General features: G+C 45.4%; 1 protein-coding gene across 6 annotated transcripts; it reads left to right on the forward strand.

The window, feature by feature from the left end:
* Positions 1-8,214: 8,214 nt before the first annotated feature.
* Positions 8,215-58,957, forward strand: KMT5B (lysine methyltransferase 5B). Of its 6 annotated transcripts, XM_033119847.1 has the most exons (12): positions 8,215-8,359; positions 8,675-8,956; positions 27,213-27,448; positions 33,389-33,536; positions 37,151-37,219; positions 41,674-41,839; positions 42,227-42,336; positions 43,758-43,924; positions 44,211-44,230; positions 44,312-44,448; positions 49,897-50,093; positions 56,922-58,957. In XM_033119847.1, exons 3-12 carry the CDS (start codon positions 27,289-27,291, stop codon positions 58,397-58,399), a joined length of 2,652 nt encoding a protein of 883 aa, XP_032975738.1. In that variant the 5' UTR covers positions 8,215-8,359; positions 8,675-8,956; positions 27,213-27,288; the 3' UTR covers positions 58,400-58,957. The 6 variants fall into 6 exon arrangements, with proteins under 6 accessions (XP_032975738.1, XP_032975737.1, XP_032975740.1 ...); XM_033119846.1 differs by lacking the exon at positions 8,215-8,359 and having other exon boundaries at positions 8,547-8,956; XM_033119849.1 differs by lacking the exon at positions 8,215-8,359 and having other exon boundaries at positions 8,547-8,849.
* The last annotated feature ends 12,278 nt before the right edge of the window (positions 58,958-71,235 follow it).

Raw genomic sequence — 71,235 nt, forward strand, 5'->3', positions numbered from 1 at the left:
TTTTACCTAAAAAAAAAAAAAAAAGATCTGCAACTAACTATTGCCCTCCTGTGAGTAGGCTGGCTTTTCACTGTGGAATGGGTCAGTAACTTTGAAGCTACCTTTTGTGTATTTTAGACTTTTGAATAAATGAGCATATTTATTGAGGTTAATGAGAGTCGGGTGTCTCACTGTTGGGAAGGGAGTTACAAGTCTGATACGAGAAGGCATCTGTATGAGCTCATGGTATTTTATTGATAGACTATATAGAAATATACATAGTTATGTGTGAAATGTATGTGAATGTGTGTTAGCTATGTTACATATGTTTCTACCATATCTGCTAACAGCCTAGAAGCAGTGACACACCCTTGGAAAGCAGCACCTGGTGCCAAGATCTTGCTTTCTAGATCCATTGTTCACTAAAAGGAAACAAGCCTTCCCAGAGATATGATTGGTTCCAGGGTTGGGACAGGAGAAATACAAGTTGATGTAGGATTTCTTGTGGCTTCGGAAAGTAAGGAAGTATTCTAAGAATCACAGGAACGTGTCCAGAGGGACAGGAGCCAGGTTGAAGGGGATTTCACAGGCCAAATCTGGGGCAATTTGAGCATCAAAATAAGTAATGGTGGTGTCATAGACTGAATATTTGTGTGCCCCCAAATTCATATGTTGAAACCTAATCCTCAGTGTGATGGCTTTTCGAGGTGCTCAGCTCATGAGGGAGTAGCCCTCATGAATGGGATGATTGCCGTTATAAAAAAGACCCCCAGAGTCTCATGGCCCCTCCCACCCTGTGCGGACACAGTGAGAGACAGCCGTCTATGAACCAGGAAGCAGGTCCTCACCAGACACACGATCTGCCAGCAGCTTGATCTTGGACTTCCCAGCCTCCAAAACTACAAGAAATAAATGTTTGTTCTTTAAGCCCCCCAGTCTACGGCATTACGTGACAGCAGCCCAAGCAGACTAAGACAATAGTAATGGATCGTAACTGTTGGGGAAGGGAGTTACAAATGCGGAAAGGGAGAAAACGAAAATGAACCTGTGACGTCGGAACGGAATTGCGTTAAAATCTATGTTTATACATAGATATACCAAGACAGATGTAAATGTGGTTATAAATATATGTGTATACATACAAACATGTGTGCATATTACATATATTTATACATGTACACACACACACACACACACACACACACAGTCTCTGTCTAGATCCACTGAGAGGCCCAGGAAACCGCTTCACCGCAGCAGCCCTGTGCACACCTCGCACCCAGAGCTTGGCTCCCCTAAATGGAACCATCGCTTCTTGGAGAACTGACTGATCGTGCGGCTGGAGCTCCCAGAACAATGGAAACCTGTAACAAAGCGACAGAAGCCCATTGGAAGAGGTTCTCACTGGCCCAATCTGGAGCAATTTGGGCATCAAAATAAATAATGATGTCTCCCCAGAACCTTCCAAATGTGACCTTATTGGGGAAAAGGGTCTCTGTGGAGGAGATTTTAAGTGAAGGATATGGAGATGAGAACCTTCTGGATTACCTGGGTAGGCCCTAATTCCGATGACAAGTTTTCTAAGAGAAAGGAGAAGGGGGTCTGACACAGAGGGGAGGCCATGTGAAGATGGAGGCAGAGACTGCAGGGTGTGGCCACAGCCCAGAGGCACCTGGAGCCCCAGAAGCCTGAAGAGGCAGGAAGGAGCCTCCCCTGGGCCTGCAGAGGGAGCACAGCCCTGTGACACCTGGATTTCTGATTTCTGGTCTCCAGAGCCACGAGAAGATAAGTCTCTGTTGTTTCAAGATACGGGACACTAACACAAGACACGGTGACAACCACCTGCCTCCCGGATGAGCCCTTAACAGCTTGAGCGAGTCTTCCTTTCTCGGTTTAAAGCAAGACACAGGCCACGGGAAGAGCCTGTGCCTGGGGTCAAGCTGGAGTGAGATCCCGTACAGCCAGTTGTGCCCTGAGAGGCTCAGACGTAGGTTCCTGGGGGCTGGGACCAGTGTGCGGCTGCTGCAGCTGCTGTGGCACTAGGAGCGTGGGAGGGACCTATGCCCGCCCTGCGTTGCCCCTGCATGGACCCCTCCAACACTCGGGAACTCGCCCACTCTGTCCTTGGGACCCATCTGCAGGTCCCCCCAGCCTACTCCTTGGGACCTCCATCTCTCCAGCAAGTTCTGGCTGGTTCCCCCAGCGGCGTCAGGGAATCTTACTGTCCCAAACTGTCTGGGCCTGAGTTGCTAGCAGGTCCAGTCTCCTGAGGGTCCCCGCCGAGGCCTGAGGCCTAGGGAGTGGATTTCGTGCCTGTGGATTGTAGGAATGAAGGGAGGAAGAGTCCAACTCCCTCTTGCTTACCCTTTCGGCTGGCTCACTGGGGCTTGTCACGGTTCTTCTACTCTTCGATTAAAGGGAAGAACTATCATGGAGACACAGTGGAAGCCCCCCTTTCCCTCCGTGGGCTAGCTCCCTCCCCCAGCTAAGGCCTTCTTAGGGGCCCCCACCTCTGAAACCAGGGTCTCCACCCCAAATGTCAGGGCCGAGACCCCAGTCACCTTCTCTGCCCGGCCACCCAGAATTCTCTAGAGGAAAATCATCTTGACTTTTGATTAAGGAAACGCCACCCTAGGAATTTACCAGGGGGCCAAGCCAACAGCCAAAAGTCTATCTGTGAGGTATGACCATGGGGATTAAAGGTGATGACATAGAGCAGAAAGCTGACTCCACGTGAAGCACAGAGATCTGGCCAGAGAAGACCAAGGTCACCTTAAAACTGGCTGGCGTCCTCGAGTCTGGTGCAGGCCCGACAGCAGCAGGGAGGTGGTTCTGATGGTACCAGTTTCCATCAAGGCTACCAGAACCAAGAGCAGTTTTTCCTCCCCCGTTTAGATAAAACTCAGCAACAGCCACCACTGATGGTGCCCAGAGGGAGAGTGAGAACTTTCTGGTCCCTCACCTGCACTTTGAACCTGGGTCATTCCCAGAAGCAATGTCTGGGAAACACCCGAGGAAAAACTATTGTGCAAAATTTACTCATCCGCAAGACCAATCATGGGAAAATTGGAGAAGTTTTCACTGAGCAGTAGCCCAGTTCAATTCACGTTTTCCCCTCCTCTGTTTTGAGTGTATAGAATTTAGACTTACAGTTTGCAAGTTTTCACATATGCACCTGGTAAACCACTCCTGACACAGGATGTTTCCCATCACACCACAGAGTTTCTCGTCAATGTTTCTCAGTCCCTGCTTAGTCAATCCCACCTGCCCAGAAGCAGATGACTCTTCAGATTTCCATCCCCATTTGGGTTCTTTTTGTTGTTCTAGAACATCACAGTTTGGAATCAAACGATTTGTACTCTATGGTTTCTGGCTTCTTTTACCTCAACACAATGTTTTTGAAATGTATCCATGTTGTTGCTTGTAACAGTAGCTCATTCCTTATTATTTTTTAGTAGGATTTCATCCAGCCCATAGACCACATTTGTATATCCTTTCTCTGTTGATTGGTATTCAAGTTGTTTCCAGTTTAGGACTATTATAAACAAAGCTGCCACAAATATCTTTGAAGAAATAAAGGAGAAGGGAGGGAGGGAGGGAGGGAGAGAGAGAGAGAGAGAGAAACAGATTATAACCTATTGAACAAAATAGGAACCCATAAGTCCATACTGTTATAAATATATTAATACATTAAAGGTATGACGAGCAATGGGATGTTTACATCCTCTCAAAGTACCTCTCCCCAGAATACTTATTACAAAGGGAAAACAAGTGACTTTCCAGTGGAGAAGCCTGGCAGACATCCCTTTATCAGGTAACCCAGAGAACATCATTAGTTATGGGTCGAATTGAATCTTTCGCCACCTGATAGGATGCGATGAGAATACGGCCTCACTGCTGGGACATTCTTGCCAAAGACACTTGACCTTAAAGTTCACCCTTGCCAAAGATACTTGAGGAACCATCAGAAAAACCTCAACTGAGGGACATGCCACAAAATAGCCTGTAACCTTCAGGAGTGTCAAGGTCATGCAAGTCTAGGAAAGAGGGTAAAACTGCTCCAGAGTGAAGGAAGTGGAAGAGACCCAATAAGCAAAGTAAAAGGGATTCCAGACAAGCCCCCTTGCTGTGAAGGACATTGTGAGAGTGGGTGCCGTCTGAAGGTTCTATGGCTGCGGCCTATGAATGTTAATTTCTTGATTTTTATTATTATTTTTAATTTCTTGCTTTTGATCCTCGCAGTCTGGTTTTGTAGGAGGCTAGCTCAGTTGGAAGGAAACAAACCGTCACACGCTCGGCAATCATGAAGCATCTATCTGGGTGGCGATATAGTCAGATGGTTAAGGAAAAGTAGTTCTTGTGTTATACTTGGAACCTTCCTGTACGTTTGAAATGATTAAAAACCAGTAAGAATAAGCTTTCCCTACCCTGGAGGAAACCAGTTTTTCAGCTGCCATTGGTCCTTTCTGTGTTACTTCTGTGTTACGTGTATAAGTAAGGACAGGGGTGAGTAAGACTGGCTTTCTTTTTGGTGGTGGTGGGAACCTGAAAAGTACCATCCCTCAGGGACACAGGGCTGCACCATCTGTTTGCCCAGGTGGTCACACATCCCTGGGCACCCCAAACTTGAAAGCAGGGAAGGGCCTGTGCATTCTGTGGGGGTCGGTGGTGGAGAAGCCTCCTCTATGGAACAGCTTGAGCCCGGATCCAGGAGAACAGTTAGAGACCTGCTGCCACCTCCTCTGAGAGGTTAGAGACCCGCTGCCGCCTCCTCTGAGAGGTTAGAGACCTGCTGCCGCCTCCTCTGACCCCTGCAGCAGTCCCAGGAAGTCAGCGTCATCCTTATGCACTGAGCCTCTACTCCAGGGCCCCAGGAGCTGTTCTGCATGAGAGACCAGCAGCAATCAAGGCAGACAACGCCCCCGTCCCTCCAGGAGCTCGTTGCGGGATGGCCCTGGAAAAGTCCAATAAAGGATACAGGGTGCTAGACGGGGATGTGTACTAAGGAGAAAAAAACAAAAGCCATTAAGGGAGAATGAAAGCTAGGTACTAGACGTGAGCAATGGGAAGAATATCTGCCTGAGAGGTGGAAGTTTCCGGGTGGGTGTATTCCATTTCAGCTGTGCTGTATTTGAAATCTATTTATTAAACAGCTAAGTGGTGGTGTCAGAAGTTCAGAGAAGTCCAAGCTGGAGACAGGAACTTGGGCGTCTTATGTACATAAACAATGTTAAAGGTATGAATGAGATGACTCAGGCAGGTCCAAACACCGGCACCTTTTCTCAGGTGAGTTACGGTGTGTAGACAGGCTGCATCTTCTGCCCCAAACCACATGGTTCGTAAGCTGTGAAGCTGGGGTTCAAACCTCGGGCCAAGCCCGGGCTCAGCTGCCATGAAGTCTTGCTGCTGTTGACTGTGGGCCCACGGGTAGGTCACTCAGCTTTTCAGAGGCTTGTTTTTCTCATCTATCAAAGGAGAGGTGGGCAGTGGAGGGGCAAGTGGGAGGCAAGGATGGTACACGGTGCCTAGTGGTGCTCAGGCAGGTGGCCAGGGAGCCAGCAGCTGCCCAGATGGGCCACCAGAGTGGTCCCCACCCTTTTCCCACCAGTCTCGGACACATGCTCTCATCAGAACAGCCCTGTCTTCCGGAAAGGGGGGAGGGACCGGGCGAAACAAGTGTGCAGAGTCCAAAAGCCAATATATCACTTTACAACAAGAAGCCACCTGCCATCCCACCTGGAATTCTGGGGTCAGCATAACTTGTGTGGGCCCTTCCCGTGGGCATAGCATCCCAGCAAGCAAATCCCTGCCAGCCAGTCGCTGGGTGACTGGCATTTGAAGAAGGGAAGTTGGAGAGTGATGCAGGGATTGGGGACCAGGCTGGGCCTCTGGAGTGTCCCTGGGCTTTGCTCGGGGACGGGAATAGGCTCTGTAGCCTCAGCCAGCGCCCTGGGAAGGGCGCTGCTTCCAGGTCAGCTCCGGGCTGGGCTGGCACTCCCGGTGCTTCCGGGACTGCCCGGGGCTCCTTCCGCCGACTAGGTCTTTCTTTAGAGTTGTTAATATCTTTCAAGACTTGGTGGGGGCCCCACTGCCTCTGTGGCTTAGGACTTCCACTTTGGGTCATCCAGAGGCTTCACAGTGTAAATGCCAATGGCTCCTGTCACATGGGGGCTGGGCAGGTGCCTGGCCACACTACTTCCTGTCCCCCCCTCCCCTGCCAGCTGGCAGGAGGAGGACTCCAGCTGGCCAGGCTCACTGCGGGGAAGTCGAATTTCCAGTCTCCCCCAGGAGGGCGGCTCCTGGCTGTGCCCTCTGACCGGTGCAGCCCTGGGCTCCCTGGTTTGAGAGCCCCAAAAGGCACCAAGGCTTCAGGATGACTCCATTGAAGTCCTGGGTGCCAACTCAGCGTTGCCAGGAGCCCTGGCCTGCCCTGGGCCTCTCGGCTGAGGCTGGAACAGCAGCCAGCAATGTAGGGGGCTGGGGGGAGGGACAGACCCGCAGCCGGGAAGCCTGGGAGGAAGCTGTGCTCAGGTTCACTCACTGTCTCCCCTGCCAGGCTCTGGGCCTGGCCCGCTCCCTTGCAAGTCGCTGCCCAGAACACTTGGCCTGGCACTAGGCAGTGACTAAATGGAGGTGTCAGCCTCTTGGGAGTCTGGGGGCTTTACAGGGCTGGGATTTGGGTGTCAGCCCCAGGGGTCTGTGAAGAGCACCAGCGTACTGGAGTGGATTCTGGAAAACTTCTTGTGTGGAGGACGCTGGCATTTGGGGCTGTGAAGGGCTGCCCAGGGCATGGTGGGACATGGGGCCTGGGCACCAAGACGCTGCAGGGTCTACACAGGGCTGTGTCTGCCCGTTGCAGGCACGTGTGCGTGCCTCCGTGGGCATCCAGTCAGGGGTGGCAAAGGCAGTCTCAGTGGGATGCAATTTGAGTATTTGGAGCCAAGCACTATGAAAATCTTGGGAAGAAAGTTTAGTGATAAATCAGAAACTAACAGAAACAAAGCAATCATGTGTTAGGTGTGTCTGTAAACAGAAACACGGCAAGACGAATTCTGGTATCACAGGTGTCCCTGAGGCTTGTATAGTGAAAGGGCAGGAAGCACAGAGCAATGTGCCCCGTGTGCTTTACCTGAGGGGTAGTGGGGCTCTGTCTCCCCCCACTCCAGTCAACCTCCAGAGCCCCGCAAGGAAGTCGGGAGGGAAGGTGAGGGCAATAGGGGGAGCTCTGGTTTTGCAGCTCAAGACCTGCTCCTGCCTGTTAGACACATGCCCTCAGCAAATCACTGCGCCTCAACTTACCCATCTGTGGAAAGGGTAATAATATCATGTCTACCGCCCAAGGTCGAGGTGGACGGAAAATGGGTAAGCACCACGTTGGTGTTAATGGACCAGTCCTTGCGGCCATCCACACTCTCCACTGCCCCATTCTGTATGGTGTGTCCACTCTGTGCCAGGCCTTGGGGATGCAGGGGAAACCAAGGCACACCTGCGGCTCTTCCTGGAACCTCCTTGCCTGCCCTACCCGCCTCCTCTCTGCAGGAACCACGCTGGGCAGTTCTGGGAGACTCAGCCTCTTTCCCCTCTGAGGGCCTTTGCACTTGCTGGCTCCACATCCCCTAAGCACCCTCTTTTCCTAACATACCCCAATCTCCTTTCCGTCTCGGCTTCCCTAAGGACACCTTCCACACATCTGCCAGCCTGTGGCCACCTTATCTTCTCCTTGATGCCTGCGTTTTTCTCTCGAGTACTGGATAAGGGCTCTGGCTGAAGCTCTCACTGGCTGTCTTAAAGCTCACCTAACCTCTCCGTGCCTCAGTTTCCTTATGTGTAAACTGGGGACCACAAGGGTCCCCACCTCCTGGGGGTCGTAAGGAGTAAATGAGACGCCACCAAATTGAGAACAGTACCTCGTATCCACCAAAGGCTGTGAACATATTGCTCTGGTTCGTGCTATTTTGCGGTCCTGGTTATCGGACTGCGGGACCCCAAGGGCGACCCCCTGGCGCGTGTAAGCCACCTGGGCGCCTTGAGGGAATTGCCTCTTTGGTCCTGGCACTGCCCAACTAGGGAAGTGGCAATACCACTGTTTCCCAGACAGCCTGGCACACAGTAGGCACTCAATAAATGGCCAGTTGACACGGGGAAGCCCGTGGCCCAATTAACGCACGCTCACTCCCTCCTCCCTCCCACACTACGCGGTGGAATGCTCAGGCTGCCCACATGGTTTTTAAGGGTGTATCTGCTTCCAACGACACCCATTTCCACAACAAAGAAGCTCGCTTCCGTGGGACCACCTCCCCTCGGCGCAACCGGGAGGAGCAGTGGGCGAGGAACCTGCTGTCCCCGAGGGCTGCCCCGATTCCTAGCTCAGGAGCTGTCCGCGGTGGGTGCAGCTACGCGGAGGGCCTGGGGGGAAAGGGGGCAGGTGGGCAGACCCCGCGGGAACAGGGCACGCGAGTGGGCCCACAGCCGGGGTGGCGCCCAAGGGGCGCGCGGCGACGCCGCCTCCAGCCGCGATTTAAAGGGCAGCGAGGGGCGGAGGGATCCCTGCCTACTGCCCGGCACGGATCCCTCCGCTACGAGAGACGCGAGGCAACGGCTCGGCTGGCCCCTCAAAATTCGCTTTTTGTCCCTCCGCCGCGAGAGCACCCGGCGAGGGACTCATTTCTTTCTCGGGTTTCTCCGCCTCCCCCCGCAGAGTCCCGTAAAAGCAACAGAGGCGGCCAGCACAGCGCGATCCGGTGTGGTGTCCCTTCGCCCGGCCGAGGGCACTCATTTTCGTGTCCTTCCACCGTTCCCGGGCGGCGTCCGGGCGGCTCACCGGGGGCGGCGACGCGACTGCGGTGCGGGCGGCGAGGCTCCGGGGCTATGAGGTGAGGGCGACCGGGCTCCGGAGGCGGCAGCGCGGCGCCAGGACCCAGGACGCGAGCCCCGAGGCTGGTGGCTGCCTCTGGGACCCCGCGGCCGCGCGAGAGGCTAGGTGAGGCGCGGGGGGCGCGGGGGCGCGGCGCGGTGGGGGCGGGGGGCTCCTGCCGCGGCTGGGACTCATTTCCTGACAGCGGATGGAGCGGGCGGTGCTGCGGCGTGCGCCGCCATCTTGGATTTTACTCTCCATTTTTCTCTGGAATTATTTTTTGGTGATTAATTTTTTGGGGGGACGGGGAAGTGTCGCCGAGCAGCGCGGGTCCCCCAGCGCAGCGGCCGGGCACGGGGCCTCGACGCGCCCTGAGGAGGAGCGGGCAGCGCCCGGCGGTGAGCGGGGGGGCGGGCGCCGGTGTGGGGGGCGGCGGGCCGCGGGCGCGGGGGCTCCCGGCCGGGCGGGGGCCGAGGCCGCGGGCGGAGTGGGGAGCGGCGGCCGGGGGAGGGGCGCGGCGGCGGCGGCGGCGGCCGGGGCGCGGGGCCTGCAGTGGGCGCCGCCGCCGGAAGGGAGCGGTAGCGGCCGCCGGGCAGCGCCGGGCCGACCCGCGGCCGCACGAGGGGAGCAGCCCCGCCGCTCGCGATTGGGGGACTCTGTTTTCCCTCTTCTCCAATGGGCAGCCGTGATCGGTCTCGCCCAATCTGCTCCCTCTGCCGCGCTCCGCTTCGGGTTGTTTTTGTTTGGGCTCGAGCCTCCTTTCTGCTCTCTTCCCGGCCGCGTCCCCCACCCATCCCCGTCTCTCGGTTGACAGCGGCTGCGGCTCCGGCTTCTGACCGGGGCCCGCCGCCTTGGCCTGGGCCGCTCTGCGCTTCAGCCCGTTCCCCCCTCCGTCGGCCGGCGCCTCGGGTCCCGAGAAAACGCATGGGTCCTTCCAGAGTGATTGTCCTTCCCCGTATCCAAAGAGGAGGTGTATGAGCGTCACTCCCACCTACGAGAGGGGGCAAAACGCGTTGACAGCTCGAGCCAACTTGTTGGAATGGTGTCGAAGCACGTTGGACCCGCAGAAATTCGCTCGCTCGCTCTATTCGGGTTCATTTGACCCCGTTCTGGAGCTCTTCGTTCCCATCCATTGAGTGGGGAACTTGAGGAACGATGAGGGGGTGAAAATGTGTTCTTTGAAGTTAATTTTTAAGAACTTGCCAAATGAAATTCACCCTGGAGGGAGGGAATCTGTAATAGTGGGAAGGTGAACTGGGTGGTTGTGATGGCGCTTTTCATCAGGACATTTTGAAACTATTTTGCTACATAGTTTTAAACGTGGCATCAGAGGTCTGAAGACTGCAGAACCACCGGAGGCAACCGAAACTTTCTCCCTGCAGTCTTCAGGCCTGTAACTTCTGGTGATTAGCGGGAAAAGCACAAACGTTTTGAAAAGGAAGGGGGAGATCATTTTTGCCTGGAGTAACCACAGATCATTGTACATATTGAAAAGCGGCCTTGAAGAATTGCTAGCACAGGTACAAGTTTACTTTGTAGCGGAACGTTTAGCAACTTGAACTTGAACTCTTAGGTGTGGTCCGGTCGCTGTTGGTGTTCCCTATCTATTAATATTTTCCAAGATTCAAGTCCATGAGCACTTTTAAGCCCAACAGGTTAGGGAACTCAGACCCATTTTCCAGTTTTTAATCTCTAAACCTTGTACGTCTGCTCTCCCTTTCCCAGGCTGTAGCCCCACGAGTTTCCCATGGCTGGTGCCTTTTGGTCACTTCCTGCCCAGCTTTCCTACACCCTCTCCCCCCATTCACACTCATCCTTCAGAAAGGCCCAGTAAGAATGTCACCTCCTGGCGAAACCTCTTCCACACACACTGAGTGGCTGCCCCACTCAGGAGAATGCACACTTCCCCTGTGTTGCCCCCAGCAATCATTACCTTGTTTAGTATTATACTTGGTCGTTTACTTGCCCATCCCCTCAGCTTTCTTGTGAGCTTGTTGAGTTATGAAAGTATTAAATTTATTTCCAAGTTGTCAAGTTTAACCACATTAAAAAACATGGTAGTCGTTAGCAAAGCAACTTAGTGAATATTGTGGATATTTATTTTTCAAGAAGAGAGTAGAATTGACCTGTTTTTTACCCATAAATTCTGAAATCAAGCTCTCTTTCAAAGTTATTTCCAAGTGATCTCTTGCCTATGTTTTCACCTGTCTTCCTGTGCACGCTGAACGAACTGCTTATGCTTGGAACTCTACATGCTTGAACCAAATACCAGTGGGCAGTACTGGGAGGAGGTGGAGGTGGGGTGGGGAGCGCATCAGAATATGTATGTGAAGGAAGTGGTAGCAGGTTGCTTGCGTGTCTTTTAGCAGTTTTGTGGGTGGGGGATGTTGGCGTGTAAATTTGACCACGGGTCATGTAAATCTGGCATTGAACCTGATTTTTATTTACTTGAGTATCCATTTGTTATAGGACATGAATACATGGTCGGTTGTGTTGGCAAAGAGTATATTGTGTGTGTGGCATCTGAGCAGCTAGCTCCCTGTCTGTAGGAACGCCCTACCCATGGCCTTTGGGAGCAAATCCTTTCAGACAAACCACCTAGATTCCATTATTATATACTCCTGCCTACTGCATGTGAGCTTTACTTCACTCACCAAAATCCCTCTCTATGGGCAAATTACAGGACTCTTGTAGACCTAGCACACTCTTAATTATTGAGTCTTCCACACAGTGTTAAAGACAATGGCAGGTATCTTTGTTCCACTCTGACACACTTGGTTACATGAACTCACTAGAGAGAATGCGCACGCACGGGGCGGCTGTATTATCTCAGATACAGCTCTCCACAATAGAAGTAAGTTTTACATATAAAATGTGCCTTAAGTTTTCAGCCAGATTTCTAGTTGCTTTTTACTGGGGGATGGGTACTTACATGTCTTGGTTTAGGAAATGGTTTTAATTGCTATAAGAAGCACAAACTCATTATTACAAGAGAAAACTTAAAACCAGCCAAAGCACTTTAAATTGCAAGCAGTAGGAAGTTCTAAGCATTCGAACACAGTGATTTGAAAAGTAATTTCCTTCTTGGATAGACTGCCAACTTTGAACTCTTAAAAATATGCTTTCTGTTTGAAGCTCTTAAATTTGAAATGTGAATTAAACAGAGCTTTCAATGACTGAGCTGCACTGAATGAGCTTCCAAGGAAGGGTCCTAGCAAATGAGGGCGTACCCTACAGCTTTGTCGGGAAGATTCTTAACAGGGGAAAGTGTAACAGCTTTGTTTAAATTCTTTCTGCCAACTCTATGTCCCACCCCACCCCCAAAAAGAAAACCTCTACAAATCTGTTTTTGCTTTAGTTCTTACTATACTCCCTTTTCTTCCCCATAACTAGGTGTTTCCTAGAAGTGTCTGCTGAGAGGAAAGGTCCTGCCTGATCAATGTCTAATCCTGTATTTATCTAATGTGGTCAGAATTTCTCTTTGTCCCAGTCAAATTAAAGAAAGCGCTTTTCACTTACAAACATATATTGTTTTATTCAGTACACGTTCCCAAGTTTTAGTCATGCACATCTTATTTTAAATGCATTACAGGATTTTACTGTTTTAAAGGCATGCTATAGAGAGAATCCATCTGTACAGGAAAGAATCATCACCTTATTTTTGTAAATCCACATTAATGTCTAACGTTAACTTTTTAAAAACGTTTTCTCTGTTCCCCATATTATTCGGAGGCAGTAAGTAGGAATACTTACATAGTTGGTGATGGAACCAGGAACTATTTGCTTTAACTCTGAAATAGTCTCACAAAAAGAAAAAAGGTCACTGATTTCCATAGTCATTGATGCTCTAAATTGTGTTTTGCTTCACAATTTCCTTTCCTTGTGCTAAAGGGTTCCTAGGACCATGGGACCAGTTTGGTCACTCACTGCCTCTGGCTCCTTCATCTGCCAGCCAGATGTGGGGCTGGCAGGTGTCTGTGTGAGACAAACTCAACCACCACAGTCTTTTAGGGTAGTATATAATTATGATGACTATATATACATATAATTCTGGGACTAGATGCAAGGCTGTTGGAGTAAGAATCAATTCCTTGATAGGACCACGCCTCCGTTTCTTCATCTGTAAAATAATTAAACATTAATACCTGAGATCACTTTCAATCCTGAGTTATAGTTTATCTTTTACACTTAATGGCCACCCTGCTTTCTTACTTCTCAGAGCTATTTTAATTATATTTGATATCTATGGGTTTACATAGTTCATCTGTATAGTCCATGTAGTTTTTCCTTCCTTTTTTGAAATGTTATTAAATTGGTGGTATAGCTTACGATCAGTTGGGTTTTAGACTTGAGAGACTGGGGTGCATCAGAGGTCCCAATAGCGTCATTAAGGTCTGTATGGCTCCTACTTGTCAGTTGCACCTCTGCAAGCTGTCTAATTCTCTGTATTGTAACAGTCAGTAAAGACAGAAGTAAGTAGACCTGGGGAGCATCCTCGGTGCTAAACCTCTTTATTTATGGTCGATGCACGTGTGGCCCAAACAGTGGAGTAAACCCTAGGCTGTAGTTGAAACACTAGGGTTTAGACCTAGCCTTACCACTTAATAGCAATTTGACTTCAGGAAAGCAACTTCAGTTCTGAGCTTTCGCCATCTCATTTGTAGTGATAATACCTGTCTCACCTACGTTATAGGGCTGCCAATCTGCTGAACTCATGGTCCTGGGTGTTAGGGTGAAACAAACACCTATGTTCTAACTTGCGCTTCTTTGTAGGAGCACCTGGTCAGCAGATCTCTAATAGCACTGGGATTGTCTTTCAGGTCTTAGGCAAAGACCCCTTCGGTGAAGGGTCGTCCTGTTTCCTGTTTGGCACCTTCTGCCCTGTTCTTCAGGTACCCGGTTTTCACGTACTTCCCGTTGGTTTTGCAAGGTCCCCCACTCACCTAGTCGCCCTGCCTGATCTTCCTGAAAGCTGACGCTCTCATGCGCCCTCTGGTGTTCTCCGGGCGCCACCAATATTCCAGCACCACGAACAGTGCCTGGTGGCTCCCAGTAGATTCTGGACAAATGTCGGATTGAGTGGATTCTAGATCTGCAGAATGAGTCATTTTGTCTGTCTGATTTGTATAACAAGGTTGAAGTGTCTGGTACAGCGTAGTGATCTCTGAGGAGTATTTTTATTTTCAAGGAAATGCTTGTGTTGTATGATGTGGAGGGATATGTATTTTTAGCAAGAAGATCAACCTGATGTTAGGAAGATGGAGCTCCCCGACTGAGGAGTAAGGGGGGGCCTGCTCCTTCAGCCAGGGAGCCAGTTGAGTTTGGGGCTAGAGAGGCCATATGGAAACCTCCCTTCCCCTTAAAAAAGAAAAAAAAACAGACTTCAATTGGGAAGAAAATTGTTTGTTGGATGTACATAGATAACAGGAGAGTTTTGATGGGAAAAGGTGATTGTTTCTATATTTATACTTCTGATTTATTTTCCCTGATTATCCAATCCAAAGTCTGTTCCCATACTATTCTCCTAACATCCTATTTGTTTCCTTTATAGCTCTTACCAGAATGTATAGTCTCCTGCTTACTGGATTGGTTGTCTCTCTTCCCACATTATACTGTGAGCTCCATGAAATCAGGAACCATGTCTATTTTGTTCTAGGGTTTTACTCTTTAAATACGAGGCAAAGTACGGTAGGTCCTGGCTGAATGTCGTCGATAGGTGACTTGAAGTGAAATGACGTCATGAAACCAGTTGTACCAAAGGCTAATTGGTATACACACAGTTAAGCTCCTGTGGCATCTTACCAGTGTTGTAACAAAACGACGTTATTTGAGGACCTACTGTATGTTTAAAATTTTGAGTCAGGATTGTTTTGCTTTCTTACATGGTGTCAAGAGTGTACAGTCTCAGAGTCCTAGCCTTGGCTTAATGTTTCCTAATTCTTTCAGGCTTGCTCTCATTTGTAAAATGGGAGTGACGATAGCAGTGTCTTGTGTGTCATCGTATAATTTAATATTATGTTAATGTATTTAGTATGTTGTGTATGTTAAAGGGCCGTGATGGGGCACATATGCTACACGTAAAGCTATCAGCCTAGAGAGCCGGCCTGGTGGCTCAGGCGGTTAGAGCTCTGTGCTCCTAACGCCGAAGGCTGCCGGTTCGATTCCCACATGGGCCAGTGGGCTCTCAACCACAAGGTTGCCAGTTCAACTCCTCGAGTCCCGCAAGGGATGGTGGGCTGCGCCCCCTGCAACTAAGATTGAACACAGCACCTTGAGCTGAGCTGCCGCTGAGCTCCCGGATGGCTCCGTTGGTTGGAGCACGTCCTCTCAACCACAAGGTTGCCGGTTCGACTCCCGCAAGGGATGGTGGGCTGCGCCCCCTGCAACTAGCAACAGCAACTGGACCTGGAGCTGAGCTGCGCTCTCCACAACTAAGATTGAAAGGACAACAACTTGACTTGGAAAAAACCCTGGAAGTGCACACTGTTGGCCAATAAAGTCCTGTTCCCCTTCCCCAATTGAAAAAAAAAAAAGCTATCAGCATAGATTTTGGATCATACAGAGCGGTAGTATGAAATAGTGCCCAGAAAACCAGCGCTAAGGGGTGTCTCTGTGTCGTGCCCAGGACTTCCGGATGGCCCCCCGCATTCAGCTCTTCGCTCAGTCTTGACCAGACACCTATTTAGCTGTGTGTTGGGCACTGAGCTGGGCACGTAGCAGCTCATATCCCCAAATGCTGTGAGTGGGGGTGCTGCTCTGCAAGACGCCTCTCTCTCTCTCTCTCTCTCTCTGTCTCTGTCTCTCTCACTCTCGCAGTACCAGTGTCTCTCGTCATTTTATTTCCTCTCCCCTCCCCTTTTTATTTTCATTTAACTGCCCAGGATAAAGCTCAAAAGTTGTTTTCTTTCTTTCTTTCTTTCTTTCTTCTTGGTGTCATGCATTGGTAGCACATTATCTTGTCAGAAGAAGTGAGTTACTTCGGGCAGGTAATTTATCTCTCTCAGCCTGTTTCTTTTACTCTAAGACTTTCTGCCCTGAAATCCTGTGATTGTTTGAATTGAAATAATGTTGGACTGCTTGGTAAACTGTCAAGTCCTTTTTATTAATATTACTCTCGCCAGGCCCCACTTCCCCCCGGAGTTCTAACATCTCACGGCAGGTCCACCTGAGTAGTGTCTGCCTCTTCAAATTTCGCACATCCACACGTTCTCCTCTTTCCTGCAGGCATGTCCCTGGCTCGGTCAGTGGCAGTCTTGCAGGCACCCCAACTAGAGACTTCAGACTCATTTGGAATTCCTTTATGTCCCTCACCGCCTGTATCTTACCTATTTTGCCAAGGTATTGAAGCCCCAGAGCTTTTCTGTCTTCCTGTTGCATTTAATTCCCTAACTGGTCTGTCTGCTGCCGGTCACATGCGTTCCCACCAGTGGGACCCTTTGTAGAGTACAGTTGGGCGAATCCTCCAACCTGTCATCTGTGTAACAACAACCACCAAAGTACCTACTTTACAGGGTGTGGGAATTAAATGATAAAATAAATTGAGGAAGCACTTAATGAATGGATGAACTATTTTTATTGTTGTTTTTAAAGATGGAATTACAGTAAGAAAAAATAATGTTTTACCAGATACACAAGCAGCTAAATTCCACTGTGACCAAGTGTGTGGTCCCTCTGTTGACATGTGAGGTGTAGTTTGGTGGGACTTTTATTCTTCATTGTTGGCAGCTGTCACATTCCTTCTCTTCAGGAGCAGTACGGGGATAAAGTTGGTCTCAGCTCTGTGTCATAAATTAGCACCCCAGTCTCTTCTTTCTCGTGAAAACTTGGACTTTTCTAAATAGATGAGGCGATGTGATTTTTGTTGTTGCGAGAGTTCAGTCGGATGAGGAGTGGAGGGGAAATTTCTACGAGAGTGTTTAAGGTTTTGTGAAGAATACATCAGCATGGCTGGCCCTCTCTGTTTCTGCCTTAGTTACTTGAAAAGAGGAGGCAGTTGGAGACCTTTATTTTCTTAGCCATTTCTGCTCATCTGATCCTGTGCCAAACCCCGGAGGAAGGCCCTGTTTTCATTTTGGTAATGAGGCATTCGCGAGGTGAAATGACTTGTCCATGGTCACAGGGCCAGAGAGTGATGAACAGAGCCAGGGCGGGACCCTCCGGGCGCGACCCTCCCAGAGTCGCGTCCTGATCCACTGTGTGCGCTGCGCCCTGCGGTCTACACCTGGCAGAGTAGCCTTGGCCTTTCAGACCTAGCCCAAGAATCGCCTTCTGGAAGGTTTTCCTCACTCTGGCCTTTGCCCAGTAAGAATTGGTGATTCTTTGTTCTACTTAACCTCAGAGCTTCTGGGGAACCGTGGGCTGTACTTACAGACTTTTGACACTAGGTGGCATCTGTTTCTAGAAAAGTAAAATGCTGTTCGGGTCAGAGAAAACAGTAACAAAGGAAGCAGCCTTGATTTTGGTCATGGGTGCTCCTAGGTAAGTGGGTGGATCAAATCTGGAGAGATGGGCAAGCAGGTTGGCTGGTTGGTTGGTTGGTTTGCGGAATTTCCCTCAACAACTGCATCCGCTAAAACCTTTCTTTATTTTAGAAATAGCTGCTGAGATCATTGGAGACATGTGTCTTTCTTATATAAAATCCCTTGTTGTGATACATAGCGGATGTGAATAAACAAGGAACTGGGAAGCAGTATGTTCTGTAATGGGGCGTTTAGACAGGAGTGTCTTGCATGCCCCTCTGTAGGTCAGTGGCTGAGCAAACAAGTGTAAGTTTTGTAAATGTCTGACTGTGGACTTACAGATAGTGGGTATTTCGCTGCTGAAAGTGGCCTGCTAAATGAAAAATGCTAGTAGTTTTAGTTTCCATTTTTATTGGAAATGTTCATGTAAATATAAAATGTTCAGTTGATACTTCTAAGGAAGGTCTTAGTGAACTGGGCTTAAGCACAGTGTGACATAATTACATGTGATTGAGATGCCAGCTTTATCTTCAAAATACATGAAGCTCTCTCTGTAGCAGTGTTTCATATCTGCAGGAGAAGAGGAGAAGTGACTTTTTTTAAAAAGCATATTTAAAACAACTTTTTAAAGGTGTTTAAAATCTTTTTTCCTGTGATACATTGGAAGTTTATGTCTTTCTGGAGTGTGTTAATTAAAGCATTATGACTTGGGTTTACTTTTTCGTGGTCTCTGTGTTAGTTTCCTGTGGCTGCTGTAACAAATGACCACTAACTGGGTGACTTGGAACAACAGAAATGTGTTCTCAGTTCTGGAGGCCAGAAGTTCACTATCAGTGTCACTGGGTCCAAATCAGGGTTTAGGTAGAGCTCCCTCCAGAGGCTGGAGGACAGAAGCGGTTCCTTGCCTCTTCCAGCCTCTGGTGACTCTGCTTGTGGCCACATCACTCTACTCTGCCTCTCCTTCTCTACAGTGTGTGGTGCCAAATCGTCCTCTGCCTCTCTCGTATAAGGGCTCTTTTGATGGCATGTAGGGCCCACCTGGGTAATCTCTCTCATCTCAAAACCCATAATTTAATCACGTCTCCAAAAACCTTTTTCCTTATCAACTAAGTTGCACAGGTTCCTGAATAGGTCCTGATATCTCTGGGATCATTTCCCAGCCTACTACAGCCTCCTGCAGAGCAGTTAGTGCAGCCGCTTTAGCGTGGTTAGGGGTGCTGTCTCACGCCCTGAGGGGTGGGCCGGCATTGTTATGCATGGGTGGGAAACTGCTCAGAGGCCCGCCTTTCATTTGCTTGTCCAAATGGGGCGGAATGGGGCTTCATTCACTACCTGAGCTGCTTGGGAAAGCTGTTAAATTGACTGAAGCAAAATGCATATGAGTTTGATTACCAAAGCTGGAGAAGGAAGGCAGAAATGATACTTTTAATAATAACATGGCATTAGTAATTATTTTACAAGTACATGTTAGAGACCTACTCTTTTCTCTGGCATTTGGTTCTAGATTACCCGGTCGGCATTGAATTTGCATGACACCTTGTCTTACAGCAGCAGCTCTGCCTTAGGTGAAGGCTTAATTGTGAATTCAGAAAAACAAAAATCCCCAAGGCTTTTCTTTCATAGCACTAGCACTACATGAATTCTGACAAGTCATCTAAATTCTCAAATGAAACTTATTTCTGACAACAATATTTATAGAAGCACTTTTAAGGTTGCAGGTGTGATCACGAATTCATGGTAGTTTTCTAAGCAATTGCCCTGTCAAAGTGCATTGTAGTCTTATGATGGAATATTGATCACAAATGCTTCTGATAGCTTTGCGAGCTTCTTATATTGGCCTGATTATGTGGGTCATTACTGTAGGAGTCCATGGAGGCTCGGATATGTAGTGATTGCAGATGGATTTGGAATAACCAATGATAAAGACCAATTTGAAATTCTTTGATATATTGTAGAGTCCTTTTGTCATTTTAGATTTAAGGGAAAGAACTAATAACCACTTGGGCAAACCTAACTGCTACACATAAGCAGTTAGGTTTGCAACTAAAAAGAGGGATGTCATATGAGTGGACCTGTAGTGTGTTGGGCCTTGTGCTGAGTTCCAATGATGCGAAAGTACCTTAGCCAGTTTACAAGTGGGCTGCAACAGGGAAGGCAAGTGTCATGCGGAATTACATGAAGAAGTGAGTAGGGTGCCGTGAGCACCATGAAGGAGAAATGTTCAAGTGTGTAACACCCCCCGCCCCCGTCTGGGGGTGGAGGACCGAGCTGAGGGGCACTGGCACAGGTTGGCAGCATCCCAAGTGCAAAGGCCAGTCCCGGGAAGACGCCCAGCACACCGGAGGCGTGGAAACCAGGCTGTATCTGGAGTGTGAGCTGGGCTGGCCCTGCAGGGGCTGGTAGGCATTGGCAAGGTCAGTTCTGTTAGCGGTAGTCACTTAACAGTTCCAGAACACTTTCATTTCTGCTGTTGCATGTAATATTCACGTGTGAGATGGGCTGGACATGTGAGTCCCTAGAAGGTGAAACTGATTTTTCACTTACCTAGTGGGATGTTGTTGGAACGTTAGCCTTGAGCGGTCTGGCGCCTGGTCCTTTGTGGGCTCTTTGCTTCTTTGGGTGTGTCTTTGTTTGTTTCCTCTTCGGACAGTGCTTTCTCTCATTTCTATGCTTTGTGTTTGTGTTTGTCTGCCTTATACCTATTTTAAATATAAAGCCCCTGGGAGTCTGGGATTGTGACCCTGAGCATGCCAAGTCCAGAAGTAAAGTGTGGAAAACTCGTGGAAGTGTTTTATTAACATGTGCAACTTGCCATCAATCACTCTAGAAGCCTGCTTTTTCAATTGCTATAGGAAGGCTTTAGAAATTGCTTTGAACTTACATGCATGTGAATGGTGCAGAAGGACTTTTGTGAAGTCTTTTTTTTCTTTTTATATATCTTTAAATTTTTTATTACAAAAGTAATAATGCTCATTTTCAAAAGTTGAACCCTGTGAAGAATATGTCATGTAACAGGTAACAGTTGTCTTATTCTCCAGGGATAATGCTGGTAACTGTTCGGTGTATTGAATTTTTTTTTTTTAAAGTTTATTGGGGTGGCAATTGTTAGTAAAGTTATACATCATCCATTTATCCCACTGTGTGCTCACCATCTAAGTCAGTTCTCCTTCCATCACCATATATTTGATCCCCTTTACCCTCATCTCCCACCCCATTCCCCCCTTACCCTCTGGTAACCACTAAACTATTGTCTGTGTCCATGAGTTTTTGTTTCTTCATTTGTTTGTCTTGGTTTTTTTTGGTTGCTTTCAGTTTTATATACCACATATCAGTGAAATCATATGGTTCTCTACTTTTTCTGTCTGACTTATTTCGCTTAGCGTAATAATCTTAAGATCCATCCATGTTGTCGCAAATGGTACTGTTTCATCTTATGGCAGAGTTAGTATTCCACTGTGTATATATACCACAACTTTATCCATTCATCTATCAAAGGACGCTTTGGTTTCCATGTCTTGGCCACTATAAATAAAGCTGTGATGAACATTGGAGCACATTTGAATTTTTTTCTTAATAAATTGTAGCTGAACCATTTGAAAAATGTTTGCTCTGCTTTTTCTCAATAAAGAATTCCAAAAGTCTTCTAGCAAGCTAGAGCCTGCTTTTTAAAAATGTGTATTACCTTTTCCTTTTCAACCACTTGGGGATTGTTTCGTTGAAACTGGATAATTTCTCTAAGATAAACTATCTGCAGACAAGTTCAACATGTAAACTGGTTAGAGAGTTCTTGATCATGTCCAGGAATTTTGTTAAAATTCTTGATATTGAGAATCAATGTTTTCATTTTTCTGACAGATTTTTAAAAATCTTGGCTTGTGTTTAGGACATTCAATTAAAAAAACTCCTCGGAACTACAGTTCTCAAATTGGGCATGAACAATTAACTCAGAAGTCACTGAACAGTTTCAAATCCCGGGTGTATCCAAGGGATAGAGGAAGAAGAGAAGGGTCACCCTGCCGGGATACAGCAGTCTATTTGCAGAGCACATTTTCTGTGAAACAGCTCTGCTTTCTCTTGAGACTTTTTCAAGTATCAGGGGATTTTATCGTTTGCTTCCCCACCCCCAGCCCCCCACCCCCGATTATAAAATCACTCTAAACATTTTGGGGAAAAATATGTTTAATGTTAATCCCATTCCCCCAAAGATAGCCATTCTGTTGATGATTTGAAATGGGCTGGTGGTGATGGTGTGTGCGTGCTTTTTACTGTAGTGCTATTGTAATAAGATTAGGAGTGTCCTTTTTAAATATAATTCTACATAATTCTTGAAATACTTTCCTTATTAAATGCAACTCTTATTTTAGCAGTTTTCCAGTATATTTTGTATTATCCTAAGTTGTCTGCCCTTTTATTTATGTTTGGTACTAGAATCTGAAACGTGCTTGCTTCCCCCTACTGATTGGTCCAGTGAAACCATGTACAGTGAGTGAATCTGCCTTTCCTGCTGACTTGAGTGTCAGGTGAACCTCCCAGCGGGTGGTGCTGCCCGTCCTGGAGCAGAGTCATTGCATTTCTTTAGAACCTGGTTTCATCATTTTGTGAACCCCCATGAAAATAGGGGAGCAGAGGCTTGCACAGTAACCTCGGGAGTTCCACTCCATTACCACACTCTGATGAGATCTGTTGCTCTGCTCTAGAGAATTAGCTAATCTATTAATTCAAAAACAGTTTTTAGTAAAAAGATCCTTATAAATTCTCTTAAGGCCTACTGTTTTCAAATTAATCTATTCCTATCATCTCCCACCCTCTGAATTTAATTTACATGTATCTATTCTGGCATGTGCAATTTCTACTCTTGCTCTCTTACTTGATGCTTTTTATTCATTATCTAACTTTTTTTCACAAAGCCCATGTTTCGAGACATTGTGTCCATTTTAGAAGTTCTCTGTTGTTTCTGAAAGAGGCTCCCAGATGGTGAGTGGCCCATTCGGTGGGTGAATTTCAACACTCATACAAGAGGATTTACCTTCGGAGCCTGGCGGCCTATGCCCCATGTGGTCACTTTCCTCCTGAAGTGCTGGTCCCTGCTTTGCTCTGGCTTCTCCTCCTTCCTCACTAGGTGCTCCTTTCAGTATCCTTTGCTGCTCTTTCTTTATCTTGGTTTTTAAAAGTTAGGGTGCTCCCTCAGTCCTTAGCCTTCTTTTATCTGTTCTCACTCCCTAGGTCATTTCATCTCCTTCCATGGCGTGAAATACCATTCGTACTGTGACTCCCAAGTTTATCTGTCCAGCCTGGACGCGTGCTCCAGGCCCTGTGTCCAGCTGCCTCTCTGCATGTCCCCTTGGTCTCTATTGGGCATCTCAAACATGACCAGAACCAAGCTCCTGCTTCCCGGCCCCTACCAATGCCTCATTTTCCTGTACTCTTTGTCACAGCTGTGAATACAAAGTCCGTCCTTCCATTTGGAGGCATGTTTGAGCCCTCTTTCTTTCACACAATCTGTTAGCAAATCCCGTCTATCAGCAAAAGCTTCAGAAAAGATCCAGAACCCAACTCTTTCTCACCACTGCTGCTGCAGGCACCGGTATCTAGTTTACCGCGGTAGTTTCTCAACTGGTGCCTTCTTGCCTGTCCCCGCACATTGATAATAACTTCGTTAGAACTGCTTTTTAAAAAGCATTCATTGTGAGGGACAGCCAGTTGGCTCAGTTGGTTAGAGCGTGGTGCTGATAACACCAAGGTTGCTGGTTTGATCCCCATATGAGCCACCATGAGCTGCGCGCACACACACACACACACACACACACACACACACTAATTGTGAGCTCTTCTCCACACAGCAAGCAGCTGGCCCGGGCCTTTAAGACTGAACTCAGATCATGTCCGTCCCCGGCTGTCCGCCTCACTGAGGGTCAGTGTCCCTCTCAGCAGTGCCTTGGGGCCCTCTGTTCCGCCTTGCTTCTTCTAGCACCCTCTCTGACCGCCCTCCCGCCCTTACTCTGCCCCAGCCGCCCTGGCCCCGTGCAGGCCCTCAGCTGTGGCCGTGCCTTTGCCGAGCGTGCTCTCCCCAGCTGCCTGGCTTCTTGCCCCCATCAGGCCCCTGTGCCACCCAAAACGCTCCCTGCCACTTAGCACTCCTTGATTTTCTCCAAGGTGCTGGCATGTATCTGTGCATTTGTTATTTCCCAGAGCAGTCTTCATTAGAGTATAAGCACAAGTGAAGGAGAAGCCTTGTTTTGTTCTCTGCCATACCCCCACTGCCTGGAATAAGGTTGGGACTATAATAGATGACTGATCATTTTCTGCATATGTTTATATTGGGAAATCAGAACAGAGAAAGATTGGTAGTGGTTATGCCATTTAAGGAGTGGCCAGTACTCGTTTCTTGAAAAAAATTTTTCTGCCAATTTTGGGATAAATTTGAGGTAATTTTTACTTCTAAATAAATACAGTCAGTGGCCAGTTAGCTCAGTAGTTCAGCCAAGCCAAGGCCATGGTGGCATTTCCATGTGAGCCTGCGGTGTCCGGGCCGGAGACGCTGCACCTTTGTTTACGTTGGGAGGGGCCCTGTGGGAGCCGAGGCCGTGAGGCTTTGCCAGCCACCCGGTGGCTTCAGCCCGGTCTCCATAGTCTGCCACTGTCAGCTGTGTTAGCTTTTGAATTCTATCTCCACCGGTAATGTTGCTGCTCTTCCAGCCTGTGGTCGGATAAGCAAGCTCCAGGCCAAGAACAGATTCCACACGTGTGGGGCAGAACAAACGATGACCTGATAAAATTAGAGCTTTTATGACAGATACTCATTTTGAGCTAAAAAATTATAAATAGCCCCAACATTTCTGATCGCTTTACTAGAACTGCTTTCACAAAATATTCATTTGTGAGCCTAAGTGAAGTCTTTTGCCTTAATGAGCTGTTGTTATCTAGACGAGAGGGGCGTATTGGAGCCCCTGTCAGAATATATCAGACACGTGCAGTGTAGTCACACTAGTGAAATTCAGCCCCACTCTTATTGAGAGGCCTGCTACACTAAGGTACCTTCAGTTCAAACAAGATAGTATCGGTGGACTGCAATATAAATGAGACCCGAGGTTATGAATCTGCTCCAGTTTGGATCAATACCACAGATTTGGTAGAAATTACGTGTAAGTTCCAGTGGCTCTTAGTCTGTGTTCCATGAACTGCGCAGAAGTGTGCTGCTCGGATGACTTCCTTCCTGGTGAACTCCTGATCCTCGGGAAGAAATAGGTTCATAGGTATCATTCCCTCAAATTACAGTTTTTTATTCCACAATTTTCCTTACGATTTGGCATCTTTGCCCTAATAGGTAACCCGGTGACTTCGTGCAGGAGTCCACAGAAGTGACTTAGGACAATGGTCCTCGCACTGGAGCTTGCGTCAGTCACCTGGAGGGCTGTTAGAACAGATTGCTGGGCCTCACGTCGGTTTTGGTTTTCAGCTCGGAGTGGGTAATCTGGGTTGTGGGACTTATGGATTCTCTGTGGAGGGATGACTTGCTATTTCTTTTGCCTCTCAGCTCTTCCTAAAGCTTTTTGGCCTTTTCCATTCCATATAGTTATGCTTCATGTCTTATCAGTGAGGAAGACCGGCTCCTACGAGTCTTAGAAACACCTGCTTCAGTCGTTGGGCATAGTTGTGTGTTACATGTGGGCATCCTTGAGATGGATCTGCTAAAGGACCAAAAGCGCTTTACCCTCTTCTCCTCGTCCCTTCTGTCTGGAGGTGCAAACCTAGGGCGTGAACCAGGAAGCACAATGGCAGGTGGCAGGGAGGTTGTGGGCAGGAGCGGCCGTGATTCCTGCCATGTCTGCCTATGGCAGCTTGGGTACCTTGAGAAAGTAGAGAATTTGGAGGGTCAGGACATAACTTTAATGTACAGCTTTAAAAAATGCAGAAATACAGTTTCTGTTAGGTGGGTTAGACTATAGCCTCATTTATTTATTCTTCCATCAGTTGAGTGCTGTGTGCTGTGCTGGATACTGGGGTTAGAGAAAAGAAAAATTCTTGACCTCAGGAGCTCTCGGTTCATTAAGGAGCCAGACCGACCATTGCTATACAGTGACATACGGACTTTCACCTAAGTTTTATAGTAGGATGTCTCCCTGGACTTGACAGTGAGGACAAAGGAAAATGTCCTGGAATATGAAGGGAGTAGCCAGACAAAAAGACACGGGTCCTTGTGTTCCAGAAAGAGTAGTGAAAGCGTGTCATGGGGCATTGCCTTTGTCCCGAGCTTTCTTTGCCTTTATGTTTCAAAAGTATACTGCTCTTGAGTTCTGTGCCTTTTCTTCTAAGTGTAAATGTAGGATATTTACTCATCAATAGGAGGTCTTATGTTTAATTTTAGAAATTGTAATGGTTGGAAAATCTTTAGCTTATAACTGATATATCAATAGTTTTACTCACCCTTTTCTATTATTTAAGATGCAGTATTTTTCTGGGTTTAGTGAAGCCTATATGAAGACTCAAAAGATATGCACAATAAAAGTCGAATACTAATTGAATTTAAGTAGTGAAGGAACTGGGAGAAAAGTACATGTTGGAGAACAATTATGAAAGTATGCTTAATGTGGATCACATATTTTTTACCTAAGCATGTTGCTCACACACACATTTTACCCCACTGTGAGTTCACACAAAAGTCCTGTGACATGAAAGAGACCAGAAGTCAAGTAAAAATGTTTTGTATTTGTGTTGGTCGTCATTAAAGGCCTGTCCAGTTACACATTTCTGGAAGTACTTCAAAATAATGTACCATTTGTACACTTCCCTGTGTGTATATAAAACGTAAGGAAACTGCCCTTCGTCTGGTGTAGTGAGCAACCTTCAGGCACCAGTGCTGGGTTCTCCTGGTGATTCTCTGCAGGCCGATCGTGTGGCCTTGGGCATGTACCTCAGTCTCTCTGGCCTCGGTTCCGTCTGCAAGTTAAAGGACTTGTACTAGGATCTTCAAGTTCCTTTAGCTTTAAAGGTCTGTGTGTTTGCACTTCATTGTCCTAGAGCCTTTGTAGTCTAACTTATACTAAAGGCATAATTCCGTAATGAGATGACGTCACGGACGGCCTTCTTCTCATTCCATTACCAGCAGACGTAATCTATTGCACCATCACTTTCCAAAGTCCTTATAAACTACGAGTATCCCTCACTATCCAAATCATTCAGTTCTCAAATTCAGCTAATTAGAATTCAGATTGAGAGAGAGAACGCTATATTAGCAAATACAGTCTCTCAATTTTTGTTGCCGTTGTAAAGGAATGCTAAGGCAGACATTTTATGATGGGCAATACTTTGAAATTTGATAAGATATCCCTAAATACCTTGAACGTTGACTTTAACAGATGTGACTAAGCTGTTGCAGACAAGAGATAACTTCCTGTCGTTTACTCACAGAGTTAATAGAATGTTACCAAACCGAGTAATTTGAGCAGGTAACTGAGCTGTACCTCAGTATCAGCATAATAAGGAACAAAGATGATTCTCATTGGTAACTGAAAAATAAACATTTATTGAGCTCGTACTATTTACCAATAGCTATTTAAAGCACAAGCAGTGAGCAAGACAGAAGGAGTCCCTCCCGGGGCTGGGGGGTGGGGGGGGGCAGGGTACTGCAGACCTCATCATGACATGGATGGCTGGAGAGCCAGGTCTTTAAAACGTGGAAATATTGGGGTGGTCCATTAGCTCAGGTGGTTATAGTGTGGTGCTAATAACAAGGTTACTGGTTCAATCCCCGCATGGGCCTCTGTGAGCTGCGCCCTCCTTAAAAAAAAAAAAAGAAAGAAAAAAGTGGAAACATTAATTACTAAATAACTTTTACTACTCGGTATCTTTCTCAAGGGTCTATGTAGCATGGTCTTTTATGTATTTACCTCCCCGTTTTATTTTTCATATTTTGTTTCTGTTAGGAGAGAACGTTGAAATTATTCTCTAAGCTATCTGAAGAGAGTGACTAAATGCACCTGGGTCAGGCTGTCTGTGGGTATGAAGTGGTTGGGAGAATCCAAGAACATGGTGGTGAATGGCAGGAGAAATGGAGGCAAGTTGTCTAATGACCATCAGCAGAATCAATCAAAATTACAGCACACGGGGAAGGACACCGTGAAGGCGGGCAAAAACGCAGTCGAGAGGAGGTCAAGCCGCTGTATGTACACACTTAACTGTCGCTCTTTTGATTGTGAAATGGGGCAGTAATTCTTTCCAGTTCGTAATTCTGTTCTCTGTGTATTCTGTTCTTTGTGGTTTTCAGAACAATTTTTTTATGTTCTCACACTTAATAGTATAGTTTTTTTACTCTTTCAAAGTTATATCAATTTTCAGTCTCATCAAACATGGTGTACAACTAAAGTTTAATGCTTAATTAATAATGTTAGTCGTGCTTTTTTATCCATAGTTTTAAATTATATTTTGTAGAATTTATACCTAAATGATTAATCTGTTCTGTAAAAATATTAAAGTACTGCTGCTGAATTTCTTAAAAGTTCAAACTGTATTTTTTATATTTGATGTAAGTATAAGTATATATTTCTTGGAAAACCATATTATAGAGTAATATGAATTAATAAAGGCAACTTACAATAAGTGGAGTTTAGGGCAGCTTCACAAATTGTCACCATTTCTTCTCCTTATACTTGTATAGAGGTTGAAAAATAGTTTATTCCGACAGGGAAGCCCTGTTGATGCTAAGTTACTTTTTTACCTCCGTACTCCTTGGTGAGAATGAGGCTACTTGGTGAGAATTCTGAGAAATTGCAGAGTTGATGCACGTTTCATAGTTCTTCTAAGAGTAGTAAAATGCCCCCGCATGAGTATAAGCCGAAGTAGCAGCTGTGTGACTTGTATGGCCATGATAAGGAAGACGCTTTCTGTCTCTTGCTTTTCCTGAGGTTAATTGAGCCACTGCCAAATAGCTTTACTTTGTGTTGGAGTCAGCTTACTTCCAGTAGATTGGATTAGCCTGGTCTTTGCTGCAGCTTCAGATAGATTGCCCAGTTCTGATTCATTTCCTTCTAACTTTAAGGGTTTATGCTATCCATTGGGCCCAGGCTGCCCTTAACCTTTCCATGTCAGATCAGGTCACTGTTTCTGTAAAGAAGCAAGCAGGAATCCCTGCTTGGAATAGGAGTAGAAGGAGCATCTAAGACCGAATGGGTCCTCTCTGCATGGACACCTCCTCCGCCTTTAGCATGTGGTGGGAACCTGAAGGAGTTGAGAACTATCACGACTCTAGCAGTGATACTGGCTCTGTTCAGTAGATTAGGCATCTCCTAAGCTCTTCTTTAAAAAGCAGATTTCTATTGGCCTCCTCTTAGTGGCCCGCTCATCATAGGGCAAAATGGTCTTAATTAGTTTAATTGTTGCAGGTACATATCAGTTTAGCGAATGACTGTTCTATGGGCTATACTTTGCCAAGTGTAGACAGATTTAGAGGGATACGTTGGAAAAACCCAGAGAACGTGATGATGGACAGCATCATATTGAATGTTATTGGGCAAAAATGGCGCCAAAGGAGCCAGTGATGAAGAGAAACAAAGCAATGCTCCATCTTAGATAAACTGCAGTGACTTCACCTAACATCAGAGCCACAAAATACGTGAAGCAAAAACTGACAAAACTGGAGAAATAGAGAACTCAGCAATAATTTGGAGACTTCAGTACCCTACTTTCAGTAATGGTTAGAACAACTAGGCTCAAGATCAACAAGGAAAGAAGACTTAAACAATTCTCTAAACCAACTCTTACTGACAGACATCTATAGAATACTCCACCCAATAATGGCAGAATATACATTCTTTTCAAGTGCACATGAACATTTTTTAGGATAGACCATAGGCGATTACAGCAAGCCTCAATAAATTTAAAAGGATGGAAATCATACTGTGTGTGTTCTCTGGTGACAATGGTGTAAAATTAGAAATGAATAACAAATTTGGGAAATTCACAAATATATGGAAATTAAACTCCTAAATAACCAGTGGATTAAAGAAGATATCAAAAGAGAAATGAGAAAATACTTTTAGACGATTGAAAATGAGGCTATAACATGCCAAATCTAATAGGATACAGCTAAAGCAATGCCTAGAGGGAAATTTGTAGCTGCGAACACCATATTAAAGAAGGAAGAAAGGTTTCAATCAATGCCCTAACTTTTTAACCGTAAAACACCAGAAAAAGAGCAAGCAGAAGGAAGGACGTAATGGAGTGAAATGAACAAAATAGAGACTAGAAAGACAGTAGAGAAAATCAACAAAGCTAAAAATTGATTCTTTGAAAAGATCAACAAAATTGGCAAACCTTTAAGCAAGGCGGACCAAGAGAAAGAGAATACTCAAGAATCAAGAATGAAAGAGGGGACGTTCTACTGCCTTACAGAAATAAAAAAGATTATAACAATACTATGAACAACTGTATACCAACAAATTAGATAATTTAGATTAACTGAACAAATTCCTAGAAAGTTACAAACTACCAAAACTGAATCAGAAGAAATACAAAATCAGAATAAACCTGTAGCTAGTAAAGAGATTGAGTCAGTAATTAGAAAGGCAAAAACAAAAAAAAACCAACACATACTCCCTACAAGAACATCTCAGGCCCAGATGTCTTCATTGGTGAATACTGGCAGATGTTTGAGAGAAGAATACCAATTCTTCACAGACTATTCCAAAAAATAGAAAGGGAGGGAGCACTTCCTAAAGAGAACTACAGACCAATATCTCTAATAAATATGGATGTAAAAATCCTCAGCAAAATATTGGCAAACCAAATCCAACAATAGATGCCAAGGATTCTACAGCATGACCAAGTGGGATTTATTCCAGGAATGCAAGGTTGGTTTAACATCTGAAAATCAATTAATGCAATGCACCATATCAAGAGAATGAAGGACAAAAACCATACAATCATCCCAATGGATACAGAAAACACATTTGACAAAATCCTGAAAACCCTTTTCAGGAAAAAAACATTCAGCAAACTAGTAATAAAAAGGAAGTCTTCAACCTGATAAAGGACATCTATGAAAACCCACAGCTAATGTCATATTTAATAGTGAAATGTTAAATGGTTTTCCCCTAAGATCAGGAACAAGACACAGAATCCATTCTCATTCTATTCAGCATTGTACTAGAGGTGCTAACTATGGCAATTAGCCAAGAAAACTAAAAGGCATCCAGATTGTAAAGGAAGAGGCAGAACAGTCTGTATTTGCAGACTACATGATTGCATATATAGAAAATCCTAAGGAATCCTCTAAACAACTATTAGAAGTAATCAACGAGTTCAGCAAAGTTGCAGGATACAAATCAGTATACGAAAGTCAGTATTTTATTTCTATATACTTGTAATGAATAATTCAAAAAAGAAATTAACTATTTTGTTTACAATGGCATCAAAAAGAAAAATAGTTAACAATAAAAGTGTAATACTTATACTCTGAAAACTACAAAACATCGTTGAAAGAAATTAAAGAAGACCTAAATAAATAGAAAGATGTCATATGTTCATTGATTACAAGACTTAATATTGTTAAGATGGCAGTATTCCCCAAATGATCTGTAGATTGGATGCACTTCCTATCAAAATCCCAACTGGCTTCTTTACAGAAATTGACAAGCTGATCGTAAAATTCTTACAGAAATTCAAGGGACCCAGAATAACTAAAACAGTCTTGAAAAAAGAACAAAGTTGGAGGATTCACACTTCTCAATTTCAAAACGTGTTATCCTGGCATGTGGAGAGACATGTATCAATGGAATAGAACTCAGAGTTCATAAATAAACCCTCATGTTTGCAGTTAGTTGATTTTTGACAAGACTGCCAAGAAAATTAAGAAGGGAAAGAATAATCTTTTCAACAAATGGTGCTGAAAAAACTGGATACCCACATGCAAAAGAATTAAATTAGACCCGACCTCACACTATATGTGAAAAATTAACTCAAAATTGATCAAACATCTAAATTAAAAGCTAACACTATGAAACTCCTGGAAGAAAACATAGGCATAAATTTTTATGACTTTGGATTAAGCAATGGTTTCTTAATATACTAAAAGTACAAGGAGCAAAAGAAAAGGTAAAAGATAAATTGAAATTCATCAAAGTTGCCAAGTTTTGTGCTTTAAGGGATACATACCATCAAGACGTGGAAAGACAACTCACAGAATGGGAGAATATATTTTCAAATCATATATCTGATAAAGAACTAGTATCCAGAATATACAAAGAACTCTTACAAGTCAACAGTAAAAGCTCCAATTTAAAAATGGGCAAGAGATCTGAATAGAGACAGTTCTCCAAAGATATACAAATAACCAGTACATGAAAAGATGCTCAAAATCATTAGTCATCAGGGAAATGCAAATCAAAATCGTAAGATACCATTTCACAACCACTGGGATATCTGCAATCAAAGACAGATAGTAATGTGTTGGTGATGATAATGGAGAATTCAGAATCCTCATACCATGCTTTTGGGAACATAAAGCAGTCTGGCAATTCCTCAAAAGGTTAAGCATTGAATTACCATATGACCTAGCAATTCCACTCCTAGGTATGTACCTGAGAGAATTGAAAACATACGTAAACATAAAAACTTTTACATGAATGTTCATAGAAACATAATTCATAATAGCCAAAAAGCGGAAACAGTCCAAATGTCCATCAACTGATGAGTGAATAAACAAAAGGTGGTCCATCCATACACTGGAATACTATTTGGCCATAATAAGTACTGATGCATGATACAGCGTGGAGGACCCTTGGAAACATTATGGTAACTGAGAGAAGCCAGTCACAAAAGACCACATGTTGTACGATTCATCTATGTGAAATTTTCAGACTAGGCAAATCCATAGAAACAGGAGATTAGCGGTTGCCAGGGGCTGTGTGAGAGGGAGAAATGGAGAGTGACTGGTAATGGGAGTGAGGAAATGTTCCAGAATTGATTGTGGTGATGGTTACACAATTCTGTGAATATGTTTTTTAAAAAAAAAAATCATTGAATTGTATACTTTAAATGGGTGAATTGTATGTGAATTATATTTCAATAAAGCTGATACACAAAATATAATGATTTGATTTGATAGCTTTTCACATACCTATATACCAATGATTTGATTGCAAAACATATACCTACCCTTTATCAGGGACTTACATGTGAGTGTTTTGTTTTTATTTTTTTGAAAGAGTAGATGAAAAGAAGGTTACACCTCTCACTGTGTCTCTCGTTCTTCCACGTCTTAATTTTGAGAGGCTTAAAGTCACACTGCTGGTGTCTTCGCTGACTCCTGAAAAGACCGTCAGTGGCTTATACATCAAACTTAAATCAGCACTGATGAAACTTCATACATACATTTGGCTTTCCTTTCCTCTTTCCATTGTTTTTCTTCCAGTTAAACCCAGTTACTTCAGTCACACATATATTTCAGTCACTTTCCCTATTTTTATCCATTCCTTCAAAATTTGTTTCGGCTAGGTCAGTTAGAAGTAGGCCTGTTATTCTCTCCTTTGCTCACTTCTACTTCCAGCTCTATAATCATAGGCCAGTTTCTTAACCTCTGGGCCCGTTATCAGCAGAGTGGGGAATAACAATCATTCGTCTGCCCAAAAGCAGGAAGCTGGAGTTAACTCGTCGAGACATCCTTTTCGTACTTGATATCTACACTTCTGGCACTTACTGCAGAGTATCTTATGTTCTTCTTGTTTCCTCCTCACCCCAGCCCTGTCTGTCATGACCCTTTATGCTCTCCTGCTACCTTCATGAACACCCCCACCCTCCCCAGTTCTCAGCTCTTCCTTTTAGGGGTGAGGAAGGCCTCTGAGCCAAAGATTCTCACAACTGTCTAGACCCTGTTCTTGGGAAACGTGATAGATAATATTATCTGCTAACCAAAATATTCTCAACAATTAGGTTAGTTTACTGCATTTGGTTTTATGTTTATGCAAAAGGTACTAAACTCTTAATTACTAAAACTGATTTCAGTTCTTGATTACTACGGTAGCTTGAATGGGCAATGAAGCTAAAGGTTTTTAAGGTAGATTTAAGTAGTTTTCAGTTTGAGTTACTTTTCTTTTCCTTTTCACAGGTAATGGTAATTCAGGATTCGAAGGACAGAGTCGATATGTACCATCTTCTGGAATGTCTGCCAAGGAACTCTGTGAAAATGATGACCTAGCAACCAGTTTGGTTCTTGATCCCTATTTAGGTTTTCAAACACACAAAATGAATACTAGGTAATTTTAAGTTTTTATCCTGATGAAACAGATGATGTTGAATTTAAGAAAATAGATTGCTAATTTTACTTTTATTCAAAATTTAAAATGACGTTAAAGAAAAGTTCTTTCCTGTAGAAGGATTTTCTATATGTGAGCCAAGAAAAGCAACAAAAGCTTCTAAGAGTCTTGTCAGTTTTAATTCTGTGTTCTCATTTTATCTCAGGGTATTTCTATTAAAATATAAAGCTGGAGGAGCATCTTTATATTCTATTTTAAATGTTGATGATAATTAGCTGAAAGAAAAATCTTACACGCATCCTGTAAAACCTGGAAAATGTATGTGATTTTTTTCCCTACTGAAAGTAGGTTATATTTGGTTTTTTTCATGATTTTATTGCAGACTTTTCTTTCAATTGCAGACTTTTCTTTTAATTGCCACTGTACATAGGGATTTTTGTCGTCATGTTTAATCTTTGAGATTTAGCTAAGCATTCAGCTAAGTAAGTAAACATTTTTCAAGACATGCGCTTATATTCAGTATGCAGATAAGAAAATAGATGTGTAAATGCTTTATTTTTTTTTATTTTTTTTGTAGATGCTTTATTGAGTATCAGATGTCATCTATATAAAATATTACTGCACCACTCTTGAAATCTGTCATCCTTTAAATTTATTCTAATTGTCTTAAACATCATGTTCCCCCAAAAAGGCTCTTAAATAATTTCATAATTGACTGCCACCAAACACTAAGTCAGAGCTTTACAACTTTTCTTTATCTCTTAAGTTCCATGGCAAAGGGTTTCCAAGTCTGGTGGAAAAACGCAGGCATTTAGAGTGTGGAGCAAGTTCCGAGCCACTGTCACTGTTACTTCTGTCACACTGGCACTGAGGTTTCAGCAACTGCTCTAGAAGGACTTGATCACCAGGTGGCTAGTCACCGATGATTAGGTTGGGGGGTGGGGAGAAATTGGTGAGTAAAGGTGATTAGAGGAAAATCTTGTGCCCACTTTCTTCCCCTTTTAATTCTATCCCCTTGCTAGAGTTCAAACAAGATGCTGTATGAGTCATATATTAATTGCATTCTAAATCCAGAAAGCAGTACTTCGGGTAAAAATGTGCCTCTGGTATTTTCATGTAAGTTCCTGTCATCATGTATCTTTACTCATTAAAATGAAGTGAAAAGTTGGGATGGACTTGAGAGATTACTTAACTAGTTTCCTGCCTGAGAGGGGCAGATACCCAAATTTTCTAGATAGGCAGATGGATGGCTGTTCTCTGGAAAATCAGCAGGATTAGATGCCCTAGTGTCCAACTAAAATCCAATTTGCATTATTTTCCTTTTTCTCCAGTGAACATAAGAGACCAGTGCTCACTGTCTAAAGAACCCTGATAATATTTAAGTCACCCTTTAGCCTTTTTTATTTTCTGAGTTAAGAAATGTACATCACTGATTCACATAACAGTCTAGTGGCATTCAGGGTATTGCTTCAAACGTCCGTAACTATGACCTGGAGTCATCAAGAAAGAGTTAGATTATGTTCATTATGCCTTGTACAGTAAAATGTGGAAGAGCATAAACCATTTTAGAAAGCATTCCATCAAAATTACAAGAAAAGTGTTAGTGGCTTAGGAAAGACATCGAGTATTCAGAATCCCCCATGCTTTATTCTAGATGAAGCGTTCCCTGTTAGTGGCCTTCTGCGATAGGAAATAACCCCTGTTTTCTAAAAATCCTCCATGACAACTGTTTCTCATAATTTGTGTGAGTCACTTGGGGAATTTTGTTAAAAATGCAGGTTCTGACTCAATTCTGACACGCTCCTGACTAGCAGTAGCTGAATCCTAAAGTGTCTGGCCTGCCAAGCTTTGTTGTTATGTGATAAGTGGATAAAAGTTCCTTACCAGTAGTTTCCTAGGGTTCACTTACAAACACGTAGCCTTAAAATGTAAAGTTTAGGATTACCACGCAAATACTAAAGCTCAAGACCTTACTATGTCCAAGTATCCCTAAATTAAAATGCATCCAGTACATAAAATTTTTTATGAATAGAAATTGAAGGATCTAAAATGAAAACTGGTTAAACATGCAGAAGAAAACGTGTACTCCTACTTTCAGTGCACCGTTTATTCTCAGACAGTGGCCATCGATGGTGTAGGTAGCCCAAGTGTTCCCTGAGGAGACCAGCTGGCTTGGCAGCAGGGGCGGCACCTCAGGCCTTGTGGCCGGGCAGCTGATGTGTCTGGATCAGGGAAAGCTCTTGGCCTTTCACCAGAGATGTTTATTTCCAAGGTACTTCAACAGGCTCTTGTAAGCTGACATTGGGGAATACACAGAATTTTATTACTGAAGCTTGTTAATCTCAGTGAACGACATACATTTTCATTTAATCTTAGTGGGTTTGTTTGAAAATAAAACTATCCATTCTGGTTCTTCATTTCTTGAGCAAGAATTTCCCAGAATGTTGACTTACATGTTTTTCAAAGAAAATATTTTATTTTATAAGGAAAATCTATAATACTTTATTTGAGTAACCATAAATATTTCTTAAATTAGTAGTTTACAAACTTCTCTGTCTTTGGGGTACAAAAGAACTGACTCAACGATATGATTGGAGCTTGCATTTTAATTCTCCAAGCTGTCTGTGTGTTCTTGTATAAGTGGTCTCTTTGTTCTCATGTTTGTGCATCTGTAATTTGATTGTCAGTTTTTCGTTTCTCTTTTTTTATGCTCTTTTTCCTCCTTCGACTTCTTTTAGTGTACCACCAGGAACTGTATTCAGAAATAGTAGATACTGAATGATTTGAGAATTTCCCAAACTAGCTATATTGTGAATGCACATGTTTTCATCTTAATATATGCCTATATTTACTAACAAGTAAGTCCGAGTGGTAGCATGAATACCTAGAAATAGTATAACCACAATAATAATTTCAATTTATTGGGAAATAGATTTAGTTACATTTGTCAGTTGTGAAACTTAATTTCTTCCTTTTAGCCAGAGAATAGAATTGTTAGTAATACCTCTGATTTTTTAAAAATCAGAGTGGGGAGATGAAGATCGTAAAACAAGGACAGAGGCTTTCAGTAATGCTCCATTTTTCAGGCTGCTTCACCCTGAGATTTCACAGTATACGAAAGCGCGGGGCGTCTCAGGTGAGCAGTGAGCTGAGCAGGAAGTAACATAAAGAAGGGAGAAGAGTTAGGGCACTTTTTTTTTTGTAACTCTTCTTGATTTTTCTAATACAGACTTCAGCCTGTACAGCCCTTATCCTTCTGCTACTGTAACCATCTATTTTGTCTTGTACTTATTTATGTATTTCATTGTTCATATCCACTGTTGGACATGAATTTATAAATCACTTTAAATGTCACTTTGAAGTTAAGTGCTTGACTAGAAAGCGTAAAGAAATTTCTAGACCTTCTAATGTAACATAATCAAGGGTAAAATGATGTTATATGGGAAGAAAAGAATTTTAGGTATCGTGTTGAGCCTACCCATGGCTTCATAAAGTTCTTGAATATCACAGTGTTTTAAGGATTTCTGCTACAACTAATATGATAAGTCTGTCTAGAAATTACAAGTTATACAAATAGTTTTTTATTGTTGTTGTTTGTGTTTGCATTTCTATAGCGCCTTTCCTTCGAGGAGCTCAAGGCATTTTTCAAAATCTGACAGTTTTCCTCACAACAACCCTGTGAGGTAGGTAGAGTGCATTACAAACAATAATAAGATGCCCGCTAACCTCTCGCAGCCTTGATAATGTTTTTTTCTGTGAAGTAATTGGAGGTGTCAGCGTAAACATGATTTTTAGAACATTTTGCAAACCTTTTAAAATACTTTGGTCTTAGTAATATCTATATTGGAAAAACCACCTGTACTCCATAACGGAAATTTTAGGAGAAATCACTCATCGAAAGATCAGGAGTCACTCCCTCCATGGGACAAACTGAGCGCTGCTTGCGGACTCAGCCAGGTATGTTTCCGGGGGTGGTTTGTTTCTAGGTGAAGAAGGAATGAACGAACACAGAGCTGTAGGGTTTCCTCCTCTCGGCGGCGACAATTAACCCTTCGTCACAGGGGAAAGGTGTTTACGGCGTTGCCTCATTGTTTTCTTATTTTGTAGCTTAAATATTTGAGCATTTTTCTCTCTCTTCCTTTCTCCTTCCCTTGCTCCTTTTTTCTGTCTCCCTCCTCATTGTCCCTCCCTCCAGTCTGCTCTTGACTGTACGTGCTAATGGAAGGGCACTAGTGCAGCTAATATTAGACAAATCTACAACTTCCCTTCATTGACACAGTGGTCTCTTGGGTTTGGAAACCGAAAAACCAAATAGCAAGAAAACCTGGGAAGTGAGTCTCTGGAAAGAGTGGGGAACAGGTGTGTGGGAGTGTGCATTCATATGTTTTCTTCTGCCCCTTTTAATAAGAAACGATGGTAAATGACATTTTTTTTTTTTTTATTTCTTACAGCAGCCATTGATCAGAGGTGTTGGAAGAGAAAAATAAATGTTTGGTTTATTTAAGTAATAAATATCGTGTTAAGAGAGGGAGGAGGAACATATTGATTTGGACATGCCAGATACCTGTTTCTCATGCCTCCCCTGCGACCCCCCCGCCACACACACACACCCCCCGTACTAAATCTGAAAGTACTCATACGTGACCACCCCTTTCGCTGCATTGTGGGAATATCAGCCGCCCTGTCTGGCTGGGCTCCGCTGGCACACCATGCAAAGGCAGGGCAGAGCCTGTCGTCCTCCTGAAACGACACAAGAGGGCCTCCGAGTCCACGAAAGAGAGCAGGTTCCAGAAAGGCCTGACCCACAGGCCCGGTCCTTCCAGTAACCAGCCCTCCCTGGGCCTGATTTTGTTTTACGGACAGAGGGGGTCGTTTTAGATAGTCTGAATTTTCTTCTAGCTTTAAGAACTGGAGGGTAAGGAAAGCTTTGTGCAGTTTGTGTGGGAGATTTAGAGCAGTCGTGTTTAAGGAGAGGACAGAGGGTAGCTTTCTACTCAGTCATAGAAGAGTATTTCGGTTTTTTCTGTGGTCCTCAGTACCTTTTGCTCTGGCCCTAATCATTGTAACAATCTTATGTTATTAAATAATTTTTATTTCCCCGCAGTATTTGTTATAATGGGATTTGACTTGAAGTGTCAGCCAGGTGCCTTTGATGTAGTTCTTAGGATTACGGAAAACAACTGGCTTTTCCCCTTCCTGTCTGCACCCAGAACCATTTGCTTCTTCCTTTGCCTCACTGTCATTTCACGCCTATAGCAGCCAACTGTGACAGTAAGTTTTGACAGTAAATCACATTTTAAGTGAAATGAAGGTTCCTGTTAGGGGGTAGCGTGTGACAGTTTTGAGGGTTTTGTTTGTATGTGAGCCAATAGAAATCAAGAAAGCAGAAACACAAGTCAGCACAGGAAACGTGGAAGACAGAATATTACTATATCAAGAGTTGATTATTTTGTGTTGATTTTAGTATGTAAATTGTTTGGCATCATCAGCAAAGAGTAAACAAAACTAAGGCCAACTGAAAGGCATTTTTAGATAGAAAGGAACATGTTTCCAAAATGGAGGATACACATACAGCATATCAGGAATAGCCAGTGTCCCTTCCAGGTCTGTGACTTATTCTTCTCTCCTGTTCTTAAAGCTTTAGGTGAATTTATCCCTGGCTCTGCCTTGCTTGCTAATAACTGCTTGTGTCGAGCCATGCAGTTATTTTAAAATAGGGTGTCACCACTGGTAACTCCACATTGAGCATACAAAGATTGTTTGGCTCTTTCTGTCGTTTGTAGCCTTGGCACCACCATCGTGGATTGTTCATTGTATTTGCTCATAGTGAACTATTGCTGTTCTGTTCACTGCACAAAAAATACAGGGTATCCTTTTCCCGCCATTTCCTATATTGTATTGCTTGAAGTGGTATGCCTTAGCTACCACATGCTTGGTTGTCTTAACCTCTCCTTCCTTGCAAATAACCCCCAGTGTAGGGTTGCCGCAAGAAGTGTTTAAAAACCCAATCTTGACAAAAATCACTTGTGGTATCTACAAATAAGTAGTTTACTATTATAACTGTATGGAAGTTTAGATACTTCCACAATTCTGCAGATCTTTAGATTATTTTAGTGGTGGTTCTCTGACATCATATTCTGACAATCTAAAGACATTCTAAATTGTTTAAAAGACTTCCACCTATCTGTCTGTTGGGGCTGGCATGCTGATTAATTGAAAATGGAAAATAAGGCATTGTCCGTTTGTTCGTATGATATCTCTGGGATGTGTTTCAACTGTTAGATAGCTCTGCATAACAGCTGTGAGAGCTTACCGAAACTAGCCTGTCTGTAGCTAGCAAATCCCGGGAGGTGTCAGCATGCATTATGTATCTTAAGACCTCCTGAGATACTGTCCCGGAAACAGTATTATATCTTTTCTGGACCTCATGTCTTCCCTCTTCCTTGTTCTAGTACTTTCCTTTGCTATTGTTGGCCAGCTAATTTCCCTCAGCCTCTGTTCATCTCTCTGAATCTATCCGTTATTGGGATCCTCTGCTTAGATGTCCTCTCACTGTGCCTGCCTTCTTTTGATTCTTTCCTGCCTGTAGTAATATTCGGCATTTTCTGTGGAAAACTGAATTCACCACTCTCCGCGTTGCCCATGTCGATGTCAACTCCAAAACTGCTTCCCAAACAGATCCTACGCTTTCTGATCTCCATACTTACCATCAAGTGCCGTGGCGGTGTAGTTTGTGTCATATTAACATGCATTCGCATACTGATGCCTTGTTTAACTGTTTGGTGCATGTGCATGTCTTGGTTAAATTTCCCCTTGTGGAGTTTCTTACACCGTAACATTCATTGTTCATGTACACCTTAAAAATACAACTGGCCTGAAGGGGAAAATGAGGTATCAGTCAATGAGACTGAAGTGGCCATGTCTTCTATCGTATTTTTCACCATAGCACCTGTGTACACAACACCTAATAAATAATCCTTGGTGAAGTATTGTGGCTTAAAATCTTACTGAAATGTTATGAATATATTTATGGAAGCTTATCTAGAAAAACATTCTGCGTCAGTGCTTCCTTTCCTGGAGTTTGTGCTAGATCTTATCTCAGTTTTAGCATTTTCAATTTTATGAGGTGCTCAGTTTTAATTGTTAGAGTAAGATGCATACTAGTTCAAATATTTTTTATCCTGAGCCATTAATATTTTTTTCTTAATGTATTTTATTTGAATAGCAGTCTGTAATTCCTTTTTTGATTGGATGTTTAGAAAAAGAACTTTATTTGGGAAAATAAGCCAAATGAAATTGGCATGAAAAGGAATTTTAAAATTAAAATCCAAGTACCTTTAATTATAGTACACATATTTTATCAAGACTACATCTTTAGAATGAGGGCCTTACAAACTTAAGTCTTACTTGGACCATAAATGTATCAGGTGTTATTATATGATTAGAAATGTAATATTATGAAGTCATTATAGCCGATTTTACAGTAGAAGCCTTTTACAATTCTACCCCAACAGTTTTTCTTTACATCACCAGCATAGTAATATCGTTGCTAGAGTTGTACTCCTTGCACTCTGTGTTCAATGAATGTAGTTGTCAAAGATTAATCGGACGTGGTGTTAGAACATCAAGATGTATTTCAGGACCCATTGGGATACTTAGTTTGGGGTTTGTCTGTGTACATGAAGAATGTTTTTTTTTATGGCATGGTTTTGTTTGCTTCATCGTTCTTCTGAAGCTAATGGCCTGGCACTCTCCTGGCTTGATTTCGCATGTTTTAAAAAATTCTCGTCATTCTAACACTCAATTAGAGCTCTATTCTAGGTCTTTCGTTTTGTACCTTCCAAAGGAGATGGCTGGTATAAGCCTGAATCAGACAGCGTTTGTTTGAATCATCTGGTCACCTCTCAGTTAATGAGCTAACAGTGAAATAAAAGTATTAAAATGCAGTTTGAAGAAAGAGAAGTTACATTTTCCTGGTGATCGATATTACTTAAGTAGGCATTATCAAGATTATTGAGTGTTCTCTTTTGTTCGGTCTGGCGGGTTTTGGGTGATTATCTCTTTCTCAAGATCTCTTACCAGTGGCCTAAAGATGATGGCAGATAGCTAAAGTTATTGTTTTTTTTTTTTTTTCCAGATTTCGACCTATTAAAGGAAGGCAAGAAGAACTAAAGGAAGTAATTGAACGTTTTAAGAAAGATGAGCACTTGGAAAAAGCCTTCAAATGTTTGACTTCAGGCGAATGGGCGCGGCACTATTTTCTCAACAAGAACAAAATGCAGGAGAAATTATTCAAGGAACATGTAGGTTTATTAATAAGATTAATACTATTTATCTGTTTGGATAAGAGTACAGAAAACTAAAGCCTGAATTTTAGTGAACACTGAAACTTTAAATCAGTTTTCCGTGAAACTAATCTTATGAAGATCTAGTGACATACAAGATCATTTGTATGACGATCCAAAGAGAAAAGTTTGTCGTCTAGAAGTGAGATTTGTTGTGAACTGTTCGAGGAACGCAGCCAAGCCATTAGGTACTCAAATATGTGAAATTTTAAAATACCAGCACAGTTTGTTATTTAATAATCTTTAGTTGTTTATATTGCTGGTGGTGGTTTGATTTTATAATTCTGAGAAAGTCTAGCAGGATAAACAATCTAAAGGTAATATCAATTATTTTTTCTGTTTTAGGTGTTCATTTACTTGCGAATGTTTGCAACTGACAGTGGATTTGAAATATTGCCTTGTAATAGATATTCATCAGAACAAAACGGAGCCAAAATAGTTGCAACGAAAGAGTGGTAACTATTATACTAGTATAAAGCCATGAATAATTGTGTTTAAAATTCTCTCTTAAATTACTGTTCAAGTGCTGAGAGAGTTGTGGGAAGGAATGAGGCCAGAGCTCCCCCTGAAGGAGCCAGTGCGGTGCCGCTGCGTTGGCCCAATGTCCGGGGCATAGCGATTGTTCCTTATGCCGGTCTTCATTGACTGGAATTAGAAGTCTGAATTGAATCAGATCCTGTGTCTAAGCCACAGTGCTTTCTGTTTTCCTCTTGTTGAGTCTGGGGGCCTGCTCAGTGATGGGAGGCTGAAAGGTTAGGGGTGCCGGGGCTGGACAACCTGGCTTCCAGAGGTGGTCGTTTACTGGCTTAGATGAAAGGCTGGGCATGAAGCCTTCGTGAGCCCAGGAATTTTACGGGTGGGAACTTCCTGGTGTGTTCCCGGTTTTAAAAAAGACATGTGCCAGCTTAAATAAAAGTAGTCAAGTTGAGCCCCCCTAGGATGGATGACAGCCATACATGAAAGAGGGAATATGTGACCGTATCTTCTTTCCTCTGATGCCTGTTCCCTACCTTTTCTCCCAAAGACATATGTAGCTCCTCCACCACCACCACCCCGTTATTTTTTATAGCAGAAAGCTTAGGGTCAAGCACCTGCCAGTAGAGTGGGCAGAGACCATCACCCCCCGGCTTGGGTGGTGTGCACATGAGTGCGCGTTGTCTTGGGCTGGTGGCAAGCCTGCTCGTCAGCTGCCATGGCTCCGTGTTGTAGGTGGGTGTGGAGGTTTGTGATCTTGGGGTCTGGGGACAGCTGCACTGTGTACAGTAGCCTCGAGCCGTGACATGTGGCTCGTCTGAACTGAGAAGTGCTGTATATGTGATACACTTGCCAGATTTTATATTAAATTACGTTTTCCTTAATATTTCTTATACTAGTTACCTGTTGAAATAGTATTTGGGGTGTATTGGGTTCAAATATATTACTAAAGGTAGTTCCACCTGTTTTTCACTTTCTTACTATGGCTGCTCAAAAATTAAGAGATTCTTGCCTTACGCTTCTGTGGGACAGTGCTGCTCTAGAGGGTGGTGGCCCAATTCCCAGTCCTCATAACCCTTTGCCACTACTTGTCCCTGTCTCCTTCATCCAGTGTCAGCAAGTTGAGTCAGTGCAGTAGGCATCTGAGTTCTTTGTGTTTGCAAGACATTAGGCCAGGGGCCGCAAGGGATTCCGACCCATAGGTAGCCCAGGGCCTGTCCTGCAGGACAAGGCAGCGGCACGGGGACCCGTGGCTTCCAGGTGGGGGTCCAAGGGCACCAGCTACAACACGCATGGTGAGGTCTTCTCCATTCTTGGTATTTATTGGGCAGGCTTAGTTTATTAAAAGCAGCCTTATTATTTATAATTACTAGTAATTTTTAACATCACATATTTTAAATAGGAAACGAAATGACAAAATAGAATTACTGGTGGGTTGTATTGCCGAACTTTCAGAAATTGAGGAGAACATGCTACTTAGACATGGAGAAAACGACTTCAGTGTCATGTATTCCACAAGGAAAAACTGTGCTCAGCTCTGGCTTGGTCCCGCTGCATTTATAAACCATGGTAAGCGACATTTCTCAGGTGTTAGCTCTCGTGTTGGGCAGTACTGCTAAAAATTAGAATGACTGTATCAAGCGGAGTAAGACCTTTATCTTCCTTTAAAGGAGGGTTGGAAGTACAATTTTCCCCCCAAAGTTATTAAAATAAATGTTCCTGTAGTTTACTTGAGACCTAAACGCCTATCAAAAGTCATAAAATTATATGGAAAGCTTATTTCAGATTTCTGTAATTGTTCGTGTTTCAGATCTTATCTACAGTTAATTGACTTTATCTTTTGGACATTTTTCAGATTGCAGACCTAACTGTAAGGTAAGCATAAAATTTTTTTTATCTCAAGTAGTTAGTTTCTGCTTCAAGTGCAAGTTTCTCAGTGAGTTCATTTTATTTCAGTTTGTGTCAACTGGTCGCGATACAGCGTGTGTGAAGGCTCTAAGAGATATTGAACCTGGAGAAGAAATTTCTTGTTATTATGGAGATGGGTTTTTTGGAGAAAATAATGAGTTCTGCGAGTGTTACACTTGTGAAAGGTAAAGTGTTACGATTCCGGCTTTTACGTTCTCACCACGTGATGATTCTGGGCTGTAAATCGCATTATCTTCTCATTTAAATGCAGGGGTAGTCTTATGGTCTGTAGCATCGCACCCAGTGCCGTATGAATAAACAAAATCAGAGGCTGCAGAGCTGCTGGGGGGCAGTGGCACCTGACCCTCTAAAATCTTACTGTTACCAGATGTTATTCTTTGGAGGGGAACAGAATTCAGACGTGCTTCAGGAGAGAACGAGAAATGAGGAATACCTTATACACACACACACACACACACACACACACACACACTCACATTCACACTCATACGCACACTCTTACAACACTCACAAACACACACACTCACACATACTCTTACACACTCATACACACTCTCATTCTGCCAGGGTGGGGTTGCCCCAGAAATGGCCAAGTGAAGTTTAACCGCTGACAGTCACATAAACAACCCTGGAGTTGTCTTGTGTCCTCTGGAATTTTTCTGTGTTGCTACACATACTCTTCATAATTCCTAAGTCCTGTCGCTTAGTGAGGACCCTCGTTGTGTGACCCATCAGGGTTCTGGAGTCCTTGTGGGAACCCCCAGACTTGCCTGAGCAGGACGCTTGTTCACATCACTCGTGGTGACGCCTGCAGACAAGAGCGCACAGAGGCAGTGTGTGTACAGGCTGGGCTGGGCTGGAGCTGCAGGAAGGCCCTGTTACAAGGCAGTGCAGGCTGGCATAGGCCGCATGGCGGAGCGAACCTGGGTTTGTTGAGCCCGTTTACATGCCCTGCATGGCGCTGAACACTTCTCATCAAGACTCATTCAGTCCTCCCAGCCTCCCTGTGAGAGCGAGAACTAGCAACATGCCCACACTACCGGTTCAGAAACTCGAGTACCTGAACCAGGTCAGCCTGCCTTCACTCCCTAGGACTTCTCCAGATCTGAGCAGAGATAGCTGGTAGTGCTGCTTCTCCCGCTTAAAACACCCAGCCTACAGCCAGTCATGCTCGGGAGAGCTGGTGGGTTCCCTAGAAGCCCCATTTTCCTCTTTCTGGGTAGCCAGAGGTTCCCCCGGTGTAGAGGGTGAGGGGGATACAATTTATCTTTTTCTATATAAAAAATGGTTTAAACATTAATTAAATCTTTGAGCAGCCCACAGAAAGACCCTTTAACCTATGAAGTAGTTTAATTATAGTTGAATACTGCTCTACAAGCACTTTATAGAGACAGCGTAGTTACGTAGCAGCTGCTGCCTCACATCCGGTGTCGGCTGCCTGTGTGGAGTCCTGTGACTGCATTTCATTGGCTGGAGCAGCTGAGCTACTTTTGTGCCTCAGTTACCCCATCTGTAAAGTGGGATAACATTGGAAGCTATTGCATAGCTTCAGGGTTGTTGTGAGGACATCGTTTCATATACATCATGTAGAACAGCACAGTTAATACTCCGATATTAGCTATGAAGTTATATGAAGTGCCTTCTGGTTATTTCCCCGTTAAAAGGGACACCCCAGGAAGACACAGATTTTTACCTTTTTTATTGACTGCTGTCAATAAAATCCCCAGCATTCAAAACAGTACCTGGTATTTAATCGGTGCTTGATAAATATTTGGTAAATGAATGATTGAATGGGGCAAATAATATGCTCATAAGGTTTTGGAGGCTGCCCTGAAAAAGGTAACCATACACATAGGATTCACTCCAGCCTTGAAACAGCTTTTTCTCTAGATCAGAACTGCACATGTCATCACATTCTTTGGACAGGTTAGTTCTCTTTATGGAGCCTCAGTTTCTCAGTGGTAATGTGGACGTAATCCCACCTATTCCGCAGGCTTAGTGTAAGCAATAAATACAAATGTGCAAATCCTTCTAATTGGAAGGGCCGAATGCAGGACAGTAGGCATGGTTATTGTCAGATACTTAAGCAATTTGACTTAAAGACTGGCTGTGAGTATTCTTGAAATTCCCAGGAACACCAATTGTTTCTGCCTTTCCAGAAATTAGGGGAGAGGATAAGACTGGTCAAAAGAATGCATTCAATTACTAACCAGATATTAACTGACTAGTTAGTTCCTTTACGTTGGGCCCCACGTGCGTGGTAAACAAGACTGGCACAGTGCCAGCTGTGAAGGCGGCGTGGTAAACGGGACACACACACTGCACTAGATGCCGAAGGGTAAGGAGCTGTGGCCCAATGAAGAATTGCGAGTGGACAGAATGTTTACAAAGGCACTAAGATCACAGGTGAGGTGGCCAGGATACATTTGATGCATATTTCTGGGCTGTGACCATCCTGACACAATAGCGATTGTAATACGTTCCTAAGTAAGGTCTTCAGATTTCACTTGAGAAGGTTTGAGGAATAAAATCTAATGAGGGACCAAAAACTACGAGGGACCAAATTGTATTAAAGCTTATATGAAAGTATGTCTGATGATAGCCAAGAAAACATTTCTGAAGTATAGAAATTTAGGGGAGATTTGCCTTAACAGATATTAAAAATTACTATGAAACTATTATAATCAAAACTTGATGGTACTGGCCCAGAATAGACAAATAGATAAGCGGACATAATAGAGGCAAGTATGATGTTGGAAAACGTATTATTGATCCACAGTTGAGAATCTGCATATGTGGAAGCCCGATTTTCGATTATAAGGGTGGTTGGTGCCCCTAACCCTCGTGTTGTCAGGAGTCAACTGTGATTCACTGTGTACCTGGAAGAAAACGAAGCTAAACTCCCGTCTCACACCATATACAGGATACATTCCAGATGGGTTAAAGATGTAAATTAAAAAATGCAGAACTATCAGGGAAATAAATTAGGAGAATATATGTCTAACCTTCGAATAGTGGAATTCTTTTGGAAGAATTAAGACAAGAAACAGTGATCATGAAAGTTTTTGAATGGCCGAAAGTAAAGTCGAAGAAATGATAAACTGAAGGGGGGAAAATGTACCCATATGGCAAAAAGTTCATATAATAACAAAAAGGTCCTGTAAGTTCATAAGGAAAAGACAGACTCCAATAGAAAAGAAAGGTAAGGAAGATGCTGCAAAGAAAATGATATGGCCGTCAACAAGGAAATTAAAACAATAATTAGGTGTTCATTTTCACTCCCAAATTGGCACAAGTTAAGAGGTACACTGTATACTTACTGCTGGTGAGGATATGGAGAAACAGGCACAGTGTAATTAGGGCCCTGAATTGCTGTCACTTTGGGGGAAAGTAATCTGGCAATGTTTGTTAAAAATAAGTGCACCCGTTTACCTAGCAGTCCCATATGGAAGAACCTATCCGGTGGAAAGACAAACACTAGTTACCAAGGGTTTGGTTGCAAGAGCAGTACGGCAGCAGTGTTCACAGTGGCAGGCAAAACCTAAATGCCCCACGAGTTTCAGTCATCACTGATGGGCATGATTGATACATTATGGAATATTTATTCTATGTAAATAGTACAGCTTTGTCAAGACATATGTTCAATCCAGATTTATTTGTCCATGATATAATGATAAGAAAGCTGGGTGCTGAGTGAGTGTATAGTACTATCCTTTGTTTGCTTAAAAAGCAATAACGATGTAAATAGGTGTGTAGACTATGGTGAAAGGAGTGGAAGCTGACGTGTTGGCAGAGGGTTGACACTGGTACCTCGGGGCTATGGGGACACAGGGTTGGGAAATGCTGTCAGCTTTGGCTGACATGTATATCTATATGTACATCTATAGCTTAGGATTAATCTGCTGGTTGCAGCAAGCATGAGCATGTGTTACGTTCATAAGCTAAAAAGAAGAAATGAGGAAAGCAGAAAAACAGATGAATGGTAGGGTTTTACTTTAAAAAAACTCTAATATCCAGATAAAATAATTCCAGCACAGTCATTTATTTTGTATTTAAGCATACTGTAAGTATGGCCCATCTTTCTAGAAATAAACCAAAAATGTTACAAGTTATGGTTAAAAGGCATGGAATATCTGCAAATAATTATTTTCTTAGTCTATATGAAATAAAATAGCCTATAAGACTTATGAATTTATTTTCTGAGTACATTTTGGGGTGGATTGGAGTGTAACTGGTTGCCTGCCTTGGTGAAGGTTACGTAGAGGATTTTACAGCGATTTCTAGTGCAACTTTCGAAAAAAGAATTGAGGGAGTCCCACAATGAGTGTTTTGTTGTTGTTTTTACAAAAGCATTAATAAAAGTAGAATTCCAGGTCCATTCTGGGAAGGTGAAGAAAGCTCACTTTACTTACCAAAAATCGTTTCTGCATTAGGTTTAGATCTTGTTCCCTAGCAGTAAGAGTTAAAAGAGGGGGCAGATAAAGTAAAATTGTTGTCCCTGAGCAAGAGGTGAAACTGATTTCTTGGGGGAAATCCTGAAGGAAATGAGTTACATGGATTTTCTTGGAGGGCAAGATTGCCCTCCTACTGGAGGGTATTCACAATTCAGCCACAATTCCAGAAGCTGTTACTATGTGGCTTCTCTTTAATAAGCTAAGGCCAATAAAATGCAAGTCTTCAGTGAAGGCCATTTAGGCCAAAGAGATTTCCCTCTTCTCAAATGCAGCATGTAGTGCTTTTGTTAACTTCATTAGTGTGTAATTTAGTACTCTTTTGAATAGAGCTGAGAGAAATTTTCTTTTATACAGTGAACCAAGCAAAGATCTGCAAAGCTGGATTCATTAAGGAAGTTTACGAGACCCTCTTCTAAAGAACCCTCACTTCAGAAGAATTTATACAAATATAAATAATTAAAGCAGTTAGAAATCATTCTCATCCAGTGGTTAAAAGCAAGTCTTTTAATGTCTTTTCTTCAGTAATATTTTACTGATTTAATTATGGTCATTTATGTTTATTTCAATAACTTTAAAGGAATTATTTAACAGTTTTTATTCTAAAAGTCAGATTTTCTCTAATATAATCTGGCCTCCTTATATAGAATTTCAATTAGGATTTGTTTATATCTAACATTAAGCTCTAAGTAATGACTTAATTGATGGAAATTCTCTGGTTTCTTTTTTTAATTCCTTCATTCTCAGTAATCAGTAATGTAGTGTTAAATTGTGCAGAACAAAGCTAGAGTATAACTAACAGGTGGGTTATTTAAGCTATAATTTAGACCTATCTATTGCACCAACCAGCTTTGAAATTGAAGAATTAGTTATTTATTTTTACCTCCATAATGAAATTCTACAGGGTCCAGTAGTTCCGCATGGGCGATTAACAATTGACAGTAGTCATAACAGTTTGTTTTATCTAGAGTTTTTTCATGTGCTGATTGTATCTACATAGTTCATTTCTTTAGAGAGTCCTAGGCTTGGCAGATTTCCAGTGACGACTGATGCCTCATCGGTTCGTCACATCTGTTGATGTGATGTGGCCACGTGCCCTCAGCAGCTGGGGTTATGGTGAGAGTCCGCTGTTTGTTTAACGTGTACTGTTTTCTCTTTCAGACGGGGAACTGGTGCTTTTAAATCCAGAGTGGGACTGCCTGCGCCTGCTCCTGTTATCAATAGCAAATATGGACTCAGAGAAACAGATAAACGTTTAAATAGGCTTAAAAAGTTAGGTGACAGCAGCAAAAATTCAGACAGTCAATCTGTCAGCTCTAACACTGACGCTGATACCACTCAGGAAAAAAACAATGCAAGTAAGTAAGGGAGGTTTGATAAACGTATCTTTTTTTTTTTTTAAGTGTTTTCACACAATTTGCTTTCTAAAGCGTGCTTCAATAGTTTTGATCTTTTAAATATTGAGAGAAACTCTGGGACTCACACCCTTCAGCAGCATTGCAAGGTTCTAGAAATTATTTGAGTACAAAAGTCTGTATCCCCCCTCCAGTTGCAATACAGTATTCGAGACAGAATTGTCTGCTTTTCTTGAGTAGTTGGTAACTGGATATTAAATCTTCGTCATGTGTTCCAGGGTCATCATAGGTTTGAGAGAAACATTATCAAGGTGTTAGTTTCACTATAATTAGGTCGTTAGGTCCTACAAGAAGACAGGACTGGGGGGCTCATCCAGGCACACACGTGTCCCCGCGCCTGGCCAATCTGTAGGATGGATGATGGACTTGGGAAGCTCAGAGCTTCTGGCCTCAAGACTTCCGCTTGTTTGCTACTTAATTGCCTTTTTCAGAATGAACTGACCCATTCACTAAACCACCAGTTACCAGACTCAGAATTGTGATAAAATAGCATTTTAAATGTCACTGTCCTATGACATGGTATGTCAGCCACTACCGAAAGTAGCAAGAGAGATGAAAAGGAGGAATGAAGCAAGCTTTAAGATACCAGTTGTGTGTGGGGGCAAGACCTAATGGAACTGGGAAAAGAGAGAAGGAAGAATAAAGAGAAAAGAGAAGAAAGCCTAAACGAGCAAATGAAAGCACGTCCTGTTTGTGGAGCTTTGAAGTCTTGGAACCATTCTGATTGCTACTGTTTCCTGTCTGGGTAACACCAGTTTTCTCTAGTTCCACTAAAGTAGTAGGTGCTTTAGTCTGACTTGTCTCTGACAGGAATAAAGTTTTAAAGTTTTGCCTTGGGGATCCCTGAAGTATGCCTGTTTGGGCACTCCACATGTCCACATGGCACTTAAGTCCCCTCTGAGATCTGATTATTTTAGGCTCTTCTCCTCCAGATGTTTTCAGCCCAACACCGAGTGCTCCCCTCCCTTACAGAAAATCCCGAAGGAAAGGGAGGGTGTGTCCCACGATGGCGAATGTCACTGCTGTGAATTCTGAACCTACCTGCTGCTGGGAGTCAGAAACCAGACAGAACCTCTAGTGTAAAGCAGCACTGTATATCTCTTCCGGGTCATGTCCAAAGTGAACGAAAAAGAGCAGTTAGTCCGTCATTCACTGTTGATTGTTGGTTCTGATAATAAATGCAGCATAACCAATGTTCGTTTTCCGAGTCTGGTTCCTTGGTGAAACTGGAGACTTGTAAAACCCGTGTATAAAAGTATACATAGAAACACGTAGGAGCGTGCTGCCGGCCGTACGTGCAGATAGCCATGTGGCTGTCACGTTGCGTGGCTCTGTGACATTCGTGGGGGAGTTTTGTGTTTTCGTGCATTAACTATATTTCTGATGGATAGATACTGAACTCAGTACACCAGTTACCTTAAAAGATTGGGATACAAATGTTTTTTGGAAGGTGTTGAGTGTACTAACTACCATGTGATCAGCGGAGTATTTATTAAACCAAATACTTATTAAAAACCTGTTAGCAGTTGAAGAGGTAACAGATGTTGGAGACTCGGGCCCCTCCCTCAGGGAGCTTATGCCTTAGCTCCAGGATAGGACAAGTGCACAAGCAACGATGCAGAGCTGACTGATGCTTTTTACAGAAAAAGCAGACATTTTCTAAAGTTTAGAGGGAACAAGGAACCCTCTGAGCTGTAGTCTCAGCATTGCAGAATAGAAGTCGAGCCCTCTCCTGGGGCCACTGACATTAGGGCGCTTACTCTATGCAGCTGACCCTTTCTGCAGAAGGATTGTCTCGAGGAATGCCAGGGTGAGTGGAACAAACTTTGAGGGCCACGTGGCACAGTTGGTAGACATGGCTCAGTGCTCTGGAGGAGCTGGGGGCCTAGTCCAGCCTTCGCCGAGGCCATCTTACACCCGCCCAAGTTCAGGCTCGCTCTCATGCATTCTTTCAGGCTGTATTTCTTCTGTTTGTGTCTTGACCCTCCCTTCTACCTGTTTGAAAGAAAGCCTTTTGAAACTGTAGCTGGTAGCAAAGCCAGAACTGCCTGAGCCTCTCTCCAGGGGAGGTCAGCAGACGTCATGCGGGCAGATTCCAGTGCTTTCCCCCAACACGTAGCTGCCCGTGTTTATCCTGCCATCTGTCTAAAATTCAGTGACACAGGAGCTGCCTTCTTTGAATAGCATTTCTGCTATCTTTAAAGAAACATTTCTGCCTAGTCGGAAGAAAAATTATTCCTTCCTTCCATGCAGATCCTTTTTGAAAGGTGTCACAAGAGCCACGCCTTGACTGTTCGCTCTAGCATCCAGACAGAGGAGACAACAAGAAACCCATGTCCACATACTCAGTCCGCAACCCTGCACTACAGTGCCGTTCTTAGAAGATTGTGGTGTTTTAGGCCTCTGTGCCTCGGGGGCCAGGCCACCCCCCACTGGCAATGCCGTGATACGGGGTGTTTGCCATGACAGATGCCACAAGTGGGTGCAAGACCCAGCAGACTCGGAACGAGTTTATTTTACCTGAGGAGCGCCTGTCCCAAAGGTCGTGCACTGGTCCCTCTCTGGCCTGTCACACATCCCACTAGTGGATCGGAATGTTTCCTGCTAAGCCTACAGGCTGCTTCACAGGCCTTCCCAAGCCTGCTCCCGGCAGCCATTGCCAGTCTATTGGGCACGTACGGTGGAAGCCGCTTGTTGTGCCTGCAGAACACCTTGAATGAAGGCTCGAGTTCTGAAGGCGTCAGCTGTGTGTAGTCCTTGTGTTACTGCGGTTCACACTGGCCGCGTTTCTGGGGCTTTTCCAGTACAGAGCATGGACGCAGCCCTGCCACGCAGGAAGCATCCACGGCATGTTGCTGCTCTCGTATCTGGCTGTAGTTCTTGAAGCCCACGCAGGGCTGCCTTACGACTTTGAAGACACTCTGAAGTGACCGTGGTGCCATGCCATGGGTCCTTTACCCATGAGTTGGGACTGGCACCGTAAGAACTGTGGCATAGAGTTCCTAAAAATGTGGGGTCTTGAGCCATAGACCGCAGTTCAAATCCCGTCTCTGCCACTTACCAACGGACGGTCTTAGGCACACTAGTCCAGTAAGTTTGGTCCTCACTGAGGGGTGACAGCTCTTCAAAGAATGCTTATTAGGATTGAGATTGTACTCATTTGTACAGCACCTACCGTATAGTAATTGCTAAGAATGTGTCTCCATGTACAGTTACTGTCTAGGTTTACGCATTTGGGATTGGTCCTAGCCACTAGGGGGGCACACAAGGCGTGTGAGTGCGGAAGCCAGCGCAGCCACAGGCACGCCTTACCTCCACTGACGTGTGTGAGAACACTTAGTCTCCTGCCACACTTCTGTTAGTGGGCCACGGTCCTGCTCCTGGGGCCTGCTGTCGCTGCCATTGCACAGTGCCCCCAGGACCGTGGGGGCCAGTGAGGAGCCCTGGGCACTTAACTGCACGCTCATCTCAGTCACTTTCCGTGCACTTCTCTTGCCCGGTGTGTCTGTCTTGTTGGACCGTGACTTGATCAGCACCTTCAGCTGCATTTTTGATGAGCTCGTGCTTTTCAGACCAAATGAGAATACCCTGACAAATACGTAACCGTGTACGTGAACGCTGTGGGAACAGTACGTAGCATCAAGCACAGTCTATTGTGTGCTGTTTAGAACACAAACGCTGAAGTGCTCGGGCAGTGGTTCGCTGCGGTCAGCTAACAGTGGCTCCATCAGAGGGGGGCAGGGGCAGAACCCAGAGGCAGAATCACCATCAAATGAGATTCAGCCGATGGATTAAAGTAAGTGCCCGAGTGAGGGGAATCTGGGTGTCCTGACATAGGTGGGAAGAAGAGTAGCCTGTCGCAGGAGAAAGCCATGACAGGCTTCCTGAGAGAAGTGTTTCCTAAGCGGAGGCTTAAAGGGGGTGAGAAGGTGAAGCATGTTCTGAGCAGAGGAGTTTTATAAAGGAAGCCGTGGGGAAGAGTGTAGGACTTGAACAAGCAAAGTTTATGGCTGGAGTAGAAGGTGGGAAGAACGGATGTGACCATAATTTAAAACTTTGAACTTTATTCTTAGGGCATTAGGTTATTGATGTTTCAAGGCCAGAGGTGGCACGGCATACTGGGAAAATCATCCTGGCTCCATGGTGGAGGATGGAGTATTGGGGAAGCAGTACTGTTTCCCGGAAAATAAGACGGGGTCTCATATTAAGTTTTGTTCCAAAAGACGCATATTAGGGCTTATGTTCAGGGAATGTCATCCTGAAAAATCATGCTAGGGCTTATTTTCTGGTTAGGTCTTATTTTCCGGGAAACACGGTAGGAGAAGGCTGGAAGCTGTTGGCCATAGTTCAGTCAGGAGACTGTGGCATTGGTAATGGAGAGAGGGAGACAGTGACATTGCAGGAGTGGACTCCAAGGGGCTTGATAGGGGGAGGCGGTTAGGGAAAGCAGGTGTCACGGATGACTCCCCAGTTTCTGCTTGGTCAGCTGGGTGGGTGGTGCTGGTACTGACCAAGATGGCGAACATAGTAGGAAAAGCAGCCATAAGACTTGCTGGTGAGTTCAGTTTAAGCACGTACCCTGAGACAGCCCCAGAGGGCAGTCCAGATGCCAGCAGGCATTTGGCGATACGGATCTGTAACACGAGAGAGAATCAGGCTAAAGAAAGTGGTTCGGGAACTGCCGGCAGGTCGATGGGAATAGCCATGGGGGAGTGGATGCTTATCACCCAGACACTGGTTTCCCGAGAGCCTAGGACAGCTGAGGCCTGAGGAATTTGGTCTGAGGGATAGATGGAAGAACAGTGTTCTTCCTCATGGAAGGCCAAGGCGAGGGGGGTTTTCAGGATAATGAATGGTTAGCAGTGTTGCATTCTGCGGAGAGGTAAGGGCTGAAAAGACTTCGCTGGGTTTCGTGACCAGGAGGCTGTCAAGTTTGGCAGAGGCTGTCTCAGAGGGACAGGCTGGATCCAGATTGCAGGGGGATTGCTGTTGAGAATACGCTGTATGTGTGATTATTGTGTAGACCTGATTGCAGGTGCAAAGTGAGAGTGGGGTGGGGAAAGGAAAACCACGGTTGAGAACCACTAAGCCTGGTCATAGAATGGTCCTCAAAGAGTCAGGCTGAGCAAAGGACCACCATAGCCCCATGCGAGAAAGCTGAGCACAGAACGCCGGTGTGTATTTCCATCAGTAAGCACATCTGCTGGAAGAACACCTTTGGCAAAAGAATTCCCTGAATATCTTTATATGTTAAAACTAGTTTCTAGCAAGTTCTGTATAATTCCCGTTCATATACATCAGTTGTTCTCTCTTTGAGTGCTCCTCCTATTCAGCAAATAAGTGGCCTTAGTAACTGATGTGCACAGATACACATGCTCTTGGTTCAGTCAGTGGGTCTCATTCCGGGGAATTGTGCTGGTTTGGGGACCTCAGGGCCATTTATGAGCCAGTCGTCTTGAGTACAGAGCCTTCTATTCTTGGTGGTTTGATATTTTTGGAATGCTTGTTACTCATTCTTGCTCCTCTCAATAGAATCTAATGGTGATGGTGACTGACTTGCTTAGCCATGCAGAAGGAACAGCAGTCGCCCTGGCAACCCTCGGGCGTGTAGTAAGCGACAGTCTTTGTCGGGCAGTGTGCTGGGCTTACCCACGTTCATTGTTTTATTCTCCCTGTTTTCTGGTGAGAGATGGTGATTATTTGGCCATCTCTGCTTCCCCCGTGAATGATTTAACGGGGTATTCTGATGGGGAAGAGGTTTGCAGATGGAGAATGAGGGGGGACTAATTGAGAAATTGACTCATGTGAAATACTGTAAAAATAGGTGTAAATGTCAGTGCAGAGAAAAAAACAAAACAGCAAGATGGCAGAAAGTGGCAAAGTCAGGCTCACAATGGGAGCAGCTTGCACTCGAGTCGCACATAAGCCTTCTGAAAAGCCACTCACCTGTCCCATTAGCTCTCAGGTGGTGGTTCCCAGTAGGATCATCGCAGCCTTTCTGGAGGAGGGATGTCGGATCCCCCTTTGTCCTGAGAGTAATGCTAGACACTGCTTCCCTCTTTCAGTTTGATTGTTGGCCCCAGGCCAACAATGTGAGGGACAGGGGGCGCCTCACAGCACTGAGGGAACAGCTTAGAAAGGTGCAGTTCGTTTGGGTGAATCTCTGCTGGGAATAACAATATATGGTTCTTAGGACCCCTTCTTCTTGTTTGAAACCACTGTGATAGAATTTGTTGCTTTGAGCCCATTCGTAATACTGTGTTTCTGTTCTGTGTTACTGGTCAAGTAATGTGCTTACTTGGAGTTAATGAGTAATGGATTCTAGAAACCTATTTAAAATGACCATTTGAAGAAGAATTTATGAAAGAAAATTAGTATGATTTTTACTTAGCTTCACTTCAAATCTTTTATGTGGTAAAATACTAAATCAGGAAAAGAAACACTTATAATAGTTTGGACCAGTGTCGTGATAGATAAAGGACAACCTTAGAGTGAAATCTAGGTACCTGCTGTGCTAAGAGCTCTTTAACCACCAAATTACTCAAAAATGAATAGATGCTCCATAAATTAGAGGCAGGAATTAGAGAACATAAAACAGTGTAGGGGGTGCTTATGCGCTGGCAGAAACTGAACTGGGTCTGCCTGCCTTCCATGTGTTCGTATAATCTAAACATGTCATAGCTGAGAGCGGGTCGGGGTGTTGCTTTGTTGAACATGACTTGTGCTAAAGGCTGTTTTTCATCTTTTTTTTTCTTTCTTTAAACTTTGCAGCTTCTAGCCGAAAATCTTCAGTTGGTGTGAAAAAGACCAGCAAGAGCAGAACATTAACTAGGCAATCTATGTCAAGAATTCCAGCTTCTTCCAACTCTACCTCATCTAAACTAACTCATATAAATAATTCCAGGGTACCAAAGAAACTGAAAAAGCCTGCAAAGCCTTTACTCTCTAAGATAAAATTAAGAAATCATTGCAAACGGCTGGAGCCGAAGAGTGCTTCGAGAAAACTTGAGATGGGAAACTTAGTACTTAAAGAGCCTAAAGTAGTTCTGTATAAAAATTTGCCCATTAAAAAAGAAAAGGAGCCAGAGGGACCAGTACAAGCCGCCATGGCTAGTGGGTGCTTAACGAGACATGCAGCGCGAGAGCACAGGCAGAGCTTTGGGCGCGGCGTCTCCCCTCGCGGGGAGGCCGCTCCCGGCACGTACACCACCAGACGGTCCGTGCGGACGAGAATGAATTTGAAGGAGACCTCTGACATCAAGCTTGAACCAAATACGCCGGATGGCTATAAAAACAGCTTGTCGGAACCTTGCCCAGACAGTGGCGAGGAACCATCTCCTGTGACACAGCAGGAAGAACTGGCGCGTGAAACTGCACAAAAGGGGGAAGCAGAGTGTCCTAAGAGTGACAGCAGCATTGCAAAAAAGAAGTCACGCCAAGGAAAACTTGTGAAACAGTTGGCAAAAGCAGACGAATCCACTCTCCTGCATGATGTCCCCGGGCAGGCCGGGGGGGTGCCAGATGTGACGGGGTCCCACCCTGACCCGGACGAGCACAGCGGCATGGAGGGTGTGCCCGGCAGCTACGTGGACTGGGCCCCTTCACCTGTGGATGGGTCAGTTGTGACGTCAGACGGCTTCAAAACAAAAGACAGCTTCAGAACTGCAAAAAGTAAAAAGAAGAGGCGAATCACAAGGTATGATGCACAGTTAATCCTGGAAAATAACTCCGGGATCCCCAAATTGACTCTCCGTAGGCGCCATGATAGCAGCAGCAAGACAAACGACCAAGAGAATGATGGAATGAATTCTTCAAAAATAAGCATCAAGTTAAGTAAAGACCATGAAAACGATAACAATCTCTATGTAGCAAAGCTTAATAATGGATTTAACTCAGGATCAGGCAGTAGTTCCACGAAACTGAAAATCCAGCTAAAGCGGGACGAGGAGAGCAGGGGGACGTATACAGAGGGCCTTCATGAAAACGGGGTGTGCTGTAGTGACCCTCTTTCTCTCCTGGAGTCGCAGATGGAAGTCGATGACTACAGTCAGTATGAGGAAGAGAGTACAGACGACCCGTCCTCTTCGGACGCAGACGTGGAAGAGGACGAGTATGACGATGAGTTTGAAGATGATTTTATCCCTCTTCCTCCGGCCAAGCGCTTGAGGCTTATCGTGGGGAAAGACTCAATCGATATTGACATTTCTTCCAGGAGAAGAGAAGATCAGTCTCTGAGGCTTAATGCCTAAGCTCTTGGTCTTCATTGGACCCAGGGTAACTACTTTAAAGAAATAAAAAAAATTCCAGTCCATTATTCCTCAACTGAAACATGTTAGCGGCAGCACTTCTCGTTTCTTCACTTATCAGCATAATACTGTAGAAAGTGTACAGCGTACTGACTCTTCTGAAGTCTGATTTGTGCAGATTTTTATTGTACTTTTTAAATAGCCTTCTTATGTGCAATTCTGAGTTAGAGGTAAAGCCCTGTTGTAAATTGAAAGGCTCAAGCAAAACTGTACAGTGATTGCAACTGTCCACACAGGACGTCGAAAACAATAATGTGGCTACACAATTTTTTTTAACCTGAAGAGCATCAACTGGCTCTTTAATATATGACTAAATAATTTAAAACAAATCATAGTGACAGCATATGAAGGTTTTCTAGTATATGCTAATATCACCAGCAATGATCTTTGGCTTTTTCATTTATTTGCTAGATGTTTTCCCCTTGGAGTTTTGTCAGTTTCACACTGTTTGTGGCCTTGGTTCAATAGCAGACCATTGGTTGGGAGTCTGACTGGTTTCTTTAAAAAAAAAAAAAAAAGAAAAAGTACAATGACATGCGTGACAGCTGACTTTTCAGTACGTTATATGTACAAGGGTGACAGTGCAGGATGAGTTTCGATCCAGCGTATTTATTGCTTGTCATGTAAATTAAAGATCTTGTATTTAACACTTTTCAATCCTTTTAGAGAAAATTGTTCTTTGCAAGAATGATTGGTGCTTATTTTTTCAAAAATTTGCTGTGAACAACGTGATGACAACAAGCAACATTTATCTAATGAACTACCGCTATCTTAATTTGGGTCTTCGAGTTTTCTGTTGCACTTGTAAAATGCTACAAGGAATATTAAAAAACTCTATTCACTTTAACTTATAATAGTTTATGAAATAAAAACATGAGTCACAGCTTTTGTTCTGTGGTAACCTATAAAAATGTTGTCTTTGAAATTCAATGTAAAGAACTGAAAACAATGTATATGTTGTAAATATTTGTGTGTTGTGAGAAATTTTTGTCATAAGAAATTAAAAGAACTTACCAGGAAGGTTTTTAAGTTTAGAAATATTCATGCCAATAAAATAGGAGATTATAAATATATAGTTTTAAGCACTGCATCAGTGGGCGTTCTCGGCTTATGTTAGTTTATGTATGAAAATATCAGAGAGTTTTTGACTATATTATCAATTAAACAAAAGAAGAGTCAGATTTAATTTGTTTTTTTGAAGCACTTTGAGAAGAGAGATTAATTTTAAGTAACTTAATGAGCAAAATTTCGATTACTGCTTTATGTTCAGTACCGATCTTATCATTTCTCTGGATTATTTTACAAATTATTGGACAAAGAATTTGGGGAGATAAATCTGTAACAGGTGTTGGACGCCAATGGGACTCTTATTTCTGGGAGATGTGTACATGTACTTGCGGATATACGGTGTTCCTAAGTAAAACCAATTTAGGGGATTCGTGTAGTGTCTGTAGAAAAGTAGCCCATGTTTGAAAATGTTAGAAGGAATCTGCAGAGAAGGAGAAGTCCAGTGGAGAAAACCCCAGTGCTTACTGTTAACTGCTGATTGAGTCCTGCCAGTTTCCAGGTTCTGGGACAGCCTTTAAATTAAGTTCCTTAACACTGTTGTTGCCAGTGGGTTCCAAGTAGAAATTAATAGTTTTCATAAAAGGATTTTAAATTGAGAATCTTTTTTCTCCTTCCATTCTTCAACTACACCTTTAGTCTGGTATCGTCGTTCTCGTTTGTTACGGTGCAGTTTCACCCCTCAGGGTATCAGTGTGAAGGCACGCGGCAGACTCCTTGCACACACACTCACGCCCGCTTTGCTCCGTCCAGAGTCCTCACCTGCGAAGCAGGGCAGCCCCCAAGGTCTGTCCCAGGCACTCGGAGCACTTTACAGACCGCGTCCAGGCCTCACGGTGTCCCTGTGTGGGACCAGTGGGACCCACGCCACTAAGGCAGATCAAGCTTAGACCCTGTGTCTGGAAAGGACCAGAGGGCAGAGGGTCACCTCTTTCATTCCCCCCTCAGTCTGGAGTGTCCCGTAGAGGGTCAGAGACCACACTTGGAACTCTTTCTCGGGATACCAACAGTAGCCATTTCAGGAATTTCAATCTTAAGGAAAACAAGGAATAAGAGATCACATTTCCCACTTCTCTCCATGTGAAAGCTTCATTTCAGTAACTTACTGATAATGTTTGTTTTCACTTGATTGCGGCCTTGTCCTTGAGGCTGACCTTCCCATGGGTCTGAGCGGTGGCACGCAGTAGCGGGCCCTGCCTTGGGAGTCCAGTGTGCACAAGCGCTCGGCAGCCACTGCTGACGCCTTCCAGGGAAACTGAATTTCCGTTTTTAAAGCTAGGGGCCTCAGAGCTGTGTGGCGTGGCGAGCCCCACGCACTGGTGACCACTTGGAAGAGGTCAATAAAACTTTTCACTCAATAAAACTTGCAGCTTGAGCTTATGCAATGACTGGTAAAGACTTTGGCATTGTAAGAATTAGGAAATGATCATAGAAATATATGTAAAGTATTCAATTTTCAGTCATTTTTCAAACTACTGTTTTAAATTGTTTTGCTGAGTTGTAATACTTTTGAGATACAATGTATTTCCTTGTACTGAAAGAATGAAAAAAGGACTTTTTCAGCATTTGAGGTAAGTTCTTTAACGTTTCATTAAAAACATTTTTTACAAATATTTTGTACATGCACTTGCAGTATTGAGGTTAATCATTTTAATAAATTCGGAAATTAAAACAATTTGGCCGCTGTTCACTGTATCCAAGAAAAGATCACAGTGGTAATTTTCTCCCACCAGTGTCCATCGAAAGTTGCATTTATGAAATCAAAGTTTCTAAAGCTTTTCCACATCTGTGAGTGTTGAGTTCTCGGAGCCCTGCTCTTCTTTTTACTTCTGGTTTAAAGGGCCTTGTTGCCACTCAGTTGAAAAGAATAGTTGAAAGAGGGCGTAAGAACTCATTCTTCTCTCAACGGGGAGGCTGTTTTTCAATGACATATCCTCTTACTCCTGAACCTGAGAACGCTTTTGCAACCCAATTATTAGTGGTTCCTGATGAGTTGTTATTTTTTTCCCCTCACTGAACTGGACAGAACTGGCACATCCAGAACGGGTGTGGGTCCTTCTTTCTCCCAGTTACTGTAGCAAAACCTAGTTGAAAGGAAATAGGACTGGCGCAGGAGTCAGGAAACCTGAGTGACCCTGAGCGAGCCACTCATCCCCAGGTCTCATCTTTCTAGCACCCCTGAAGGCAGTGCGGACACCCAACCCCAAGGCCAGTTAAGCTTCAGGATGGGCCGCGTCCACTCGAGTCGGTCAGGGTGAGTGGGGCAGAGCAGACCAGAAAGCGTTGACTCCGATTCATTGAAATACCCCCCTGAACTTGGGTTCCCCGTGGGAAAGAGGCTAACAGGTGGCATACCAGTTAAGTACTCGGGCCTCTTGTTCAGTCTCAGGTTTTCTCTCCGACGTGTGACTCCTTTCCTATGACCAGGGACAGGTCACTTGCCGCCTGCTGCCCAGAGACCTTGTGTGATTTCTGTTTCTTACATGTGAGGGTTCTGTCCCTGCACGCCATCAGCAAGGTCAGCGAGCTGCCGACCTTGACCTCAGGCACATCTGTAGCCCAGGGTTAGGGTAAGCGTGACCCTAGCATGCAAGGGAGGGTGAGGTCACCAGCCTTCTCCCCTGCTGATGGCATAAGAACTTGGGTTCTGTTTGCGTTCGCTGATGGGGCCCAGAGGAAAAGTGGATTTTGATTCTCAGGAAGGGGCAGGATTGGGAATGGGGTCACCCACCAGGCTGTGTGTGCCCCTCTTCCTGCAGCTTTTCCACTTAGGCCCAGGCAGAGCATTAAGTTTATGGTCATGGAAACGGTTGGAAACTTGTGGATCGAGCACAGAAGGCAGGCTGCAGGCTCACAGCAATGGCTTTGGTGGTGGTCTTTACAACAGTCGGTCAGTGTGGGGACGGAGCCCCAGAAAGCAGTTTCCAGGCTCTCGGCCTCACGTGGAAAGGTGTTGGTTCAGGTAATAAATGGCCATCAACTGTGATGGGATGGCCATCAGCTGTGGCTAGTTGGCCGTCCGCTGTAACCAGTGAACCATTGGCCACTAATATAACTGCTGTGGCTACGCTAGCAGCAAATGGGGGCTAGCAAGAAGACGGTGGCTGAGCCGGCAAGCGGTGCAGTGCCTGCTTCCTGTGTCCAACCAGCCACCAGCGAGAATATAGTGGTATGACTCCCCTACCTGTGGCTCCGTGGGTGTTCCTTTTTGGCCTCGCCACGTCCTGCGTTCCTATGTGGGGAGCAGGACTAGAGACCGCAGAAGAGGCCCCACAGGCCACCCCGCACAACAGTCAGTGTGTTACCAGAGCCTTTTTTCTTCCTGTCAGATTTGTGAGTTTTCCGCTAAGTGGCAGCAGACAGTGCCTTCTGCCTTTGGGGGTAACCCCTCAGGGGTAGCAGAGTGTGTCTGGGTCTGCTCGGCCACACCAGAGGGCTGGCAGAGGATCTGCAGGTGGGTCTCCCCGTCTGAGACCTGAGCAGGCGACATCCGGAGTGGCAGGAGCGGAGTTGTATTTCTCCAGTATCTGTTGAACACCTGTTACGTGTCAGGTGCTGGGGGTGGGGAGGCACAGTCTGAGAGGCGTCCTTGTGGGATGTGATTAAAGCCACAGAAGCAGGTGAGAGAACCTAGGGAAAGAGTACGGGGCTTGCCAACACAGGTGCCATCGCATGACTCGTCCTCGTGACCCAGGAGAGCACAACCTGGCGGCTGAGGTGATGAAATGGGCTGTGAAGGATCAAAGGGTGACCACTTGGGAGGGGAGGTGCCGTTAAGGCAGGATGCATCCTACTTCCAGGGAACAAGCAGGTCTAACTGTTGAGGTGGGAAGCTTCCAGGGGGAGAAGGTCCAAGAAAGGAAGTGAAGGGGTCGACCAGAGTCTGGGGAAGGAGGGGTGCTCTTAGGAGTACAGGTCCTTGGTAACAGGGAAGAGGGGAAAGGTGTTGGGGAGCCAGTTCCAGCATGAGGGCTTCGATTTTATAAAGTAGGAGGTGAGGTCCTCGAGAGTGAGGAGGAGATGAGGGGCCCCAAAGCTTGAGAAGCATGAAGGAGATTTGAAATTAGGGAAAGCAAGTCGACCATAGAAACCTAGTGGATTCATTACAGAGATCTTCACCGGTCACCTTCTAGGTAGCAGTTGGTGTTCTAGGCACCCAGGGGGGCCACAGAGGAAGGCAGGGCTGGATGATAAAGGGTCAGGCGGGCAGGAGAAGGCTTGGCTGAACCACCCTGGAGTGCACACAGGTTAGGGAAGAGAAGATGAGTCTGCGACCTGAGTGGACCAGAGTAAACAGAGGTCCTCAAGGCCCGGAGGCACTCCTGTGGTTAGGGAACAGCCAAGCAGTAGTCAGACAAACACACAGGGAGGACAGGAGGGTGGGGTCAGGGTGGGCTCTCGGAGTTTGGAAGGGCTGCATTTTCAATGACGAAGAGGTCCCCAAAAGGTCTGGGGGAGAGTGTCTTGGTTCTGAGAGATCAATTTGGACAGAACTGAGGTCACCCAAGATGATGTCAGACAGCCTTCACGTGAGTCCTGGGAACCAAGCAACCGTGCCCGTAGCCAGACCGAAACTGAGCCCATGGAACAAACACGGGGAGACATCCGAGACTCCCTGCTCGGGATGGTGCGGGCACCTTGTGGAGGCGCGAGGTGAGGTGAAGGTGAGGTGAGTAAAAGCTTGTTAACTACGTTTCAATGAGTGAGTGAGTCAGCCTGCCTGAGGCCACACCACTTGTGGTGAGTGGCAGAGCCGTACGTCAACCCCAGACCCAGCTCTAAGGCCCCGCCAGCTTTGGGGGTCACAGAGCCAGGGTCCCTTGGGCCAGCTGGAATCATGATGCCCCACCTTCGCCAGGTTAATTCTGGAGGTCTCAGTTTCCTAAGAATTCTCTTGGGTGACAAATAGCAATCATTGCTTTCATTGCCATGCAGGCCAGTTACATGGGGCCAGGAGAACTCTGTCTAAAGGTTGTTGTGCGGGTAAGTGGGGTGGCCCACCCCTGTTAGTCATATATACACAGGGAACTTGAAAAGTAGGCCAGGTGTCGTACACGTGTTTGCCAGGTGGCCGAGGGGTGTGGATTTGTCTTTACCGGAAAAAGTGAGTCAAATACCAGGCTGCCTTGAGACAACAAAAGCAAAAGTCCAAGGTTTCCTCCAGCCTGGCCAGCTGCTGACGCTGCTACTTTAACAGTGACCTCACACAAACAATCCCAGCACAAAGGAGGGACCGAATTTAACCAGGAGGCTTCTTGTGTTCTCCCCTAAAATATGACTGTGGTGCATTGGACAGTTGTGTCGTGGGCCAGATTTTGGAACTATATTTACACGAATGGGAAGCAGGGTTTTATTTACAGAAAGTTGATTTGCTTTTCAGAAGCACACCTGTGAAACAAGTGACACTTTCCACTATTAATGTGTGTTTAACACCCCCGGGCAGTAGGTTTGGGCATTTTGATTTCATTACTCCAGCCGCATTGGGAATGGTGAGTTGGACGCAGATGGGAAGTGACTAGGAACAAGCAGGCGGCGCTCCCAGCCTGTGGCAGCTTGGAGGAAGTCCTTCCCAGAGTCACTCCCTCGAAACCAAACAGAATGACGTTTATTTCCTCTTCTTGCCAATCAAACGACATTTTTCTTCTTGGGCTAAGAGGGTGAGCGAAGGACGGAGCCTTGCCAGCCTCTGAGTGGGCCAGAGCTGACCCAAAAAACAACTCGGTCTGGAGTCCTGGCTGGCGGTGGGGGGGTCTGGCCTGACCTCACCCCACCCCAGGCCATGCTGCTGGCGTGGGGTTCAAGCAGGACCTTTGGTCTTTCTGCCCTTTCCTAGCTGGGAGCATGGGCAAAAATCACTTCCCCCTTTCTAATGTCAGCTTTCTCACCTGTGAAATGGGCTAATACTAGCACTTAACCTTGGGATTGTTGGCGGATTAAGTGACAGTACCAGTTAAGCCTTCTCAGGGGGCTTGGCAGTTACTGTCAGCTGGCGTTAATATGTGCAAACTCAAGAGTGTGTGTGGCGGCCCCAGCCTCGTCGGCCTCTTTTCTCTGCCTCCGATCTCTGCCCTTTCAGAGAACATCGGCTTAAATGGGCTTAATCACTTCTCCATCCCAACTTCAAAATGCCGGGCTGCTGGAGCTGGTCCCCACCACTGACATGGACAGAAAACGATTCCAGTTCTTTCTTCCTCTAGCCAATGCCTCTTGGCCAACCAAGCCATTGCTTCCTCCGCTCACCAGAGGACAGTGCTCCATCCGAGTTCCTCCCCTATTCCGCAGGGGCTTTCTGGATTCATCTCCCTTGACGACCTTCCCTCCTTGAATGCCAAATAGCTGTTGGCCTCTCAAGAGGCACAGGGGCTACAGGAGTGACTCCAGGCCAGCCCTTCCCCTCACAAAGAACAGACACACAGACAGCAAGCAAGTGTGCTAAACGCTGGGCTAGATGTATGTATACTATGTGACAAGCCTTGTCCCCACCCACCTCTTTGGGGATTAAATGCAGCAGCCGGAAGATGCGTGGGCACCAGCCTGGCACACAGTGAGTGCTCAGTAATATACTTGCTTCCATTTCCTGGAGTCTAATTTCAAAGGCTGTGCCTTTTCTCCGGCTTCACGGGAGCAGACCCAGCACCAGCCCGGGCTCCTCAACCTCCTCCTGGCCCCCAGCCCCTACGGTACCCCAGCCATCCCAGGAGGCCAGAGAAGAGAGGGCGACAGAGAGGCGAACCAACCCCGGGGAGGGACAGCGCCTTGCCTGGGGTCACACAGTGAGCTGGAGGCAGAGGAGGGCAGGACATGACCCCAGGGAGTACTGGCAGCCTAAGCCACCATGCCAGCAGTGCCCGGGCAGGGCCACTCTATGCTCCTGGCTGCGGGCAGCCCCACCAGGCAGGCAGCTGCTGTTGACATGTGATAACGTGTGTTTGTTTAGCTGGAATCGCTCATCAAAAGGGTTAATGTACAACTTCCTCCAGCCTCTGTGGCTGCAGCCGGAGCCAGCGCTGAGACCCTCGCCAGCCCCGGGCCCACAGCCTGTCTCCCTTCCTCCCCAGACAGCAACACGAGTCAGTTGTTGCCTGGGAGAGCACCCCATGAAGGCCCCAAGTGTCTCTCGGTTCTCTGGGACACTGAAGGCCAGCAGGCTGGGCTCCGCACTGCGGCTCCTGGGAGGAGGAGCCTGAGGGACCGTCTCAGCAGTGTCACACAGCCCACAAGGCTCCACCACATGGCTGGGAGCCTGGGGACCCCTGGGAGGCTCTGGTGGATTGTGGCTTGAAGTATGGGGCTGGGGTTGGTCAGCGGCCCTGGGCTCACTTGGGTTAGGGGGTCTTTGCTTGCTTTTCTCTCTGCCTGGACCCCGTCTCTGCCCACCCCTGACCTGAGCAGTTCCTGTCACCCCTCAGGTTTCCGTGATGTCACCTCCCAAATCCTCTCGTCCCCCCTGCCCTCCCCCACGCCACTCCAATCTTCTCTTTGCACAGCTCTGATTCTCCAGCCCCATGGGGTCCTTGGGGCCTGACGGTTGTCAGACCCAGGGAGGTCCGGGCAAGTCACAGGCTGATGGGGGAGGGGCTTCCTTCCTGGAGAAAGGAACCCTCAGGGCACTCAGTGTCCCTCCTTAGGTTGGCCAGAAAGGGTTCAGGTCACCCTGAAAAGCCAAAGCCTCAGGCTGCCACCAGCCATGGGATCCCCTGTGCCAGCCTCTCTTCCTCCCTCCCAGTGAAGCGGGGAGCCCAAGGGGCCGTGACCACGTCATCCTGCCCAGCAGAGAAAGGGTGGGAAGCGGGGAGCAGGCTGTCACTGGACTTGGGATGTGGCCTGAGGTTTGGGGTGTGGAGGGCTGAGGGCCAAAAGGAACATGGATGGGGGCAGCAGCCTCTCTTGCTCCCACCTGCCATTGCCACAGCCTTCCTGCCAGGGAAGCGTGGTGGACCTGCAGGGAATGCACTGTTCTCCAGCCCACCTCCGGGCACAGAAACTGTCGCTTCCCGGGGGCTCCCACGCATCCCTAAGGGCTGGGCGCCATGAGCACTGAGCTCAAAAGCCCAGCCTCATCCAGGCTCAAGGAACCTTCCAGATCTACTTCTGTATAGCCAGGAAATAGGTAAACTGAGGCCCACTGAAGGGCCCAGAGTGTGTGAGGCAGGGCCAGAGCAGGCCTGAGGACCTGTCCCTCCGCCAGGCTCCCTGCTTTCCTTGTGGGCGAGAAGGGAAAGTGTGTTCTGTTTCAGGGGCAAAGCTGGAGGCATGAGAGAGAAAAGGGTACCCTTGGCTACTACTGTTGCAGGATGCCCAGAGGGAGACGGGGAGCCTGGGGGCAGCCCCACCGCCGCCTGCCAGCCTTCCTGCCCAGGTGGTACTTGGGCCCAGGGCCACCCAATTCTGAAGCTACCCCCTCTGCCCCCCAGTGCCCCATGGACAGTGGGCACAGTATGGACACAGTGGGGCAGCGAGGCCAGCATCCAGCCCTCGGTCAGAGAAGAGGCAGACTGGGCCGCTGTGAGGTGAGCCAGGCTGTGACCGGCCCCATACCAGGCAGCATTTCAGACACTAGGTCAGGTAAGCTGGAGGCAGCACACTATTGCCACATGGCTTCCAAAGGTCTCTGTGTCAGCCTGTGAAGACCGGCTGACCTTGGACTCTGGCTACCAGGAGGCACAGAGAACTCAACTTCTTCCCTCCCCCAGCATTGGCCCAGCTCCTGCTGCTACAGCTCCCTGGGGCTATCTGCAGGACCACTCACTCCAACTCAATGCATTCATTCATTCATTCATTCATTCATTCGTGGGGTGTTTGCTGAGCACCTGCTCTGTACCATGAGCTACACTGGGCACCAGGGACTCCCCCCTCCCTGATGACTCGTCCCCAGCCTGACAGACAGACAGACAGACAGACTTTGGTTGGGAATCTGGAACAAGGGACATAGCAGGGGCATCCTGGGAGGGTGGCAGGCACCGGCAGAGAGGACTTCTCAGAAAAAGTGTCCTTTGAGCTGGGTTTTGAGAGAGGAGGAGGTGGGCCATGGAGGTGGGGAAGGGCCTGCAGCCCTCCACACCGCCTCAGAAGCAAACGTGTCCCCATCCTTTCACAGCACTCATTCATTCACCACAGTGTCTTCCGTGGTCTGAGAGCTGAGGCGTCAGACACGGCGCTTGACCTAACACTACCTCATTTTACCACTAGAGTGACACTGCTTTAACAATATATCCATGATAGTGCAAAAAGAAAATAAAGAGGGTCCGTGGTGGAGTCACAGAACGCAGGCTGTGGGATTAGGCAGAGCTCAGCTGAATCTGGACTCAGCCACTTGCTGGCTGCCATGGTGTCTTCTGAGCCTCAGTTTCCCCAATGGTGCTTGTGGAGCTTTGGTGAGGATTAAACAAGATGACTGATTTAATGTGCTTGGCTGGCATGGTGTCTGGCATTTGATCACCTCTCAATAAGCACCAGATCGTGGCTGTTGGGAGAGGCCCTCCTGGATGGAGGACTGGCTGGCCTGGGCACTCAGTGTTTGAGTGGGGGTTGAAAACTGAATACTCCCCTCACCCAACAGAACACTTCTTCTTCCGAGGCTTCCTGGACCTGCGCTGAGGGTCAGCATGTGCCTGTAGCCACCTCTAAGTCCACCCAGCCCTTCAGGTAAGGAAGAACGGCCAACCACTGTCAGCAGAGCTGGGGCCAGTGACAGGCTTGGGCCATGGTTCCCTTGTCATGGTCATTTGCTATGTCCACTTCCTGGATGCCAGTCCCCTTCTTTGGAAAAGGCCACTTCTCAGTCCGTGTGGCTCAGGGTGGACCAGCCCCCCCTAGCCTGACTACAGCACTGGCCAATCAGAGGGCGCGTCCCCCGGGCACTGTGACTGGTCTGGGGACAGATGTATGATCAAGCTTGGCCAATGAAATGCAGCTCTGGGACTTTAGGGGAGACCCTGAGGCCAGGGGAGCTCTCTCCACAGGGGTTGCTTCATTGGTAGGTCGTGAGCCTGGAGCTGCCACACGCCTTCTTGCCAACCTAGGGCGAGGCCAGCAAGGGAGGAAGTCGGATTAGCCTGACGTTTACAACCCCAGGTGCCTCCGCCCGCAGCCCAGATATGAAACCTGCTACCGTGCTGGGATTGGGACCCCAGAGGTCAGGCCAGAGGCTAGCCTGGTCACTGATTTGCTGTGTGAGTCAGGGCCAGGCCTGCTCTAAGCTTCTGTCAACAGCAGGCTCTGACCCCTGCCTTGTGAAGTGTACAGGACTGTACAGAGCCTTGCCAGTCCTGTAACCTCCTGTAACCACGAGGTGACAGGCCAGGGCCTTGGTCACCCACTGCTCCATTTGGCAGGCTGCCCCCCCGTCCCGCTGTACCTGCCATGGGACCCTGACCCGCACCAGGCTGGCTGGGTGTCGTAAGGCCTGGGGCACAGGCGCGAGGAGATGGAGGCCTCACGCTCCTGGGTTTGAATCCATACCCCGCCACCTTTGTGCTGTGTGTTTAGGGGGAAATGAGGTCACCTCTTTGAGCTTCGCTTTCCTCATGGGCTACATGGAATAGTGATATTGATAACTGTCAGCTGTCACCTAGGTATATGCACTGGGCCTGAACGTTCCATGTGTTATCTTGATTTCTCCCCACAGTCACGTGAGGTAGGCCTCACCTCTGCATGTTCTAATGAGGAAACCGAAGAAAATGAAACTAAAAACCACAGACCCACAGGACTGATAGAGCTGGGATTTGAACCTCGGTTTTTTCTGTTCTAAAGTCAGCGTCCCCAACGACTTCCTTTAATGGCTTCCTTACCAGGTCCTGTCTCAGGCAAGATTCAGCCAGGAAAATGGGATTTCAAGCAGAGGGATCAAATCCAGGCACTTGCCAAACCATGGGCACAGCTGGGGGAGTGAAGGGTGGTCAGCCCTCCCTGGCGCTTGGAAATCCGAAAGCTCAGGAATTGCAGGGTTTGTATCCATTCTACTCACGTTGGGCATTGTGGTCTCCTGTTTGGGGCTGTTATCAATGGTCTGGTAGACATCGTTCATGCATGTCTGTTGGTGGACCTAACACTCATTTCCATCAGATATATATCCAGGAGTGCAATAATGGGTTCTTAAGATATTTGCACGTTCACAATCCAATTACTTCTCCACACTTTGTTATGAAAAATTTCGAACCTACAGAAAACTGGAAAGAATTGTTCAATGAACTCTGTATCCGGTCCACCTGGGTGCCACCACCAACATTCTTCTCTAACTGCCTTATCGGCTCTCTATCCATCTGCCCATCCCTCTACCCACCCACTATTCTATCTACTTTTATTGATATAATTTTAAGAAAAAAAATGGATACAAAATTATCCAAAAGCCATTGACCCAGAGAGATTGGAAGGAAAAGCAGCAAACCCCCAGGGGCCACGGTGATTTCTGTTTGATGGGATTTTTTTTTCTTTTTAGTATTTCCCAACTTTTCTGCAGCGAACGTCTAGTAATATTTTTGATCAAGAAAAAAAATCCATTTTAAATAAAAAAGGAACTTTGTCTTTTATAGGATTGGAATTTCTCTTTGGGGAAAAGAGGCAATGGAGAAATGAGTGGGGATGAGGGTGGAGAGGTACTTGCACCCACTTCAAACATAGAAGGAGCCCAGAAAAGAACCAGGTGCCAGAATGGTGGTTGCGGGAGGGAGGCGGTAATGGGGAGTTGTTGTTTAATGGGGACAGTCTCAGTTCTG

Source organism: Rhinolophus ferrumequinum, chromosome 11, assembly GCF_004115265.2.
Source record: "Rhinolophus ferrumequinum isolate MPI-CBG mRhiFer1 chromosome 11, mRhiFer1_v1.p, whole genome shotgun sequence".
Classification (NCBI taxonomy): Eukaryota; Metazoa; Chordata; class Mammalia; order Chiroptera; family Rhinolophidae; genus Rhinolophus; species Rhinolophus ferrumequinum.

Bases quoted from the DNA above. Each gene is read 5' to 3' on its own strand.
- KMT5B (XM_033119847.1), top strand. From the start codon at position 27,289: ATGAAGTGGTTGGGAGAATCCAAGAACATGGTGGTGAATGGCAGGAGA. The intron at 27,449-33,388 runs GTATGTACACAC...TCCTTTTCACAG, and splicing joins CGAGAGGAGGTCAAGCCGCT to GTAATGGTAATTCAGGATTC. The intron at 44,231-44,311 runs GTAAGCATAAAA...ATTTTATTTCAG, and splicing joins ATTGCAGACCTAACTGTAAG to TTTGTGTCAACTGGTCGCGA.